The sequence below is a fragment of the Castor canadensis genome, chromosome 12 (genome assembly GCF_047511655.1).
Source record: "Castor canadensis chromosome 12, mCasCan1.hap1v2, whole genome shotgun sequence".
Lineage (NCBI taxonomy): Eukaryota > Metazoa > Chordata > Mammalia > Rodentia > Castoridae > Castor > Castor canadensis.
Window position 1 is genome coordinate 65,751,875 of NC_133397.1, and position 72,089 is coordinate 65,823,963.

General features: G+C 41.1%; 1 protein-coding gene across 3 annotated transcripts; it reads right to left on the reverse strand.

Moving 5' to 3' along the window:
* Positions 1 to 520: 520 nt before the first annotated feature.
* Eva1a (eva-1 homolog A, regulator of programmed cell death) lies at positions 521 to 46,094 on the reverse strand. Of its 3 annotated transcripts, XM_074050073.1 has the most exons (5): positions 45,807 to 46,094; positions 25,937 to 26,099; positions 20,918 to 21,039; positions 15,154 to 15,307; positions 521 to 1,793 (listed from the first exon to the last, which is right to left on the reverse strand). In XM_074050073.1, the coding sequence occupies exons 4-5, from the start codon at positions 15,239 to 15,241 to the stop codon at positions 1,420 to 1,422; spliced, it is 462 nt and encodes a 153-aa protein (XP_073906174.1). In that variant the 5' UTR covers positions 15,242 to 15,307; positions 20,918 to 21,039; positions 25,937 to 26,099; positions 45,807 to 46,094; the 3' UTR covers positions 521 to 1,419. The 3 variants fall into 3 exon arrangements, with proteins under 3 accessions (XP_073906174.1, XP_073906173.1, XP_020033647.2); XM_074050072.1 differs by lacking the exon at positions 25,937 to 26,099; XM_020178058.2 differs by lacking the exons at positions 20,918 to 21,039; positions 25,937 to 26,099; positions 45,807 to 46,094 and adding an exon at positions 15,567 to 15,833.
* Between the last annotated feature and the right edge of the window lie 25,995 nt (positions 46,095 to 72,089).

Here is a 72,089-nt window from a genome sequence, read left to right on the forward strand (position 1 = left end):
GCTCTTTAAGCCCTTCAAGTGTGAACTGCTAAAGCAGTAGAGACTCCATTACTGGAAGTCTCTTGAACATCCTCTTAGGCATGGGGACAAAGTCAGTGAATGGGTAGGAAAGTTATGGTGCATCCAGATATGCTAACTAAGCAACCTACTCCATAGCAAGGGAAGGGAGCCAACAGACGGATCTCGTGGTTCTTGTTTCTCCAAGAGGAGGATTTTGCTTCCTCCTCTGTGACCTATTTCTAAATGTGACAGTCTTTCCTCTTTCCTTACTTACCAACTTCTTCTTTCCATTTGGGGACCACCATCCTATTTCTTGCTTAGGTAAGTCTTCTATACTCTACCTGCTTAACAATAACTCAACTTCATTGCAAACACAACATAAAACCTACAGAAAATGAAAAGTCCATAATCACACAGGAGGTGTTCGAGTAACTGAGAGGCCTGGCAAAGGTCATGCCCACCTATATAAAACAGCTATCATTTAACCATGAAACCACAGAAACAGACATGAAACCAAAAAAGGGATTTTATGAAACATTTATTTTTTTTATCCCATTCTAATTTTGGTTTTAATAGTTACTTCCCATTTTCATTCTATTTTGCCAAGCCAAACTTTTCTTTTGAAACAAAAATGTTTAAAAACCATGGTTATCTGGAAATCATAATAAACTTTTCTTCTCTCCAAAATGGGAGGAGGACACACAACTTATATTCTTATGCAGCATTTTCAAATACGCATGTCAATATATACTTTATAAACCATTTAAAATAAAAATGCTTCATCCTTTGAGGTTTTTGACATTTTCTAGTTCACTGACCATTGCCCATAATATAATAATTCTATTCATTTTTCATGAATGAGGTGGGAACTATATTAAAAATAGGATTTTAATCCCTGAGGTGTCAGTTCAAATGGAGAGGTTGCCATTGCAACACAAGATTTAAAAATTTTAGCCTTAAATAATAAGCATAGATCATGCTATCTGCATTAGAATCACCTCCATAGCATGAAGTCATTTAGAAAATTGCATTTGTTGGGTTAAGTTCACTCTGATAGCCCCAGCTCTCATGCTACGAGAATCTTTCCTTTTGTAAAGGAGTAACAGAGCAATGAAGCCTACACAAACTTCTGAGATCCTCAGAAATCAAGAGAAACCATAGTCTCGGTTCTCGAATCTCCATCCACGTTGTTGGAGATGGGGTTTCAGCACCATTCCAAAACTTGGAAAGGTTGATTAGTGGGTTTTTTTCCACTTCTCCATGGATAATGTTCAAAAAGGAGAACCCAGTCCTGGCTAGAAAATGGGCATGTCCTGCTTTTCTCTGCTACTACCATATTAGCAAAGCTGGGCTCAGCTCCTGGTGTCCACCGTCCCTGCAGAGCCCTCCCTTCAAGGTTCCGGGGGTTCCTGCTGCTCCTTAGTAGTAGCGGTTCAGGCTCCTGGTGCCCGGCACCTCGGGCTGGCCGTTCATCCAGATCTCCCTGATGATGCGTTCGCGCTCCTCCAGCCGCTGGGCGCGCTCCAGCTCCTCCGCGGACGTGAACACGTTTTTGTTCAAAGTCCTCTCAAAGCGGCGGTGTCTACGCACCGAGAGGTCGGATGCCGTGTCCTCGCTGCCATCCTCACTGTCGCTGCTGTCGCTGCTGCTATCACGGTCCTGCAGAAACTTCCTGCTGGGACGCCGGCGGCAGTCCGTGTGGCAAGAGATCCTCATCACCAGGGCAGCCAAGGTCAGGACCAGCCCGATGCACACGCCAGAGACAAAGTACAGAGCTGCTCGCTCAGGGTTTTCTGCAGGCAGAGGAAGAAGAAGAAAGCGTCTGAGAGATAACTTCCTATGTAGACACCTCACCAGTGGTTACCTGTGTGACAAATTTCAAGATGCATTCAAAGTATAATTGTTCACAAACTGTGATTCTGCAAAAAGTAACAAGTATATGGGAATATTTTACTTTTCTTGTGATTATACTGGAGTTTGAACTCGGCTTTGTGCTGGCTATGTAGGAGCTCTACCGCTTGAGCCGTATTTCTAGCTTTATTTTACTTTTTCTTCAACTTTAACTTTGAAATAATTCCCAAATTAGAACTTAAAAGAAAAAAAGCTACAGCAATTTAGCACCTACCCTATGCAAGCAACTGCTTAGTTGCCACTTGTTTAAGAGATGAATCTGCCTAAAGACTCTTTTCACCTGTATCCCCCAATCTTTTGCTTGTGATTTTGCTCATGCAACCCCCTGAATAACTTTTAATCGTTCTGATAGGCAACTTTTTAAAATGACCCTACCTTCTGGAATTCATGATATAGGGGAACCAACTCCCACCCCTTAAGGGCTGGACCTAGTGACAAAACAATGGGTGATTTGAAGATTAGATTCAAAGATTTTTTGCTCACTTATTCTCTCTCTCTCTCTCTCTCTCTCTCTCTCTCTCTCCCTCCCTCCTTCCCTTCCTCCCCTCCTTCTTACTAGCTCATGAAGCCAGTTATCAGCTGTGAGCTGCCTTACAGAGAGGCCCAAATGTCAGGAAAGTAAGGGTGGCCTCCAGTGAACAGCCTTCAAGGACCCAAATGGCACCATCAGCCACAAGGCTGAGCAAGGATGTGAATCATCCCTTGGTGCGGCCTGGAGCTGACCACAGGCAGGCCTTGAAACAGATCTTAAACCACAGAACCCAGCTAAGCTACACCTAGGTTTTTGAATCACAGAACATGAGAGGTAAGTGTGTGTTGGTTTTTGGGGGTAGTTTGCATACAGCATAGATAACTTATACACTTAATCACCCATTTAAAGCCAGGGTACGCATTTAGGGATGACTTATCAAGTTAATTGAAAGAGGAGGAAGAATTTGAGCTTTGCCTTGGTGAAGGAATATAATTACTCTGTTGATGAGCAGTAGGCTTAGTGTCCCAGTGGTGACCCTGTGAGATCACTGCCCAGCACAGCGAGAACCTGTGGATGAGCAGCTGCCCACTTCTAGGTATGAGTGAGAACACAGGCACGTGCCTGGCCTGAGTCACAAGCCTGAGTCAAACTAAGTGGATTCAAGATGAACATCAGCAAATTAGTTTTCCATGTTCTATATTCACTTGTAAGTATGAATTGAAATATCTATATATATATTGTTTTGAGGTTTTAAATAATACAAGTGTGTTCATGGATGATACATATTTGCTTTCTAAATTTAAGAAGAAATTTTAGCGAGATTTCCAGATCTGTGTATTTAGGTCAACAGTATTTTTCTTTTTTTTATTGCATAGAGTTTTGTAGCATAGGCCTATTGACGCATTCAGTCAGGTTCTTACTGATAGCACATAAATTCTTTGATTTTTTACAATTATGTTCAATGCTATAGACAATGTCCCTACATCCTTATGCACATCTCTTTATGCACTTGCAGAATTATTTCCAGAGGATAGTTATCTAGAAATGGATCAGCTGCATCAAAGACCATAGGTATTTTGAAGTCTTATACATGTTGAACTGTATCCAATAAAAGGGTCTATCAGTCTAAACGTAGCATATGAATCCATTTGTTAATGATCCTCTCTCCTTTTGAAATCCCCATCAAAGTGATGGGGATTGAATAAAAATAGATTTGAATAAAATAGATATGAATTACAAGAACAAAGAGTAGAGCGGAGGAGAAAATAGAAAACAAGAATAATAGGTCAAGTAGTCAATGGACAGATGCAAGAGCATTGAGGTATGCTGAGACTGGATTCTGTCAGCTAATACCAGGGAATGTGAGAGAATTGAGGGAGCTTTGGGGTTTAGGCACCAACAGTGCACCTGGAATGCACTGGACAGCCCATAACAAATGCCACACCTTTGCTTCCGTCCTCTGAATTAATTAATCTCACCCATTCTTACTTCTCTTCTACCCCCTCCATTCTCACTGCTATTTTCCCACACCTGGATTGTCCTGAAGTTTCCAATTGGGTTCCAGTTCCTCTCACCTCCACTGTGATTTACAAGGGGACATTTTAAATTGTAATTCTTATTATGTGACTTAGGTTTTTCTAAAATAAAAAAAAGAAAAAGAAATCTCAAAGCCCTCAAAAATCTAGTTCTACCCTTCTCCTGAATTATAGCCTAAACTCCTCCACAAGAGCCTTCACTCTAGATAAGCCAAGGGCCCCATTGACTAAAACACATCTTCGTTATGTTCCTCTCTGACTCCTTTTCTGGAATGACAGGATGTGAGCCCTTGAATTTTTTGGTTATTGATAGCCAATTAAACCAAGACCTTCTCTCTTACATTAATGTAGTACTACTCAAAGTGACATTCTTTGAACTTCACAAATATTTAATCCTCACTTTTGGTAGTATGAAACATTCTAACAAGTTTTCTTAGAAAAAGAATTTAAGAAAATCCTGAATAAGCTTTGGTTTGGGAGGTGTGGTTTTGCGTATATAAATTGGAGATAAGTCTGTGTTGCTCAGTAGGCCCTAGCAACAAAAAGATTTTGATTTCTGGCATTGGGTAGGCTTTGCCTCCTTTAAAGTTGAGGCATTCACAATTATGCTATGACTTTTCTAGATTAGAACAAAATATGCCAAAGAAAGGGACAGTCCTACTTCTAACGTGACACTCTTGAATGAGACACACCAAAGACGCCTCTGCTCTCATTGATAAGGGAAGGGATTGTAAGAAGAGTGAGCGTGAATCAGCAGGTGGAGCTACTGTGACTGGCACTTTGTGTCCATTTCCTGTGGATGAGCCTTGAGACCTGATTCTTGTCCTCTAGCTCTTCTACCACGAGGAATGCAAGCCATGGCTCAGAAGGAGATACTAGTGGATCTCCTTGTGATTCCGGCACTTGGGAGGCAGAGGCAAGAGGATCAAAAGTGTGAGGCCAGCCTGGGGCTACATAGCAGGCCCCTAAGTAAAAAAAAATGTGTATACACACAAACAGATATGCACACTGCATACACGCATACACAAAGAGATGGAGATACACAGGGAAGGGATGGAGATAAGAAAAGGAAGGAAACAAGGGAGAGAAGGAAAGAAGGAGGAAGATGATAGATAAATTGATAAATACATAGACAGATGATAGATGACAGATAGACAGACAGATGATAGGCTGTTTGTTATTTACTGACTCTGCCATGGTCTGGAAGAATCCCTTTGTACTTACTGGTCATCTACCTTTACCCATTATCATAATTCAGTAGATTAAGTATTATTACCCTTGTTGAAAAGATGAAGCTGAGATGAGGCATGTCCATGAATTCATGAGGATAGAAAACTGTCCTTGACAGTAAAAATACAAAAATAACTCTGGCTTTCAGATCCTGCCCTCACCCCATTTATTACATAGGACTAACATTTTTGTTGTTGTTTGGTTTGGTTTGGTTTTATGATACAGGGACTCACTAGGTAGCCAGGCTTGTCTTGAACTCTCAAACCTTCAGTCTCAGCCTCCTGAGTGTTGGGATTACAACCGTGCCTGGCTCATAGGCCTAACATTACATATAGTTCCTGAACTCCAGTTTGGAAACTGCTACTCTCATTCTAGCTTAATTAGTTTACCCAATTTTTTTCACCCAGATCAGAAAACACCCCCTTTTGCACATAGCATCCCAGACACAGATTCCTAGAGAAGCCCAGTAAAAGCAACCAGACAGGGCAAGGAGTTTATTGGGCTTACATAGTTAGTGCTTGAGGGTAGATTTTCATAGCTGATATAATTTCTATCATGCTTCATCATTTTGTGCATGTATCAAAACTGGAGCCCTAGTTGTTTTTACTCTCCTGTAATACTTTCTGCTCCAGGTCACTTCCTCTTGGCCAACGATCTGCTCTGGTCTTGACCAGATCCAGACAGCTGTTAATTACCCAGGAAGCAGAGTGGGGGAGGGCTATTGTCAGTTGTTTTCCCCTAATAAATAAAAATAAATGTATTGCTATATCTTGTTTCCTGCAGGGTCATTGTTTTCATGGGCAGGAAGGAGCCCTATGTGGAGGTCCCAAGGCTAATGTCATTTGCACGCTCAGAGGCCACATCATGCCCTGCAAGCTCTGCAGGAAAGGACAGCAACAAGTAGCCCAGGCCAGGTCAGCTGGTCTCCATGCAAGGGTAGCACTTTCCCCGCGTGGGCTTTCTTGCTGACTCCCAAACTTCCAGTCTTTTAAGTAGAAAGGATTAAGTTTCTAAAATGGGCTTTAAAGAAAATAATAAGGATCCCGTGGAATCAGAGAGTGTTTGTTCAGCATAACCTCTTCTCTGAACGCCTAGGACGTTATAAGGATATCTTTTTCTGGGATTCTGCTCCACCCCATAGGAAAGGGAAGGCTCCTTCTCTTTTCATTTCCCAGCTGTTCCTTCGCAGAAAAAAAAGAGTACTGAAAAATCTGTCCCTACCAGGCCAGCTCTGGGGTGTGTTCTTTGATTTCGTCTGTTTCGTGTCTTCCCACCTCCTAAGCTGTAAGGAAACTTCCATTTTCTAGCCCTCCTCCAAATCCACTGCTCATTTTTCTCCCCTGCACGGGGAAAGAAATACAGCTCCACAGCTTCCCTTGGACTCAAGGGAGGTAGGGAGAAGGTCCTGACATGCTTCCCCACTGTTGAACACCATGTAGTCTGATGATGATTTTCTGGTCCTCAAGTTTGGAAGGAAAGAAGGGCATGATTAATTAGACCCTTCAATCTAGGTTGCACTTTATGTAGTTGTATTATAATTAGTTATGTAACTGTTACTTTTTTCCACATGACAGTGAGAAATTTTAGGGGAGAATCTATGTGATTCACTTTGGATTCTCAGAGCATCTGGCACCGTGCATTGCCCATGGTGTGTTTCTCATAAATATTTATTAAGTCATGAATTAAATTTCAGTTGATAAATGTATATGTCTTTCTAAAGTCTAAATTTTATTAACTGAAGTTAATAAATACATATATCTATATATATGTATATATATATATCAGTTAACTGATACATATATCTATATATATTTGCATGCATGTGTGTATATACATACGTATGTATCTATAAATATGTATATTTTGATATATATCATACACACACATAACATTAAAAGATAGGGAATGGAAGAATATTATATCACCATAATCTCACAACCTGAACAGAACTATACAGTATGTTGTGTAGTGAATTTTTGTTCTTTCCCTGTCATATAAACATGCACATATTTATTTATAGTTACATATTTATTTACATTTGCTTGGTTATAATTAGGGAATATGTATGTAATTAATATCTTTTTTCTTTAGGTATACATTTCATGCAATATACAACATTGTTCTGTACTGCTCCATAATTTTTCCCCAGTCACACCTAATAATGGCTACCTAGTATTTGATCCAAGGACTGTACCACAGTTTACAAAAATGATTTCCTGCCTTTGGATGTTTAGACTGTTGAAAAATTATTAAAAAAATAATGAGGGAAGAATTATTTTTGTGCTTAATACTACTTCCTTGTTTGCTTCTGTGTTGTTTGTTGTCTTATCTGTCAAACAGGATACATATTTTAGTAGTATGGTTGCTCTTGACTGCCAAGTGGTCTTTCAGAAATGGTTCTTTGATTTTCTTCCCATCAGCCACATATGAAACACTATTTTTACCAAACTTCTGTCACCAAACTGTCGCTAGCATGAGAATTCCATCGGGGCTCGGGGTGTAGTTCAGTGGCAGAACACTTGCCTAGCATGTGCAAGGACTGGGGTTTGATCCCCAGCACCACAAAAAACAAACAACAAAACAAATAAAAGATTACTTCCTTTATTCCACAAAGGTTATCGTGCATCTGCAGTGCTTTAGGCATTGCTTAAGGACTAACCACACAAAGTTGTGAGTCCTCACAGTATAAAGGGGAATAGCAAAAACCAGAAAGCCCAATACTTTCTCAAGTGTCCAAATTTATGACCGGAATCAGTTGAGGTTTGGAGAGCTAAACCCTGATGAGAGACCACCTTCTTCATACTAAGCTCATAAGAGAAGTAATTCAAATCCTGGCTAACTACTATACAGTCAGCACAACTGGGTTTGCAGTTACATACTCAAAGAATACTGATTAAAAAGTGACAAATTAAGAAAAATGTTTGTAAAATTAGAGATAAGGGCAAAATAGTTTCTGCGGGGTATTGAGGGGGGAAGCGGGAGGGGGTGGAGTGGGTGGTAAGGGAGGGGGTGGGGGCAGAGGGGAGAAATGAACCAAGCCTTGTATGCACATATGAATAATAAAAGAAAAATGAAAAAAAAAAAGAAAAATGTTTGTAATGTGTCACAGTCTCAAAGGACTAATATAAAAAGAGCATCTAGAAAGTCCATTAAAAAAAAGACCAACAACCAATAAAGAATATAAACAAAAGAAATGAGCAATTCAGAAAAAAAGCAATGAAAATGGTTCTTCAACATATGGAAAAATGCTCACCTAAAACAAGGATTGGCAAATGATGGTTCACAAACCAAATGTGGTCAGACCCCTGTTTTTGTAAATAAAGTTTTACTGAAACACAGCCATGTCTATTCATTTATGTATTGTCTAGTCTGCTTTTATGCTGCAACAGAATTGAGTTGTTAGAACAGAGACTGTATTTATTCTTCAGATCCTTTATTAAAAAAAAACAGAAATTAAATGACATTTAGGTATTGCTTTTCATGTATCAGATTGGCAAAACTGCAAAACACTGAATACAGTATCACAAGGGTTTCCCATACATTTTTGAAAGAGTGAACTGGTTGAATTGGTAAAACTCTTTAAATGGCAATCTGCTGATATTCTTTCTCCCTAAGAATTTATACATACTTTAATCCAGCAATTCTATTTTGGGAAATTTATTCTGCAAATGTGCTTGAACTTGTATGTCATGGTTATTTATTGTAGCTCTGTTTGGTGTTCTGTTTGAAAAGATTTGAACCATCCCCACCAGCCATCTATAGACAGCTTCTTAAACTATGGATGGTCAGTTTGTACAATGGAACAATATGCAGTTCTAAAAGAATGAGGAAGCTCACTGTATATCTCCAGGATATACTGCAAAACAGCAAAGCACAAAACAATACGCTTGAAAAAGAGGAAAAAAACCCCCAAAATATAACAAATTTAAAAACTTCAATATGTTTGATATACTACCCGGGTAAGGAGGTGACTGTATGTTCATATTTTCCTCCATCTGCATATAAATAGCTCTGGAAGGATACACAGAGACCTACTAATAGCTTAAGATTGGGAGCTAGAAGGAGGGGACAGCTCTGGGATTAGACTTCTTGCTACATTTTTAAATATTGTTTGGTTGTTAAACCATGTGCATTCATTCATTGATTTATTGAGCATCTGATAGCAGCTGATTTATTCAGCATCTAATAGCTACTCTACATGCTGAGGATACACGGCAATCAAGAAAAGAAACAAAAATCTCTCTGCTCTTGGGAGTTTTTGTTCTGGTAAGGAAGAGTGATAAGAAACAAAGTGCGTAATATATTAGATGATGATAAGGTAATAAGGAGGAGAAAAATAAGAGAAATAGGACAAGACAAAAAGGGTTGAGCTGTGTTAGTGGGAGTAGGTAGACAAAGTGACCAGTGTTGAACTCACTGAGAAGATGACTTTTAAGGAAAAACTTAAGAGAAATGGAAGGATGAGTGGAAGGATGAGCTAGGTGAATGTATCAAATATTCAAATCATTAAGTTAAATTGAGTAATTGTTCATTTACTCTTTCTAACATCCCTATTAGAAGTTATTAATGAGGTTATTATTATTAATGAGATTATCATAAAGTATTATGTTCTGGTTCCAACGGGTGGCTTGTACATAGTTAAAACAAAAAAGGTTAGAGGCTGGGCACTGGTGGCTCAAGCCTGAAATCCTAGCTACTCAGGAAGCAGAGATCAGGAGGATGTTTCAAGGTCAGCCTGGGTAAAAAGTTCGTGAGCCCCTCATCTCACTCAATGGTTGGGTGCAGTGGCACACGCCTGTCATACCAGCTACATGGGGAGCATAAATAGGAGGATTGCCGTCCAGGTGGCCCAGCATAAAATAAAATGAGAACCTATCTCAAAAATAACTGAAGCAAAAAGGCCAGGAGGTGTGGCTCAAGTGGTACAGTACCTGACTGGTAAGCTTAAGACCCTGAGTTCAACCCCCACTACTGCCAATAAATGAATGAATGAATGAATAAAGGAAAGGCTAGCTTCCTCAATCCAAGTGCTGCGAAAGAAAGACACAAAACACTTGGGGAAAAGAACTCCTATTGCTTGCTTTAGGTCACCAAATCGAGGTTTTCTACTATTCGTAGCTGAAAAATAACCCTAACTGTTAAGTCATACAAAAGCCTTTGGATTTTATCCCAGAGATAATGAGGATGCATGGGAGATTCTGAAAACTGAATTGTGTCATCACACCTGCACTTTGAAAAGATCACTTTGCTACAAGATACAGACTATGAAGCAAGATTGAAGGCAGGAAGACCATGGAAAATGCCTTTAAGGCAAACATGCTGGGCTTGAACCAAGTCAGCACTGGTAGGAGTGAGGAAGGGACACGCTGAGAGACTGGGAGGGGTGAAACTGCCTGATCCTCAGCCAGCTGGATACGGGCAGTGAGGAAGATGTGTCAAAGGTTAAAAATCGTATTTCTAGGTTGTGATGCTCTAGATAGGTAACACAAATGAAGGAACGTACTTAAAGAAAAGGATGGTATTCCATTTTAGGCTGGGTTGAATTTGAAATGCTTATAGCACTTCAAGGGATAATTATCAGGACATGTAGCTCATAAGTTAGAAAAAATAAGGGAACGGTAATTTGCATAATACAAATCAAATTAAAATTCCAATACAATAACATTACTTATTACAAATTAATGTCAATGAGTTAAAGAATGGTTAAAAATAAAGCTAAATGAACTAATAAAAACATATATATATACATGCTCATACAATTTTAGTACTCAGATATAAATTGCAATAAAACATGGCTACATTTATGTACATATATATATACACAAATAATGGGATTATACTACATATGCTCTGTAGTAACAGGCTTTATTCACTTAATAACACAGCATTAGTATCTTTCTATTTCAATTACTATCCACCAATTTTCTCATTTTTTACTATAGAAACAATTCTGAGATTAATTGTCCTTGTAGGAATATTTCTGTCTACATCCCTAATTCTTTTGAGAGAATTTCCTAGCAGTTGGATTGCTGACTAAACAATATATATACTTTTAAGGTTTTTGTTAGATATTGCCAAATTATTCTCTAGAGTGGTTATGGCAATTTATAATTTCATTAACACTGTATACAAGTCCTCATCTCTCCATACTTTCTCCCTATTTCTGTTTTGTATTTGTTAAAAATTAAACTATGTATAGTTTCTTGGAATTTTGTACCTTCCCTTTTGCTAACAGCTAATTGTTATCCTTTTCCACATTTTCTTTTGAGACACTTTATATGTAAAAGCGTGTATGTTATAAACTTTAACAATTCATGGTTAATGGTATATTCAAAAAAAAAGTTTCCTTTCTTTCTTTTCAGTACTGGGGGACTGAACCCAAAGCTTTGTGCTTGCTAGGCAAGCAGTCTTGTCACTTATTTTCATTAAGCATTGGTAAGCAGGTATTTTTTAATTATTGGACTAGTCAAGGTTTGAAATGGCCATTGTGAAGAATGGGAACAAGATGCATTCAGAAGCAAACAGAAGACTAATTCCAGTGACCATGAGTTTCTACTGGCTTCAACTTGCAAATTATAGTTGTATTTGGTAATTTGGTTGCAGAGGAAAAATGGGTTGCCTTTCTTAGATCACCACATGTTAACCCTGTCTAGAGAATCTGAAAATAAAACCAGCCCTTCCCCAAAGGAAATCTAATCAGAACCTCAGTTCCTTCTTTTTCATACACATTCCAAAATGTGTAAAAAGAAAAACAAAGCAAACGCAAATCATCAAAAAATTTAAAACTCACTCAAGCAGCACAGGAACAGCTTGGGCATTCAAACCATGGAATATTTCCATGCATTTTTAAATGCCTCCTCTGATATGAACAGCATCTGGTCTCCAGAAATAATCTTGAGGAGAAAGTCAGTTATCTTCCTGAAAGTCTACTTTGAACCAAGGAAGAGGCAAATATCAGACTCTCCCGGACTCACATACCTTGTGACTCCGTCTCTTCCAGAAGGTTATCAAACACCTTAGATAGCCTCCCCCTGCCACACACACAGGAAGTAGGATTCATTCAGGGCTTGGTTTTGTCTATTGGTTTAATCAGAAGTGGACAAAGAAATAGGCCGTTTTGTGTATTAACAAGTGTGTTGCTAAAGTAATGGACCACATGGATAAGACAAGAGGAAACTTGTATTACTCAGGGTTCTACAGAAGAACAGAACCAATAAAACACATATGTAATTATAAGAAGGAATTTATTAGATTGGCCTACATGGTCAGAGGCTAGATAGTTCCACAATGGCTTCTGTAAGCTAGAGAGCTGGGAAAATCAGTGATTACTCAGTCCAAGAATCTGGAAGCCTCAGACAAGAAAAACCATTGATGCAGCCCCAGTTCAAAGCTGAAGGCCTGGAAGCTCCCTGGAGAGTCACTGGTGCGAGTTCACATTTAAAGGCTTATGAATCTGCAGTCTGATGACCATGGACAATGGGAGCTGCCAGAAACACACCTGCTCAAGAAGAGTGAAGTGTGCCTGTGACCAAGCTTCTCCCTTTTCTACTTTTTGGTTCCATCTGGGGCTCCCAAGTTAGGTTGAGTCTTCCCCACTCTGTTCACTGACCCATAGCCAATCATCTCTGGAAACACTCCCACGGACCGAACCAGAAACTTCCTTTACCAATTTTCTAGGCATTTTGCAATCCAGTCTAGTTGACAATCAAGATTAACCATCACACAACTGATGTACTGAGAGAAAACAGGAGGAGTTAGGGGTTCCCCAATAGTTGAAGACCAGTTACAGCAGAATGAGAACATGAGAAAACTGTAAAATTAGGATATTTTCTAAAATTTTCTAATATCATACTTTTCATCATTACTGATTCATTTGTTATATTTTCTTTAAAACCAATAATTATTTCTACCTGTTAATATTTACCCTCATATTTTAAAGAGTTTTTTTTTTTTGTCTTTTTCTTTTCTGTTATTTATTTATTTATTTTGTGTGGTACTGGGGCTTGAACTCAGGGCCTACACCCTGAGCCACTCCACCAGCCTTTTTTTTTTTTTTTAATGGGTTTGTTTTGGGATAGGGTCTTGTGAACTATTTGTCCCAGCGGGCTTTGAACTGTGATCTTCCTGATATCTGCCTCCTGAGTAGCTAGGATTACAGGCATGAACCACTGGCACCAGGCAGTCTTTTTCTTTTACAACCAGAGAGTGTTTTCCATTTCAGAGCCAATTTTCAGTCATAAAGTCTATCTCCTGGATCTAACAAATTTTACTTCACTCGACTTTTCATTTCCTCACATTTCCTTTTAATCTTAGCCCATACTTACTTAAAAGAAGCACTGTCTTCCTGAATCCCAAGCAGTATTAAATTTCAGAGTATGGGGTGCAAAGAAGCAAGGTTGGAGGTGACAGAAAAATAGAACCATGTACCCTTTCAGCCTTGACAAGATCACAAGACACCCAGTAAAATACCAGACCATTCAATGAGTTACCACATTCAGTGGTCAAAATTCAGGGTTACGCTGGCTGAAATGGAAAACTGCCAGGTACCTTCTGTACTGAGCAGAGTTCAGTACTCTGTTCTCACTAGAAAGCATTTTCTTACAACAGCAGATTTGCAGGTGCCCTTTGAGACCTTGGAAACTCCAGACCCTCTCTGCCAATCCTCCACTTGCGGAGATGTCTTCACTATAAACTCAGGAGATCATCCTCCAACCAGTTGCAAAGCATGATGGCAGAGTTCCAAACATCCCTATTTCAGCTCTAGTGCCCTTTATTTCCAATACAGCCTTGAAAATAGAGCAGAAATGAAATTCTTCTCATGTGTGGGTGCTCAGGCAGCAGGCACACGACTTAGGAGTTGAGAAGGCAGAACCTAAATGTGTGGCACAAGTGGACTTCATGCTTCATCTTGCCAACCACAATGGAGCCAGCTGGGTAAGCCCTGAGAAGCCTTCCTTTCAGCAACGGGATTGCACATCATCCACGATCCCCTCACAAAAAGAAGTCATGTGCTTACTTTACCCTCATCATTGGCTCAAATTTGCCATTGTTATAGAAACATCCGTTTTTTTAAAATAAATTTTTATTAAGATACAATTATTATATGGGGGAGATTCATAGTGACAGTTCCGATTAGACTTATATTGTATATTATTTCCATTGCCCCCATTGTCTCTCAACGGGTTTTATGTATGAACTCTTAGGTCACCAATATTAACTCTGGTTAGAAAATCAGAAACTAAAACTAGTCCTTCCCTAAAGGAAATCTAATCAGAACCTCAGCCCCTTTTTTTCCATACAACATCCAGAGATATCAGGCAAAACAAACTATCAAAAATTTAAAAACTCACTCAAGCAACACAGGAGCAGTTTCAGCATTGAAACCATGGAACATTTCCATGTATATTTAAATGTCTCCTTTGATAATGAACAGCATCTGGTCTCCAGAAATAATCTTGGGGAGAAACTCAGCCATCTTCCTCAAGAGTCAACCTTGAATCAAGGAAGAGGCAAATATCTAACTCTCTCAGACTCCCAGACTTCTGTCTCCCTTTCTCCCAAAAGGTCATCAAACACCTCTGGCAGCTGCCACACACACACACACACACACACACACACACACACACACACACTCATAAGCAACCAGTGAGGGTTTGAGAACTACACAGAAATCACCAGGCTGATGTCCTCCATCAGCCTCTTCCCTCATCAGAGTTCATGCATAAGGACAGAAGCACCAGTAACCCCAGGCTGCTTCACTCATTCCCTTGCCCTGAAAGGAAACCAAACATTTCAGGCAAGATAAAACTCTTAGAACCTCTCATCTGCCAGATTTCAGAGGACACTAAGCTTGACTTCCATCTGGAAGATCTTTAATCTCAAAACTCACCAGAGCAGAGCCCTCAGTGCAATCACATAGCATTTTTCTCCTAGTACAAGACCAGAAATCAGCCCTGGACCCAGTCCCAGCTCTCCGCTCTGGCCTAGCTGGAATCAGGCACTTACCTGAGACAAAGGAATAGGCCGCTAGGATATTGCTGAGCAAAGCCATATGCGTGTGCTCCTCGATCCCTGGCTCCATGCTGGGCCTCATCCCAGAAAAGACCTCCTGTGGATGCTTCAGCTAAATCGATGATGCCCACTCTCTCTCTCTTCTTTTCTGTTTGGAGACATAAAGTAAGTGAAGGACATATTCTGCTTTCCTGAGGCTGTGTTCTAAGTAGCCTAGACTGAGTCAGTCTCCTAAATGCTAGCCATCTTTTCCAGCAGGGAGCCACAAAGACCTGGAGTCTTATCCTCTTTGTTTAAGTGAGCTTCTTGGTTTTCAGGGAGGCAGCAGCAACCTTTCATGTTTTTCCTGGCCTTTCTCATTCTTTTCCCCATTCTCCCAACTTCCCTCTTTAGCATTTGCTCCGTACCTTTTCTGGAGCTCCTTATTGCATTCTTCCTGGTTCACCTTCCTGATGCATAAGGTTCCAGTCATCACCACTTTAACTATGATGCATTTTAACCACAAGCCACAGTTTGCTCCTTCTCCTGCTTTCCTGGGAGCCTGCTCTGACGACACTTGTGTACTTTGGTCAGTTTGCCTTGTAACTCAGGACAAAAACTGCACCCTTGGCAATGGGTCAGAGGCGGCTATCCCACAGCTACAAAAGTGCCTGCAGTTCTAAAATATCCATAAGCATTTGAAAACTCAGCCTATTCTCTGCCCACAGCTCCTTGTCTCCTTCTGTAACAGTGATGGGCCAGCCTGCACACACACACACACACACACACACACACACACACACACACACACACACACACACAAAATGTCTGTGCAACAGAACTGGCCTTCCAGGGTCAGAACAGTGATGGGGGTCTCAGTATTCGGAGATGTGGGCTCTGGCTGGATGAACACATTCCTTCTCTAGCATCTTTCTCAGACCCAGGACTCAGCAACAGAGAGTCCCTAAGCATGGAAGGTGAGAAGTGATAAAGACTTGCATTCGATGCTGCTGTGAGCTGAGGGCAGGGAATTGAATCACAGGATGATTAGAGAATCAGAAGGCTCCAGTCCTTGTGGAAGAAACATTAGCTCTCAGTGGGTCACAGACATCAGTAACATGGACCACATTTAGAGGGCCTGAGAGCTGCAATTCCATAAGGTGGAAGAATGGCTTAGAACAGAAAAGACAGCTCTTGCTCTGGTAAAGTGCAGCATGTTACAGGGATGATCAAAACAAGGAAAGACAGACCAACTTACAGGTAATACAGGAACAACCACAAGGTTCTTGGAGCAGCCAGAGGCCCTTAGAGTGACACGATGAAGAGGGAGAGCTTTAGTGGCTTAGAAGAGGATGGCTTCTGTTGAGGAACCCCTAAGCCTCTGCAAGTGCACAATGTGTTTGAATAGCCTTCAATAGGCATTTGAATACTTGAAAGATGACAACTAGAAGGTTAAATAGCTATAGAGATGCCTCCTTGGATACAACAGGTCTGAGGACCCCCAGGCCCTGGAAGAGAATGAAACTCCTGGAAACTGAGTGTATACTGAGATGAGGCTATTTCAGATCCACTCTCTCCTACCCATCCCCACGAATGCTCATAGTGTTTCATCACTTCATTTCTGGAAGTGTTGTAAAAGTCTCCTAGCACTGACTTCTACTCACAGGGTCATCTTTCTACAAATATGATCACATCACTTCACAGCCCAACTATTTGGCTAATCTCAATTAAACTTTTAACACAACACTCATCCACTTCCACAGTATCTGACCCTTACCTTAATTCTGCTTCTAGTTTATGTCCCACCCAACTCACACATACATAGACACTGAGACAAATGCTTTCTTAATGCTCCATCAATACCAGATTTCTTAGTTCCCCAAATATACTAGCTCTTTCACCTTTTCATGCATTTTATCGCACTCTTCCTTTTGCCTAAAATTCCCCCTTTTCCCTCATTTGTCTAGCAAATGTTTCCTTTAAGATTGAATTCAAAAGTTCTATGGCAATGTCAAAATCCCATTGACTTTTTGTTTCAGAAATAGAAAAATTTACACTAAATTTCATGTAGGATCTCAAAGAACTCCAAATAGCCAAAACAACCTAAAAATCTTCCTGTGGGGTTGGGAGGAGAAAAAGAACAAAGTTGGAGGTCTCATTCTTCCTGATTTAAAAACTTATTATAAACAATGTTGGATCAGCATTTAGACCAAAGGAATAGAAGTACAAAAATAAACATTTATATATACATTCAAATGATTTTCAACAATGGGTGTCAAGATCATTCAGTGGGTAAATGACCATCCCTTCAGCAAATAGTGCTAAGAAAACTGGATGCCCACATGCAAAGAAAGAAGAAAGGAAGGAAGGAAGGAGAGTCTTAACTTTGTATCACATAAAAAAATTAACTAAAAATGGATCAAAGACCTAAATATAGTGACTGAAACTTTTATATAAAACACATACAAGAAAACATATCAGGAAGGCTTTTATTGGGTTTCAAAATAATTTTTTAGCTATGATATCAAAAGCACAAATAATACGGTAAAAATGGATAAATTGGGCTCCATTAAAATTAAACATTTTGCTGGGTACTGGTGGCTCATGCATGTAATCCTAGCTACTCAGGAGGCAGAGATCAGTAGGATCATGGTTCGAAGCCAGTCCAGGCAGATAGTTCACAAGATCCTATCTTGAAAAAACCCATCATAAAAAAGGACTGCTGGAATGGCTGAAGGTGTAGGCCTTGAGTTCAAATCCAGTACTGCAAAGAAAATTAAACATTTTGGGCACCAAATGATAGAACAGAATGAAAAGGCAATCCACAGAATAGGAGAAAATATCTACCAATCATATATCTGATAAAGGGTTAATACCCAGGCTATTTAAAGACCTCCTTCAACTCAACAACAAACAAAACAAACAACAATTAAACCCAATTAAACAAAACAAACCCAATTAAAAATGGACTAAGGACATGGAAGTGACATTTCTCCAAAGATAAGCACATAAAAAGATGCCCAATATCACTAATCATTAAGGAGATGCAAATCAAAACCACACTGAATTACTACTTTGAATCATCTAGGATGGATAGTATATTAAAAAAAAAAACCCACAAATAAACAGAAAATAACCAGTGGATGTGGAGAAACTGGAGCCTTTGTGCACTGTTGATGGGAAGGTAAAACTGTGTAGCTGCTATGGAAACACTAGCATGATGGTTCTCAAAATACTTAAAATAGAATATTATATGGTCTAGAAATTTAATTTCTGGGTATATACTCAAGCGAAATGAAAGCAGAGACTTTAACAGAATTTGTACATCAATGTTCAGAGCCTCATTACACACAATAGCCAGAAGGTGGAAGCAACCCAAGAGTCCATCCTCTTATGAATATGATAAACACAATGTGGTATATGCATACAACCAAATATTAGTCACAGCCTTAACAAGGAAGAAAATTCTGACATATGTAACAACATAGAGGTACATTGAAAACACCATGCTAAGTGAAATAAGCCAGTTACAAAAAGATAAATACTACGTATTCCACATATATGAAGCACCCACAGTAGTCAAATTCATTTAGATAGAAAGTAGATTAGTAGCTGTCAGGAGCAAGAGGAAAGTGGTGCAAAGAGAGTTGTTGTCTTCCTGTGTACAGAGTACAAAGTTTCAGTTTTGCAAGGTTAAAAAAAAGCTCTGGAAGATGGTGATGGTTGCAGAATCATGTAAATGTACTTAATGCCACTGAATTGTGCACTTAAGCTGGTAAATTTGATGTGTATCATACCATAATTTAAAAAATTAATAATAATAACGAGATGTTGATAAGGTACATCAGTGAATTTTAAAGATTAGTTCATTTAGAGACTCTGGCAGTTAAATTTTAGTCTTCAATAATGGTAGTAGATCTCTCTTCCAGAGGTATTAAAATCAAAGTCAATAAAATTCTAATTCATATTGCATGTAAATATGGCTTAATTTTAAATAAAAAGTGTTATTTCATTAAAAAAATTTGTAGTAAATAAATGTAATTATTACATTTCTAGATTATCAGAAAAATATGTATCACATCAATAGATATAAATGTATTTGTGTAAAATGTAATAAAAAATTCATGATTTAAAAAAGGTCAATCATACAGAAGCTCCCTCTGAACCCTCCAGATGCCTTTTTTAGCTATCAAGTATCCAAATATTCTCAGATTGTACTTATAATGTTGTAATTGGAATCATCAGTCTACACAATTGTCTTCTCAACTGAAGAGGCATTTTATAAATCCTTGCTACCCAAGTACCTAGTATGGTGCCTGTTGAAAGGAAGATCTCAGGGCCTGGCCTAGGTCCTTACTGCCCAAAGTATGGCCCAAGGACGAGCAGCATTGACATTTCTTGGTAGCCTATTAGACCTGCATAACCCTAGGTACCATCCCAGACTTACTGCATCAAAATCTTAGCTTATAAGATGCAAGTTTGAGAAGTGCTATTCTGTAGGACCCTTGTGACTCCACACAGCCTGAGCACTGTGATCGTACCTACCGATATAAAGGTAAGGAGCAGGAGCCCTCATCCACTCCCAAGTAAACTTTTATGCTCTGTTCCTCCCAGGAAGCCCCTCATCACTAGTTAGCTTCTTAAAACAACAGTTCTCAACCTCAGGACAGTTCTGCCTCCCAGAAGACATCTGACAATTTCTGGGGACTTTGTCACTGCTACAACGGGGAGGGGGCAATACTGCCATCTAGAGGGTAGGGGCCACGGATGCTGCTAAGTGCCCTATAATATACAGGACAGTCCCCAGCTGCAAAGAACTATCTGGTCCAAAGTATTCATAGTGCCAGTGTTGAACAACCTGTTCTATAAACACAGAATTACTTCATTGATCAGCTTAAGCAATTTTCAGGGCTATGAATCTCATGTGCATCACCAACATTGTCAGAAAGGTGTCAAAGAGTTGCTGCCAGTGTCTTGATCATGGTGGTACAAGTCTAAACCCTGAGCCAGCAACTCAAGTTCCCAGTGATCAGAAGTGACCAGGCTCTGGGAAAGTGAGTCATAATAACAAAAGTCCTCAAAAGAAGACATCACCAATCAATGATAGCTATTAATTTGTAACTAGAGTCACCTGACACAGATCTAGATTCTGTCCTCCTCGAGACAAGCTGATGCCCAGTATTATGTTGGCAAGGGCAGAATTATAAATGAGGAGTTGTATATTTTCAAAGCAAGGGATTTCTCCCAGTGATACCCCAGTGGATTAACCCCATGCCATTCTAGAAAAAAAATCATTTCTAGACAACACTCTAGGACCAATCGACACCCACCAATCTTATCTTACTCTATAATAGCTTTCTTTCATCCATGACCCAAAGCTTCTTCACCCAATTTCTGACAAACCACAACATAATGGAAAGAAACAGCTTCTTTCCATCATTTACATCCCAGATCTTCACTTCCTTGCCACAGGTTGCTCTCTTGATGAAGATGACAATAAATCCTGTCTTGTGAACCCCTCTCTTAGACTGAATGGCTAATTGAAAGCATGGTATGTTACTTTCACTGGCTTCCATTTTAGAGGTAACCTACTTCCCACTGTCACACATTTCTATTCTCTGCAGTCTCAAGTCCACCATTTATATTGAGTATAATCACTGAGTGGCAAAGTATCAAATGAAATGAAGCACTGAGCATCCACTGGTATGTAACACTATACAGGTGGCTATCTCATTACAGAATGCTCAGGGGTTGGTAATCTTATTATTGCTTTAGTTACCTGGGAAGAGGTGTGTTGTCAGGAACAGAGAAGTATCTGGTAAGAACGGGTCATCCCTGATGATGTTGGTTTCAGCCAGTAAAGGTTCTAAACTTGGTTGGTCCCAGTTGGTTTCTCAGAATCTAAAAGAAAAAAAGAAGCAACACAAAGGCCATCACACATCTGGGAGATCATCTCATACCTTAGACCTGGTGTCATCATGAGCCCAGCAGAGAAGCCTGTGTGGTATGTGTCTGGCTCCTTGGAGAGGTGGACAGCTATCCTAACAGGACAAAGGCCATTGCTAAAGTCTGATTTGAAACTTGGACTAGACATTCAGAGAAACCAACCTCCCAAGATAATAGCAGAAAGGAAACAAGAGGTAGAAGATCAAAGACACATGCTTCCTCTTCCTTAACATCAGCCAAAACCCACAACACAGATATAGAGGGATGTGTCAGTCTGGCCCTTCATCAGTGAACTTTGCAAGCCAACTTCTCTGGAACAGGAAGGGAGGGAATTCAGTTCCCAGATAGCAATGCCAAGATGAGCCATGAAATAAAGTCTCACATAGCTCTCTGTGTGAGCATTAAAACCCTGGAAATGCTCATATGTCCTTTCCACAGCCTGTTCTTTCTATGCAGATGGTCTCTCTTCAACCCAGCAAGGGAAGCTCCTTTCTGTCGCCAGCTTCATTTAGGAGTGTGGGAGAAGAATGGGTTCAGTCACAGAGTTACTAGAGTGCTGAACACCATCTCCTCCCATCCTGCTCCATGTGCACATACTCATTCGTCACCATGAGTCTGTCTCCCAGCATTTGACTCTTGCCTGTTTACATCTTCGTAGATACTTATCTCAGCTGTTTCTGCCTCACAAATGATTTGTAGCACACTCCTATGTACACTTTTCCTTGTCAAGAAATTAAGGGCAAGAAAGAAAAGGAAACTTGAGTCACGAGATTTGTAGTTCTTTACAGATTCAAGTGCCAAAGTGTAGAAGCACATACATGAGCCCACTGACCTGCTGCTCTACACTCACAAAAACCATTAAAAACTGCCCCAGGTTGGTCACTCAGCGGGACAAATAGCTCCCATACACAGGCTGTTTGTGGTCCCAGACAAATGACTGCACAGAGAGAGCCCCAATTTTCTCTATAGGACTGATAAACACATGCAATGTACTAGCCTGCTGGCCACTTGGCTTCTGTTCCTCCACCCCAAGACAGTAAATCATTTCCAGGGACATTTCCTGGACCTTGTCATCACCTAGAGAGGCTCCTTCACCTTGTAAGTTTGGGCTGTAACTTTGTGTAGACAGGGATAAGTCTTAATCCATCTCTTTGTTCCCAGCATCTCCCATAATAAGTGCACAGAGCTGATGCTCAGTGACCACTGAATGAATGACTCATACTCCGAAATCCTACTCTCCAATCAGAACCTTCTGTCCCACTTCTCCCATGCCTGGAATCAAAGTGAGTATGTGCCCCAAGAAAGTCTTTGAGACTTCTCATCCCCTATGCTCACAGAGTATCATTCTTGTCCTAGGTTCACCTTTCCTACACAGGCCTGGCCCCTACAACTGTACCACACCTTGTTCTCACCAGGACCCTTCTTCTACCCCCAAACTACCTGCTCTCACTGTCTGCTCTCCTGCCCAAGGCCAAGTGCTTCCAAAAAGGAAAAATTTTGTATTTGCATTACTGCAAATGTTTGTTGTGCAAAGAAAACCAAATGTGGCCCCTGCTGCTGCTAAATCTTATGTGTATCCCTGACATATTATTTCTTCACTTTCTCATTATCCTATCTCTCTTTTCAATCTCATTTTTCCATCCATACTACTTTCCAACTTCCCAATTTCCCTGAGAAAACACAGGCCATTCTACATGAACTGTAACTTCCCCTTCCATCTTATCCTGACCTTCTTCCCTCCTGCCTCTATGGAATTGTCACCTGTACTTTTGATCAAATCATTCCTTCCTATAGGGCATGGTTTTATCAATGATTCATCTTTCTTTAATTTTCCCTTTTTAAACTGACTCCATCTCCTTCTATAAAAAGGTAGGCAGATAGATGGATGAATGGATGGATGAACAGACAGATTATGTGCATATGTAATTTTCTCTCAAATTTCCTCAGTCTCTTCCTTTATCCTCACTTTTTAACTCCTATGTATGTATTCATGTATAATCTATGTATGTACATAACATACATGAGTATATACATATATGTGCAGGTATTTGTATGTATATGTGTATCTGTTTCACTCTCAAATATTTTCTTATTCTTTCCCAATCACTCTCTTGATCTTTCAATCAGCTGACCTTAGCTACTAGAAACTTACTTGTCTCCACCCTTAAATGACCTTCCTTTTGTTCAGCCTCCCCTATAGCTTCTTGTCACTCACTCTCCTTTCCTTCACAGTCAAACATAGACATTTACACTTCTTCTTTCCATTGCTTCCATCATTCAATTCTTGGCTTAAAAAAATTTAGCTTTCTAACCAGTCTATCATGGCCACGGTGAAGCAATCAAATCTGTGCTTTCAATGACTGTTGCAAAACCCTGGCTTTCAGGGATCTTGTGTCTCTTCTTTTCCCATTTGTGGTGGTCAGCACAGTGCCTGGCATGTAACCGCTTTAAAACAAATTCTCTCGCATGGTAGGAGTCAGAGTATGTGACCGTATACAGGCTTTGAAACAGAATTGATAGTTTCTGAACCGCCAATGACATTTATATAACTCATGGGACCCCAACAAGAGCTTTGTCTTGATTTAAGCATGAGAACTGAATTAAAAAAGAACCAGGGTTTAGACCTGATTTGGCCTGGGTAAGACTCACTAGAAGGTCACAGACTCATATGACCGCCACCAATGCCAGTATAGCCGGAAACTAACGCAAAGCCTGGGGCCTTTCCATGATTGAGCAGAGATCAGTGTTAGGAATGACTCACCAGAAGCTTCCAATTTTAAACTGCTGTGATACCTTTCAGCCTGGAGGCTGACTACCTTCATATCCCAAGGCAGAACCTGCCTGTCTTAGGTCAATGAATACTATTAAGTTCCACTACAACTATTTATTTAGCAAAGCAGTTTGGTGCTAGCAAAGGTCTAAGAATGTCTTGAAAGAAGGTCCACATTTTATTCATCTCTGTGCCCAATGCCTGATTCATAGTAGGTGCTTTCTGTGAAATCAATCTAGAAATGAATAAATGCGGTCAGTAAGAGGCTGTCTCAGTCTACAACGCTACCAACAATGCAAACAGAATGAAGCAGAAAAACAATGTAAATTAAGTGGTTTAGGATCAGTTGGGAAAGAGTAATTAATTCTACTAATGGGAAAGCAATGAGGAGAACCCATAAAGACTCCACAGAGAGGTAACATTCAAGTTGAATGTTGAACTACTGAGTATTAATTTAATTACTAATTATATTAACAGCTCACATTTATTGAGACCTTCTTCTGCAACTATGTAGTTTCCTGAATGCTTTATGAAGAATATTTAATTCAAGTCTCATAATAAGCCTGGATGTAGGTGACTATTATTGCAATTTTTTGATGGGATAACTGAAGTATGGACACAATAAAGTTGCCCAAAATCACCCAGTTAGAAACACTGGAGTTGGAATTTAAACATAGACAGCACAACTCCAGTGTCTTAACTTCTAAGGTACCCCTCCCCAGGGTAAAGAAAGGGATTGGAGAAGGAAGGAAGAACGTCAGCTAAAGAACAGGGCAATAAAGTCTGAGGTAGATATAAGGACTTAAAAGAAGTTGAAATTGGGGACTGTAAAATGAAGCCCCAAAATCCTTGATGTCAGAAAAGGCCAATAAGGGAAATGAGACTTTCATCATAGATGGCTGGTAATGAGCCACCATCCCATCCTTGTCACCACCACTGGAGACCAGAAAGGAAGCGCCCACTTCTACCCTATCTTGGTCCATTTTGTAGTTTTGTATTGTTATAACAGAATACCACAGGCTGGGTAATTTATAATGAGCAGAATCTTATTTGTCTCACAGTTCTTGAGGCTAGGAAGTCCCATATGAATGTGCCAGTACCTGGAGAGGGTCTTTGTGCTACATTATCCCATGGCATAAGGTAGAAGGGCAAGAAAGAGTAATAGAGCAAGAGAGGAACGGAGCCACTTTTATAACCAATCCATTAACTCAATAACTAATCTACTCCTACAATAACAAAATTGATCCAGTTATCAAGACAGAGTCCTCATGACCTAATTACCTCTTATTAGGCTTCACCTCCCAACACTGCCACATTGGGGATCAAGTTTCACATTGGGGGCACATCCCTGCCCAGAAATAACTAGATGCCCTTCCCCATCTCAGCTGGGATATGAGAGGAGACCTTGTGGAGGGTCAGGAGGCTCATGAGCACCAGCGGTTACAAGTCTCACATCAGAGGAGACCACATAGGATCCAGGACATCCGTGCTCACCCAGCAGTAAAGAGGAGCCAGTCAACAGATGCCAGCCAACACAAGGATGACAAAGAAGGTAAAGTTATCTAACAAGGAGTTTTGAACATCCGTGATAAAAATGCTTCAAAGAGCAACTACAAAGATTTTTGAGACAAATGAAAACAACCGAAAAGCCTCAACAAAGGAACAGAAGAAAAAAAAGAATAAAGTGGAATTATGGAATTAAAAAAAATAATAACCAAAAAAAAAAAAAAAACGAAAACCATTCTTCAGGTACTGGTCACTCATGCTTATAATCTTAGCTATAGCTGAGATCAGGAGGATCTCAGAAGGAGGCCATCCAGGGTGAAAAGTTCGTGAGAACCCCCTCTCAACCAGTAGCTAGGTTTAATGGTATGTGCCTGCACCGCAAGCTATGTGGGAGGCAGAGATCAGGAAGATTGTGGTTCTAGGCCAGCCTGGGCAAAAGAACTTAGTGATACCCCAACCCCATATAAAAAAGATGGGAATGGTAGCAAGTGCCTATCATTCCAACTAAGGCAGGAGGTGTAAAATAGGAGGATCACAGTCCAGGCTAGGGTAAAACGTGAGTATCCCCAAACTTACCAGAGAAGAAAGAGCTGAACGTGTGGCTCAAGTGGTAGAGGGCCTGCCTAGCAAGTGTGAAGCCCTGAGTTCAAACCACAGTACCATCAAAAAAAGAGAAAAAGAACACTCAGTAGATGAACTCAACAGCAGAACGGAGGGGGCAGAGGAAGTGATCAGTGATCTGAAAGACAGAACAAAAATTACTCAGTAGAAAAAGAGACTGAAAGGAAAAATAAACTATCATAGAGACCTGCAGAACTATCACCAAAAAAAAAATCTAAATTTTTCTAATCAGAGCTCCAGGAGAGGAAAAAGCAGGAGGAACTGAGAAAGAAATCAAAGACATAACAAGAAAAGCTCTAGTCTATAAATTTCAAAAAGCTCTATAAATCTGACAATTTATTTAAAAAATGAACCAAATGCTTGAAAAATGCAAGTACTACTACAACTCATCCAATATGACAGAGAATTCAAATTAACACTATAATTATTAAGAAATAAACTCTTGGTCAGGCACAGTGGCTCACACCTGTAATCCCAGCTACTCAGGAAGGCAGAGATCTTGGTTTGAGGCCAGCCCATGCAAAAAGTTAGCGAGAGTCCTTCTCAACCAATAAAGCTGGGTGTGTTGGTGCACACCTGTCATTCCAGCTATGAGAGAGGCACGAATAGGAGGATCACAGCCCAGCAAGTCCAGGCAAAAGCACAAAACCCTATTTGAAAAATAGAGCAAAAAAGAGCTGGGGGTGTGGCTCAATTTGCAGAGTGTTTGTCTAACAAGCACGAGATCTGTGTTCAAACCCAAGTACTGCCGAAAAAATAATTTGAATTCCTACTTTATCTAATTATCACTGCCCCCTCCCCCTAAAAAAACCCACATTGTTTTACTGGAAAATCCTACCAAAGAAGAATTAACACACATCTAACACAACTCTTACAGAAAATCAAAGAGAAGGGGCTACTTCTCAATACATTTCATGAAACTAGCATGAACCTGATACCTCAGATAAAGACAGCTCAAACACAGACAACTCAAAACTCTCAGGAAGAGAGACATAAAAATCTTTCACACAGTATCAGCAAATAGGATTTAACAGCAAACAAAAAGGATTTTTATGATATGACTATGTGGGCCTTATTCCCAGGATTCAAGACTCCTTCTTTATTCAGAAATCCACAGATATCATCTACCATGTTAACAGGCAAAAGAAGAAAAGTCATATTCCTTGAGGCTCATAGATTTGAAGACTGAAAGTCCAAGAAGCATAGAACCACCTCTGGTGAGGGTCCCCTAGCCTTAATCACCTCCTGGCAGATGGCAACACAATAGCTAAAGAGCAACTAGAGACTATTTAGGGTTCAATAAGAACTATGTTAATCCCTTCCACAGTCATGCTCCTGATGACTTAAGGAGCTCCCACTAGGCCTACATCCTAAAGATTCCATCACCTCCCACATTGCCACACCAAGCCTCCAACACATGAACCCTTGGGGGATAAACCACATCCAAACAATAGCAGTGCTCAATAAAAAGTAATTATAATTTGTATGTGCCAGTGTTATGTGATAGTATTTTGAACTGTATTTTCTCACCATTTTATATCTGAATAGATAGAAACAAAAGCTGGGGTTCATGGCACATGGACTTTGCCAAGAATGCTTATTTTTTCCAAATGAGCAGCACATCTGAAAATGTGAAAAGCAGCCCTGTCCTAAAGTTTCATTGCACAAAGCAAATGTTGAGTTTCCACAGCTGCTGTCTTCAGCCTACCCGGAGGAATAGTTTTAGTGAAATATTAATCTCTGAGAAAGCCACACTGGGATAAGATTGCACAGTAATTCAAGCAACATGTGCAAAATTTATTTAGTGTTTGGCTGGGGATGGTTTTAATTATGTGAAGTCATTAGAATGAGAAGAAAGTGATTGAAGATGTTTGACTAAATCTGTCATAGAAGTCCTGGATGCTCCCAGACTTCTCTCTAGTTTCAGTTTATTTCTGCAGTCCCCAAACCATAAACACAAAGGAAGCTCCCATGGAGCTGGATGATAACACTGTCAGAGTCAAGATGTAGCCATCAGCAAAAGTAGCCAAAACAGCACACACAAGCACCAGCAATCCAAAGCCCTCCAGTGTGGCACAGAGGTCAGATGTCCTTTCATGAATCCCTACAAAAAGGGTAAGGACAAAGAGGTGAGAATCCAAAGGAATGCTTTAAATCCAAGACGCAGGATGTGAGATGCTTTCACCAAAGGTCCCATGTAAATGCAAGGTGCAGGGTGTATTATACACCTGCTGGTCACCTCATGCTTCCCTGGAGTCACTGGCAAGGTATGTGTTGAATTTGAAGTAGCACCAGGAGAGGGGAGAGGATGGAGGCCTATTCCTGACATTGGTACAGGCACTGATCACTGAGCCTTATAGACAGAAGAGTTAAGTCAACCTTATGGGGCTTAAAAATGGTCAAAAACCATAAGCCACAGGATGCCCCTATGCTGATGGAAGTTACCTTTAAAAATAAGCTTTCAGTGTCTAGGTTCTGTCCATGGACCTCAGGGCCCTCCTGTCCCAGGAGGGTCTATACAAGGCAGACCTCAGAAAGGGGACAAGAATTTTCAGAAACAATCAAAACCTAGTCCTTTGAGGGAGAACAAATGGGTTGGAGATGGGTAGCAAGGTTCTCGTGATCAGCCCTAGATTGGGCTGTCAGGATTGATGTCCTAATATCTATCAGGGTCTCTGCATGGGATCTGTTGAAGCATTTACTCCCTCAAGTCTGATAAGCCTGGGCACCAAGTGGTCCTGAGAGAAGTGGAGGAGGGAACCAGACTATGCTGACTTGGAAAGGGAGTCCAGAACACTGAAGTAAGGATAGGTGGCTGGAGTCTTCACCTGGATTTCCCAGAAACCCCTGCAGCTCAATAAACATATCCTAAGTTCCTTCTCCTAGCCCATTTGATTCCATATCCTCAGCCTCCCAATCACCTAGCTCGAACCTGAGGGTAATCACAGACTCTTCCTCTCCCTTTCCCTGAAAACTCTACCTCATATCCTTTTTATCTCTCCCCAGCTCCCTATCCTCACTCCCCTAACTCAGGAATTCTTCCCTGTTCTTTTTCCCCACACCATGCCCAATCTCATATAATGGTTCCTGGCTAAGCTTTTGGAAATAATGTTTTAATAACACAATTCTTCTGTTCTAAAATCATCAATGGACCCATAACACCTAGAGTAAAATTCAAATGTGAGCCTATAAATCAAAGCCCTTCATGCATTCTTCCAAACCTGCCTTTCCAACATAGCCCACTGTCTGGCAAACAGAACCACTCTTACATACTTCCCACCTGTTCTACCTCTGGGATTTTCTCTACTTGGAGCACACTTCTCTGCATCATTGCATTTGAGTCCTACCTGCCCTTCATGGCCATGTCACATTGCTTGTTTAAGAACATTCTCTGATCCTTCCCTGCATATATAACTGATCTCTATTTTGGATTCTTGCAACTGTGTACTACCCTTTCACATTGAATAAAAGTATGTGCTTTTTTACACGTTTCCATTGGGCTTGAAGCTTTTTGAAAATAAGGCCTTCCTTATTTTCAGATTCTGCTTCATGGAAGAAGCATAGGGAGTCCAAGAACATTGAGTCTGTAAAGCATTTGCGAATTCTCTCCTCCACAAAAACAAACAAACAAACAAAAAAAACTTTGAGAAGCGAGACTGGAGTCCTATTTTGGTCCTAGAGTGAGTTAAAGGTGATTAGGAGTCATCAGCAGAAGTGTGGAAGTAGATGAAGTCACCTGAGAATGAGTATCAAACTCAAAAAGGAAGGCCCATGGCTGGACCTTTGGAACCCCAGCCTGAAAGTGTCAGTTGGAGAACAAAGAAACCATCATAGAAGACTGGCAGGAAACAGTTGTATAGAATGGAGGACAACTACAACATTCATATCACACTGAGCATGAAAAGAATTTCAACCACACCAGCATATGCCTGAATAATTCTGACCAAACTCAGCATGACCTTTCCCCTCTAGAATTGTACATAGAGCAAGACATTGCTGGCAGACACGTGGGTCCTTGATTCACTTGTCACCATTTTATTCCTAACAATAATTCCCCAAGCAAAGGTTTCATCTACTGCCAAGGGCTTCTCAAGCCACATATACCTAAAGCATCTGCAGATGAGAGAACAAACAACGCTAGGCACATGCAAATGGGAAAGCGAAGCATGCCTGGTCATCTGATTCTTTTCTGTGTTGGCCTCACAGTTCCAAAGGTGCCTTGTAAGGGCATTACAACGATTAAAACCCTAGCATAAGTACAAGGAGCCTGAAGAAGTCAAGAGGTGTTTTAAAGCCCCTAACTAAAGAAAGCTTCAAAGCCCAAGTCAGCCCTCGTAGAGAGCTGGAAGAAAGGGAAGCTCTAGGCCACAGCTATGTGGAGGGAGCAGCTTCCACCTAAGGCCTTTGTGATCATTCTTCATCAGAGGGAGTCACACAGAACTTGCTTTGTACCAGTTCAATTCATTCAAATGCTGGCAAACTGCTGAGCACCTGGGAGGTGAAAAGCTCTGAGCTGGGCAGACATAAATGTCTGATTGTAACAGGGAGGTCCTCCCAAGCCAGTCCTGCTAAATGTCCCCGTCTGCAATTGCCTTATATCTTCCTTCCATACAACAGAGGTCAACCTATGTGTTTCAAGGGCTCTATAAACATTTAACTCAAATTACACTTTTAAAAGATTTTTGAAACTGTAAATAGATAAACTGAAGTGATGCCAAATGTGAAGAATCACAAGACCCCATGGGTTTACAAGCCACAGGTTAACAGACTCACACCCACTTCAGAATAAATCTTCTCCTGCCCAAACCATGAATATGTTAGGATAAATGTAGATGTGTCATGAATTAGGAAATCTGAAGCTCCAAAAAGGTCTTTTAACAGTTCAGATCCAGGCAAGTCTTTTCACGCTGTAAAACTGTACAACTGTCACCACCCTGGCTTCCAAGTGTCATGTTCAATTAACATGCCAGGTGAGGCTCTGTGGCTCCCACTGGGTGCATGCTCTTATAAAGATATGAACTGTATATCACTGAATATAAAGATATATACAGCATATAAGTATGACTGGTAGCTTTAGTGCTTGTCTTAATTTTACATGCTTGGCAGACTTTAAAAATCTGAACAAGACCCAACTCAGCAATGCAGGGCCACTCTGTTGGATCTCCTCCTGTGAAACTGACAACTAAAGTTTGGGCTCAACATGCCACATTAGGCGATTTTTGCTGTGCTAAAGACTTTAATATGAGTATGAAAGAGAAATAGGCACTGAAGTTTCTGATTAAAAAAAAGTAATAACATAATTAGCACCTTGTAATGACACAACTTTGTGAAGTATTTTCTGCCAAACAAGGTACAAATTGGTGGAAAAACATGTTCATCTATTCCTTTCAGTTAAATCCCTTAAAATGAAGGAATGCAAATCATTGTTACATAGTGTTAGTGAGACAAAATTAAAACCAATTTTTCCTACATTCTTCTTTCAAGTTTTGGGATTGTGTTCATCAGAATGGCCTGAGGGATCCTATTTAAAGTGCTATCACCCTCATTGTCTAGTTATCACAGTCTTCCCCATGCTGTGGAGCCAATTCACAGTGCAGGGGTATATTTGACAGTCCGGATGCTATATAATTGTCACCTCAGACAGCCAGTTCAAATTTTTAAATTCATCACAGCACTTTCATTATTGTCATTAATGAACAGTAGGTAATAAACTAGAATTTTCAAATGAATAATAATACATGTAAGAAAGTGTTGGTTTCTTCTGTTGTACTCACAAATATTCCATATGATCTATCATTTGAAGAGTTTTACTGCTGAAATGTTTTTTTAAATTTCATGCTACTTAATTTATGGGAGAAGCCCAATATATTGAGCAGGAAAGAAACAGAACTTTCTGTCTAAAAAGATAGAAACTAGATGAGAGTGAGTGTGCTTCAAGCATAGGCCCAGCTATAAACTCAGGCTCAAAAAAAAAAAAAATGCTTGTGGAATTCATCAGTGAAGCCGGAATAGTGTGTCCCTTACTCCTGGATTTGGAAATGGAAAAACCAGAAAGGTCAGGGAGGAAGTTCTGCCTTCTTGGGAGGACCCTCATTCTATAGGTGAGCAAGCAGGCCCTTCTTTGTGTGAAGCAGGGAAGAACTAGAAGATGATGGTCAGGGGAAGCCTGTTTGGCCACTGACCACTAGGGCCAGCATAGCTGAGTGAGCAAAACCAGAAGAATGTCTCTGGACCTGGGGCAGAGAAAAAGTGATGAACAGATGTATGATATGGGGGAAGGAGGCCAAAGGAAAGCACAGGCTGGGAAGCAGAAGTAGAGCCAGGAACACAAGATTCATTCACTGAGTTGGCACTTACAATACAGGTGTTACACCTAAGGCTGGAACAACAGCTGTAACAAGTCTCCCCCCTTGTCTCTAGGGAAAAAAAGGCTGTCACCAAAGGGACCTAAAAGAAAGACAAGGGAGGGAAGCCATAGTTGGCTTCCTGGAAAAAATGGCCCCAGAAATAGTCTCAAAGAATTGGGTGGATAACAGCTGAGAATGGGGGAGGGGTACATATCCCAACTGAGCACATTCATGGGGACAACAAGATATCAGAGCGAGAACTGTATAATTGGGGAACAGCAAGTGGATCAAACTGAGTGACGCACAATGTTAAAGAGCAAAAAAAGATGAAACTGTTGAGGGGAATGGGGCCAGGTTATGGGGGGTCAGGTGTGTTCTTCCAGGGATCTCAGATTCTGTCCTGTTGGGTCTAGGGAACCAGGGAGGATGCTAAGCTGAGAGTAAGAGCCTATACACATTTCCCTATTCATTTACTTTATACTATTTGGTGTGTGGTTTTCCACAAGAACTCTCCAAGAAAAGGAATTTATCCATGGAGCTAAGCATCGTGCCTGGAATGAAACAGGAACTCAACACTGATTGTTACATGGATTAATAAATGAATGGGCAAAATGCAAAGCAAGGAAAGAAGAGGATGGGAGGCAGATGCAGTGAGCATGGCCTAGACAATACTGGCAAGAGCAAAGCAGAGAATTAGGACAGGAAACCCTCTGAAATAAAATTAATTGTGAGCAAATACAGACAGAATCTCCACATCCCAAGCAGCATATACAGGAAGTGGACAGAAAAATGAGAACAGATGAAGATATCCTGGAGTAGGAACTGGACTGAGATCCAGTTAGGCACCCTGGTCTGGTCTGCAGAAGCTCCTGAATTCTCAGGAAAGGGCTGTTATGAGTTAAACTGTATCCCTACTCCCCCCACCCAAATAAAAGACATGGCAAAGTCCCCATTCCCTTCCAAACTTTATTTGGAAGTAGAGTTTTTGAAGATTTGACTGAAGTCAGAGATGCCCTAATCTATAACCTAGTACCGCACTGCCTTCTCCATTTTATAACATGCACTCGTCATGAGGTTAGCATGACGAGTGCATGTTATAAACTTACATGCAGGTGTGAGTTTTGTAGCATTCTTGCAAACACCTAACCATTTTTGCAGAGAAAACACAGGTCCAGTTGAGCCATATCAGAGGCTAATTAAGAAGCTGCACAGGTTCCCAGATGGTGCTTCATGCTATACTCTGGAGAAAAGGAATTATCTGCGTCTTGGGAATGGGCCAGGCTTTGACAACAGACTCGTATTAAATCTCAGTTCCACCATTTACCAGCTATGCAATTTGGGGCAAATGACTTATTTCTAAGCTTCAGTATGGAAAAAGAAAATACAACTTAAAATCCTTAAGAATTATGCTCAACAACGAGATAATCTCTGTTATGCACCAAGCACAGTGTCTGGTGACCAGCAGGTGACCTCCTAGGATATGCATGTGATTCTGAGTCACATGCCCAAAATGTCCATAATTTATTTTTTCCTTTACTGGAAGGATCAGGCCACAGAGCATAAAACAAACAATGAGACAGATTCATATCACACTAGCCAAGGAGTTTTGCCATTTTTGCCTTGGAGCATGTCACAAACCATTTCTCCCCATTGTCCCTTCATTAAGATTCCTGAATTAAACTCCTAACTGGTCTTCCTGCCTCCCTTCTCTCCCCATGTTAAATCCATCTTTTAGCAAGTCACTAGAATTTTCACTCTAGGGCAGGGGATAGCCAGCTGCAGCTCACAGGGAATCCAGTGCAATGCTTGTTTTGTATATAAAGTTTTATTGGATCGCATCCAGGCTTGTTCATGTACATACCATCTTTGGCCTCTTTTGCCAGCAGTGGCAGAACTGAGTGGTTATGACAAAAACTGCATGGCCCACAAAGCTCACAGATGTACTATCTGACCTACCAAACACTGTAAAAAGGAAAAGTGAGGGTGGAAGGAATGGGAATAACAATGGACAGTGTTAACTTGCTCAAAGTATACTGTACACATGTATGGAATTACCACAAAGAAACCCCCTCATATTATTAATATATACTAGCTCAAAAGATAATGAAACTATTAGAGAGAGAGAGAGAGAGAGAGAGAGAGAGAGAGAGAGAGAGAGAGATGGAGAGAGAGAGAGAGAGAGAGAAAGAGAGAGAGAGAGAGAGACAGAGACAGAGAGTATGCACTGTCTGGCCCTTTACAGAAAAAGTTTTCCAGCCCTTTGGTAATTTGTCTCTCCCTCCCGTGACTTGCTTTTAATAAACTATATTAACTGTGTTATTTGGCCTGGCTCATCTCTTTCCACTCCCTTATGCATGGCTTAAACTTCACCCTGGCAGATAAGAGTCCTCACAAACATACCACGTTCCCTTCACCAAGAATACTACGACTTTCTACTTATTCTTTAAGATTCTTCTTATTTGTCTCTTCCTTTTGGGAGCTTCTGGAACTTCCCTCAGCCCTACCCAAGGGTCAGCTCCTCCTTTCTTGGAGCTGCTTTAGCCCTGTGTATTTACTATCCTTCCAAAAAGGGGCATGTTGCATGTAGTGCTTAGGGGTCTACATATTTATAGACATCCCCCCAATCTAAACTGTCTTCTCCCTCATATCCTCCTAGACCACCCTATTCTTATCCAGCGTAGAGCTTCTCATAGTTTGTGATCATGTATTTACTTCTGTAATGTCTGCCCCCCAACCCTCAACAACTGTGAGCTCCAAGAAAGCAAGAAACTAAGATTGCCAAAATCACTAATTCCATCTAGCCTAGAGCACTTGTTAAATTTTGGAATAACTAAATGACTGACTGAATGAAAAAAAAATTACTTTTCCTAATAAATCAAATGCAAGTGAAAGAATGTAAGGTATCACAGCTGTTACTTTCTGAGCTCATACTGCCTTCCAGACCACCTGGCACCTCATAGTCCAGAAAGGTGGATAGGCATGAGCATCACTGATAGCCTGGGTGTGGATATCTGAAACAGTCCCCTGATGTGGAGTGTGTACTGAGCCTTTCCTGTGAGGTTTACCATGTCCTAGCCAAGCCCTATTGGAAAAGGATGTTCTCTACTCTCGTCTGCTGAGGAAAGGCAGAACAAGACACCAGCAGTACCTTCTCTCCATCCCTACAGTGTCTTATCTTTCCATCACACCTACATCCAGTCAAAGGCATTCTGCAAATGCCACATCCAAATGAGGGCCTGAGTAGGATGGGAGTGGGGAGAGGGTTAAGCAGGGATAGTCCATCCCTTGGCTCCCACAGTGTCCTCCAAAACCAAGCAGATCTCCAAGCTTGGAATTTGACTCTTGAAAGATGCCCTGTTCACTCTTCCTGATGCCCAAAGCCTCAAGGTCAAGCAAATAATTCAGCAGAGTTACTGCTTTATATGGCAAAGCATACACACACAAAAATACCCCAAGGCCATTTTCTTTGTGGCCTTTCTGATTCAGGACAGTATCTCTCTGGGAGAACCTCAACCATAAAGGCCCTCTGTGAAGGCGTGGAAGGTGTGTGCATTTCACCAAGTTTTTTCCAAGAAGAGCAAAGATGCAATTTTCAGCTGAGGCATATTTATAAGGTTGGCAGCCAAACCCTGACTTTAGCCCTGAGTCTCAGGGATGTCAGATCCAGGAAGCAAGGCAAAGCTGAATTTCTTGTTTAAGTCAAGCTTTAACCCTCCATGGTGGCTGCCTGTGGTATGAGTAAAAGAATGGTATGTAATAAAGCTTAAAGACTGTCCTTGTCCATGGATAAATAAAGTGCCTCAGAGCCTGCTGGATCTGCCTTCTCCATACCTGGTAACACATTTAAAAGGACATGCCAGTCCTTTTCTTTATTAAGAACTTAAATGGCAGCAGCCAAAAACTCCAAGGTCATTCAAAGCCAATGGCTGTCACCCCAGCAAACCTCTTTATAACCTCTTTTACTTCCTATAAGAAACAAGCAGCCCTGTTTCTGCTAGCGTATTTGCCTTCATCCCCAATACCTATTCCACTGCTGGTGTCCAGGCCAAAGCTGGTGTTCTCTCTCTGAAACCCCAACTATGCTTTGGGTTTCCTTCCTTCCTTCCTCCTCAATACCCCATGCCACCTGTCACTCTCACCTCCCCGGCATCTACAGAGCAAATGCTAGTTTTCCATGCAGGACTTGGAGCCCCAGCACATTTCACTGTCTCAGAGACTCTTTTGAAGGCAAAGCCGGTGGATGACGTACAAGAACTTGATAGGGCCTGGATTCAACAAATGATAATTCATCACTGGGCAATTGTTAAAGAAAGTTTCTGTGTTCCACATAGTAAAGACTGAAGATTTGAAACGCCAATCCATGACTTCTTTAATGGATGCGCAACTGTGCACACAGCAGCCATCTAGAACACGGGAAGAAATACTAAAGATCTTGTGGAAAGGAAAGCAAACACGGAGATGCTTTTCCCAGTGTGTGTCGTGTATGTGTGGCCTCTCTGCAAGGCTTCCTTTGTCCATCCCTCTGTGTTTCTACTCACAGGTCTCCATCTCTAAAACAGTGTCTCTCTTTAACACTACTGTCTCTCTCTCTCTCTCTCTTCTAACTTCCATAGTCAAGTTCTGGAAATGATCGCCTATGTTTAGTATCTTTACTTCCTCATCTTATATTTGTTTATTAACCTACTCGTCTCTCAAACTCCCTTTACCAAGGCATCAATAGCTTCCTAATTCCCACATCTATGGACATTTCAGAGCATGTGGACTTGTACATGATCCAATGGTATCAAGGCCTCCCTCTTGGAAACTCTTCTCTTCTGCACTCCAAACTCCCATTTCCTCCTGCCTCGCTGCATGTCCGCTATTGCCTTCACTAAGTCCTCTTGTTCCATCTCCCAGAGGTCAGCATTTTACCTTAGACTCTGCTCTTAGAGCAGGCTGACACAAACCTGAATTTAGACAGCTGGGCTAAAATCTTGATAGCCGTGTGACCTTGGCAGGTGATTTATGACCTCTCTGCCTCAGTTTACGCAGCTATAAAATAGACACACTAATAATAGTCTTCCTCTCTGCTGATGGCTGTTAAGAGGATTAATATAGACATGTTTGGAATACACAGGACACACTCAATAAGCATTACTATTATAATCCCTCTTCCCACACTCAGTAACTCTCCTTTGTCAACTGATCCACACCATGACTTCACCATCTCTTGTTAACAGTTGGCTTGTGGATCTTCAAGACTGCTCTCCTGAATGTCAAACCTATGAAACCATCTGCCCACAGACACCTCTGCTGACTGACCTTGAGGTTTCAAACTCAGCATGTCTGAAACTGAGCTCATCGCCCTCTCTTGCCCTGCTGTCTCCTCCTCCTCCCTTATTCTTCCCATACCATCAGCTTTCCTAATGAATGGCCCCACTGTCTTTCCCTTGGTTTCCCAGGCCAAAGTACCATAGTCATCTGCCCCTCCCTTTCTCCCCCATCCAATCAGCCACCACATCATGCTAACTTTATCACCAAAGTATTTCTTGAGTAGGTGCCCAATTCTCCACCCCTATTAACAGTGTCTTAGTTAGAACCTCATTATCTCTCACCTGGATGACAATAAGTAATGATAGTAAAAATAACACAGGCCACTATTATCACATGCCAATTACAGATAAAACACTAAGTAGACATTTCACTTATTTCATCATACATAACCCTGGCCAGTCATACTATCCATTAGGAATGATAGGGAGCCCCTGTCTCCAGAGAAGACACAATCTCAGAGACATTTATGATATGGCCCAAGTTATACACCGACATTGTAGGGCGGGGGAAGTAGACTGAGAGTTATGGAGTCTGTTTTTTTCCACTCCCTACAAAGCAACAGCAGCTTAACTGGTCTGTCTTTTTCTTCTCCAGTGTCTTCTCTATTGCCAGAGAGCTCTATCATTATGATGAAACTTGGACCTATCCTCTCCTCTGTACGAAACCCTACAGTAGCTCCCTAGTACCTTCAAAGTACAGTTCCAGTTCTTCAGCAAGAACCTGATGTGGTTACTTTGCTCCTTTGCAAACTCTGCTCCCTGCTCGCCAACCACTCCTTCCAACCTTCCTTTTTTTGGAGCATAAGGGTCTTCTTGCCTGGCTGCCCTAACTCCTCACTAGTTCCTCTGCCTGCTTTTTCCTTTTCTCTCTGTCACTGTCTCACCCTACTCAATGCATGTCTTTTAGGACCAGCCTGTATTCAAGCTGAGTGAGGTGTCCCTCCTTGGTGCTCCAGTACTCTTTGACTGCTTCTAGGACAATACAATTGCAATGGTTTGGGTATGTCCCCTGAAATTCATGTGCTGGAAACTTAATCCCCAAAGTCACATGTTAATGGTATTTTCAGGTGGGGCTTTGGGGAGTTAATTACGATTAGAAGAGGTCATAAGGGTAGGATTCCTATGTCTGCATTAGTGGCTTTATAAGAAGAAGAGAGATCAGAGTTCGCAGCTTGCTCTGTCTAGACATATCAAGGCTCCATCATGTCATGATTGAGCAGGAAAGCCAAGCTGGACTATCAGAAACATGAACTAAATAAACCTCTTTTCTTTATAAAATACCCACTCAGTGGTATTCAGTTATAGAAACAGAAAATAAGAATAAGACAACATTCATTGATTGGGCACTTGCTGTATGTTAGAGTTCATAGCAAGCTGTAGTAACTTAAGAATCAACAAGGCATATGCTCTGCTTCCAGAGTATATATTTTAGTGAAAGGGATAAACAAAACATTGTGTCACTATCTCCGCTCCCCTGACTGTCTCTGCACTGGATCACTGAGTCCCTTCAGCAAAAAGAGCATCATGTTCATCTCTGTGTCCCCGCCTTGCAAAAAACTATTCCTTATGCTTTGTCAGCAAACAGTGACAAGTTAAACTGAGAAGACATACCCAGGCCACCAAGCCATCTCTGAGTCTAACAGGCCCCCCCTACAGGGTTCCACTCACTTTCATATGTGTCTTTTCCAGACTAAATTTCTAAGTCATTGTTTTCTAAATTTTCATGAGGTTCTCAGGGTGAATTGCTAGAGAAAAACCAAGCCAACTCTTCCTGCTCCGTGTGACTCACTCAGAGGTTAAGAAACCAACAGACAAGTTGCAGTGCTGAGTCCATGCTAATCCCACACATCCACAAAGTCACTGTCTCATCACAGAGCCGCAAAGAAGGAAGCCACTATGAGAGGCTGCTCAGTCTAGAGGCCCACAGGAGAGGACCTCAGTAAAGTAACACATATGTCTTCCAGTAAGAGACCCTACTCACCCCTTCCCACAGGCTGCTGTGGTCTGTCTTGTCCTAACAAGATGAGAAAGCAAGAGGTAGACAGCTGTGCTTATGTAAGTGCCCAGGGGAGACAGTGTTAGGCAGCCTTGTGAACACAGGTCCTGGAGCAGGAACAAGATTCCCTGATTCCCTGAAGCTACTATCCTTCTGACTGACAGGCAGGAGGGTACAGGGCAAAGGGGAAAGGCTTCATTCACAGCAGGTGTTCTGTAAAAACCCTTGTTTTCCTGGGAAGTTTATGGTGGCTTCTCTGCAGTGTAGCATTTCCGCTTCCTCACTGTGGAGGACAAAGTACAGGCTGTCTAGGTGATCAAAGAGGGGGCAAGAGGAGAAAGAGGGCTGAACCCCAGGGCAGAGAGTTTCTAACTGCCCAGGTATAGACTTCAATGTCAGGCAGGGGATGGGGAAAGAGAAAAAGACGGAGGAAATAGTGTTCCCACTCTAGCCATAGCAGCACCTTCTCTTTTGAAAACGGCTTTTCTAAAAGCATCTTTGATGATCAGATTCTATCCCATGATTGTCTGGGGGAGAACTCAGAGTCAGTGGCCTGGACCTAGTGCTGGACCTGCCTTTTAGCTGTAGATGTCACACAGGTTTTCTTCTAATACCACATGACAAAGGCATCTGAAGCCTAGCACAGGGCCTGGTACCCACCCCAAGGATGACTATAATTATCAGCCACTGGAACCACTGTGAGACCACTTTTTCTGGGAGAAGGTGGACAGTCCCCAGAAAAGGGCACCCTTCTCCTTGCTTCCACTCCCTGACCCCTGGCTAGACTGGGTCCTTCCTCTGAGCCCACATGTACTAGTCCACGTGCTGTGCTGTCTGTGTTCTTGTCTATTTCCCCATTTGGAAATAGTCAAAACCATTTGGGCTGTGAATCTTGAATGTGACTTCTTTAGGGCGTTCATTCACAAATCTCTCACAAAGTGCTTCCATATACCCAGAGGTCACTAAGTGGTCAATGAAGAATCAAATCTGAAGGGCTGCGGTTGTAGCTCAGTGGTAGAGTGCTTATATGGCATGTACAAGGTTCTTCGTTTGATCCCCAGCATGGGGGGATGACTTACAAAAGTCCTACAGCAATTGTCCAATCAACAAGCATATGTACTACTACCTGCGGGGAGCTCTATGCAATAAATGCATGCAAAAGGCTTTGGGCTCAGAGAAGGATTGCAACTATAAACACAATTCCCAGGAAATGGGTCAGTCCCGATAGCAGCTAATCTGCTGGATCACAGGCTGGATATTTGTAAAACCAAACCTGAGTTTCAAAACTCAGTCTCTCTTACAGTTCTCCCTGTCTGTCTGCCTCTTTCTCTTCCCTGCCCTCCTTCCACCTCTGCCCCTGTCTCCCTGGATGCTGTAAAGGTAATTGTTTGAAAATCTAGACTCTGAGGGAGCCATGAACGAAGTTTATCAGCCAGAGCTTTGAAAAGAAAACAAAACAACCATCCACAGCCACCCAGCTCAGCTTTGTTTTGACTGTGGTTTCTTTGCTTACTAGAGGCAAAGTCCCTCCCAGACCCCAAGGCTCTGTTCTCACTGCCCTAGGAGGAAACAAAGCCCGTAGAGACAGAAGGCAGAGCCTGGCACACCTGAGCTGTAAATGCCCACTCCATTGTCTTTCAACAGGACAGGGACAGCTGAACTAGTGAAAAGTTCAAGTCATCTCCCCAGGCTCATCTCCAGGCCTCCAGTCTTCACTTATACGTAGGCATCGGCAGGCCCTTTTGTGACTTTCTACTTCACACATGCTGTTTCCTATCTGTAACATACTTTGATTACCAGTCCCCCCACCCCACATTCTGCCCCCCATCCCCACAAACCCAGCAAGCTCTTCGTGTGTTAAGGTCCAGCTCAAGTATCCTCTTCTGATGCCTTTCCTCACCCTTCTAGCAGAATGGTGACTGGTTCTCTGCTCAGATCTCCTGTTCATATGTCCATCTAATGTCATGGACTATGACCGGAATGATGGAGACCATATCTTCTTCTCTGTGTTTCTGGCACCCAGCACTGAGATTTCATTGTAGGTAGATTCCAAGCCCATGGTAACACTCTAGTCTGAGACCAAAATGCCCCTTACTGCACCTAACAGGGTTTACGTTGAGTCAAATAGCACATTTCACAAAGAACACAGCCTAAACAGGACAAAGTGGATCTTCCTAGAGTCAGCTGCATTAAAAATCTGCCTGCTGGTCAATTAAGAGGAGCTACCCAAGGTGGCAGCCAATAAGATGTGATATCAGAGGCCTGAAGACCAGGCACCCAGCCTGGAACACCCACCCCATCACACTGACTGATTTGTCTTTGAGGCCAGGCTATAAGAGCCCGGGTATAAATACAAATAATGTCCCAAAGATCTAGAATCTGACTTTTACTCCAGTCTTTAACATCCAGGGGAGATTTGTTCCTCAGATCAGTCAGCTGGTGACCTAGCAGAGGAGATGATGCCAGGAGAGAGCAAGAGTCTGGGACCTGAGGGAAAGGCAGTGCTGCAAGGATCTGCAGGGTCTCAGATGTGCCAATGAATAGGAACGTTCTTACCCTGCTCTACCCTGTAAAGCAGCTCTTCCTGGAGTAGTTTTGCTGCCCCTAACAAAACCTCAAGCCCTTGCACACACAAGATGACCTCATCCCACTGAAGTTCTGGGGACAATCTGCTAAAACAAGCAAACTCATTAGGATTATAGATGTGCAGAACAGCTGTGGAGGAAGCCAGAGTACACAAGTGTGCAGGTATTTGTACAAGGCAGCCTGGCCTATGGAGCAAGTGGCTCAGAGACTAGCAAGGAGGGGGCTCAGCTTTCAAAGCCTGGGCTGCTTTGGGGAAAATTCCAAGTTGGTGAAGTGATCATCTGTAACCTAGTATCCAGCACCACCAATAGCCCACACAGGGGATTGGCAACTAGTCCTAAACCTGGTTCTCCAATACCCTACATGGTCATTAAGTTTTCTTAACAAGTTTTACCTTTAATAGATAAATGCTCCTCTTAATTCTTGAAGAGAAGGCTTACTCTTCAATTAATCAAATGTGAGGTGGGACAGCCAGACAGCAACCTTTCTTCATCCACCACCCATTCATTGATTGCTTCCACCATTATTCATGTGGACATGCACAATGCAAAGGCCACAAGTTTGGTAAAGACAAAGCTGGGGTCACAGGTTTGGAACCCTGTGACAGGTCAGGAACCCTGTGACCCCATATTTGTACCTCTCTCCTCCAGGCAAGGTTATTGACTCCACTCCCTCCTCCATCTCCAAAGAGTTAGTTGTTCTAGCCCCAACTAGCCACACTAGGCTCCATTTAACATCAACATCAGTGGTGCTGGCAGAAACTGTGACTGGGGACCACCCTATGTTCTGTCACTCTATGACTACAGGCAAGGCAAGGAGGAAAGTAAAGATCCATGAATTGTACAAATAATGAGACAGCCTTAGATTACAGGTGTGTGCATGTTAAAAAAAACTGTCAAATGTCAATTCGCATTTACTAGGCATGTGAGTTCTGAAATCCAGGTGTTTATGTGAATCCTGGCCCCACCACTAATGAGTTGTGTGACTTTGAGCAAACTGCTTAGCCTCTTTGTGCTTCCATTTCTTTGTCTGGAAAGTAGGGCAATGCCAGTACAAACTTTAAAGAGACATTGTAAAGATTGAGTAAAAACTCAAAAAATGCTAAGCTTGAGCCATATGGTGGCATGGGTCAAGCACTCAGTATTAAGTTGAACAATTTTTTACCCCATTAGTTAGCCACACTAGTCTGCAGAGAAGGCAGACTATTTTCTTTGTATTTTACCAATGAGACTTTGAGAGATTGAGTCCACTGTGCTCAAGGTCACGGGTTAAGAAAGGGCAGAGCTGGGGTTTGAATGCAGGTAGAGACTCCAAAGCATGAAAGCTTAGCCGGCACTGTGAGCACAGCACTATGGGAGATTCTAGGTAGGTGGAGACCAGGAAAGAGGTAAACAGGGGTTTCTACATGGTGCAGCAAATACTGCAGGTGAGATATTGAAAGAATATAAATGGGTGTGGGGTAGGGCAGCTGGGAGCAACAGGGCTGTTTTAGGACTAAAGAATGCTTCATCTAGAGGGCCTTGAGTTCTAATCTCAATAATAAGGCATTTGCCAACCAAGAGAGAGGAAGGGCATTCCAAAAAATCAGGACCCAAAATATATAGAAAGACCAGTGAGTTGAGATAGATCAGGAGCACAGAGAAAATGGCAGAAAGTGAAACTGGGCAAGTAAGTTAGGTCTGACTGGGAAAACCCCTGTGTGCCAGCTCACAGGTTTTATTTTATACTATAAAGACTAATTCTCAAACTTGAACATGAATAGGAATTACCTTTAATGCTTGTAAAACACCTGCAGATCTCTGTCACTTCTGTTAGCAATGGGGAACCAACAAGTGTAGGATCATGACCTTTTGTGGATTGAACAACAGGATTTTGGCACTGGAAGGGGGAGAGGAGAGACATGACAGCAGGGGCTGCTATACAGTCAGCCAAACTGGAGCAGATAAAAGGATGAGAGATGGAAATTATGGCATTGTCTATGATCTGGTACTTTAAGCCAGAGTTTCTCAATCTAAACACTATTAACATTTCGGGCCAGATAATTTTGCATGGGGTGGGAGATGGGGCTGTCCTGTCAACAACCCATATTTAGCAACTTTGGTGGCCTCTACTGACCAGATGAATAGCATCCTCCCCCACTCACATGGTGAAGGCCAAAAATGTCTCCTGACATTACCAGGCGTGTTTTGGAGGAGCAAAGTCAAAACCCCAATTGAGAAGCACTGCTTTAAACCCTACCATCTCAACTTCACAGATGAAGAAATCCAGTCACAGAGGGGTACAGAAAAGCATCAGCCAGGATCCAAAGGCTGGTGGGCTGGCTCCAGGACCTGGCCTCCTTACCACCACTCTGAACTGCCTTTCAGTGAGAAGAGACTCAAGCAGGTCTTCTGTGACAGAATTATAGACTTGGTGACCGATTGGATGACAGGGAAGGGGATGAAAGAATGAGGTTCAAAGATGAAACCTCAGGACTTCCACCTGAACTGAAAAGACAGTAGGCCCTAGTAAATAGTTTGGATGTGAATAGAATCAAGATGCATTTGCTATAAAAGGAAAAAGCTTGGTCTCCTGAGGTATGAACAAGCAGAAGGTGGAGGGTTCTTGCTCAAATGAACAGAGGGCCGGACTTGGGGAGTGCGGTATAGACCAGCTGTGATCCAAATCCTGGCTGGGCCCTTCCCAAACTGTGGCCATGGGCAATTACTTAATCTCTGATTTTCATTTTGCCTATTTGTAAAATAGGGATAGGAGTCCCTACTCATAGTAAGAGTGGAGGTAGTTAGTTAAGAGCAAACCGACAAACTAGTGCAATGTGCTCAGTCCTCCTCTCCTTGCCAACCTTTCTCTGTATCTCCATGCCCCATGTGGAGTGCGTCCCGCCCCTCTCCGCCCCACTCGTTGGTACCCCCAGATGAGCAGTGTGGGTCTAACTGAGCCCCTCTCCACTAGCAACCAGGATTTAGAGGGCGCCAACCGCGTTTTCACTGCTCAAACCATCCAGATTTCGGGGTCCCGGGGCGGGGAAGGTGAGGCTGCAAAGGAGTGCAGAGAACTGAAAGCCTCCGAAACAAGCCAGGTAAATAGTTCAACAAGGGCCGGAAACATTCAAGCAGATTGGCCGCCCCCCTAGGCCCGAAGTCAAAGCCTGTCACGGCGCGGGCCGGCCAGCTCAGCCCAGCTCCGGGGGCGGAGGAGAGAGGCGCCCAGATTTAGAAAGGAACCGCTCTATGAAGCCGGGCTGCAGAGGCAGGGAGCTGAGTTGTTTGATCCAGGAAAAAAAAAAAAAAAAAACCGTGTAGGGCGAATGAAGCAATAGGAAAATAGGAAGAAGAGCAGGTAGAGGGGTGGGGTGGGGGAAGGAAAAAGAAAGAAAAAGAAGAAAATAAGAAACCAAGCTCTGAGAGGCAAGACTTCCCTAGGGGATTCAGTCCACACCTGGGCAGGGGTTCGGGAACAAAGCCGTGGCTTCAGGTCACAAGTGCCCTAGTTGTTCCCGAAGGCGGAGCGCTCAGGAGAAGCAGGGGCTGGCTGGGAAAGCCGGGAGCCCCTGCGCCCTGGGTGCGCTGGTGGGCGCCGCTTACCTTCGCCGGGACCGCCCGCGCGCACTTCCGGGGGCTGCGCTCCCGGGACGCGGGGCCAAGCCGGGGCTCCCAGAGCCGATCACCGAGGGGAGGACGCGACAAAGCACTGCTCCGGGCTTGGGTTGGCACCGGAGTCTTGCAACAAATCCCGGCAATCTGCCGGGGTCAGGACTGGGCTAGGGACGCGAGGTCCCGGCCTTGGCGCTCACGGACAACCGCGCCGAGCCTCAAAACACTGGAGGAGCTCGAGTCAGTGGGAGGAAAAGGTTGTCTCATTTCCTTCGGTCTCCCCACTCCTCCGCCCCTTTGGCTCTGGACCTGCCCTCCCTCTCCCCCGCCCCCTTCCCCACGCCAGCAGCCCATGTGGGCGCTCGCAAGACGCGAAACCTGAACGGCTGCAGTGCGCGCCGCCTCCCTCTGCTCCAAGTTAGTTCAAGTTCCCAACTCCTGCCTGCCTCCCGCGCTTCCGACTGTCTCCAGTGCCAGGAGGTTCCTGTATTGGTCATCTGCACCCTGTCCTCCAGCCTTACCCCTCTGCCACGACCCCAGTTAGGAAACCAGACCTCCAATCCCCCACTAGCAACCATCCTCTTATTCCTGTCCTGTCGCCTGCTTTTGAGCCTCTATTAAAACACTCAACCCAGACAGGAAATAACCACTTACTTTGTTAAATTTGATCGACTTTTTTCCCCTGAGTGGAGAGTTTATAGCCTGATGCATAATCTCGAAGGAATGCTCATTTTTATCGGAAAGAGTGCAGCTGAAACCTTTGTTTGGCCTTGCTCACTGGAGTTTGAGGTTTAGTTTGTTAAATTCAACAAGTATTTATTGAGCGTCTGATGGGAGATGAGCTGGGTACTGCAAAGGCTTAAATGAATCAGAAGGGTATCCTGTTCCTAGACAATCGTCACAAGTTATTCCAGAAGGGAGAGAAGAGGTTCAGTAATGCAGTGGTCTCTTAAGACATGGATCTAAGAGTTGGGAGAGCTTTCTATGGCGTGAAAACAGCCAGGGAAAGAGGCAGAAAGAATGAGAAAGCACCATCAGGAGGCAGTCTAGCAATGCACAGAGCCAGGGTGACTCTGCCAGTCCATCAAGAAAAGTTAGGAGCTCCAGGGAACGATGGGATAGAATTCACAGGATCTGATGACCAAGGGTACCTAGGTTGGAAATGAGGAGAGATGAAAGGAGAGAGGTAACTTCCAGGCTTCTGACTGGAGTAGCCTGTGACCCACCAAGTAGGTGACTAGATTCCTAGAGTACTTCTGGAGCTGTTACTAGAAGTGTGGTCCAGGGACTGGCAATAGTAAGAACACATGGAAACTTACTGCAAATGGAGGTTCTCACCCTCCTTGACCTACTGAATCATAATCTTCATTCTAACATAATCCCAGATTCAAACGTGCATTACTGCTTGGAAATATTGCTCTTGACACAAGTGATGGGATGTTAGACTGACTATATTGGACTGTAGATCCCAGACTATATATTTAAAAACACCTGGGAGGCTTTAAAAATCAGTTGGCAGGCCCAGCCCCACCCCCACAAATACTTGCTTAATTGGTCTGAGGTGGGGTTCCCACATCAGTATTTCTGAAATGCTCTCCAGATGATCTAATACAGCCAGACCTGAGAATCACTGTTCTAAACTTATCCAAGACCTGCTTCACTTAACCTTGAAATGCAGCTCTTCAGAAAGGGAAACAATACCCATGTGTAGATTAAAACTAAAGAAACTTATCTCACTCTCAGATAGATGCAGCTGGACTGGTGGAAAGGGCCCTTGTTTCCTAACTGTGTCAAGGTACCAGGTTCTAGTCTCATGCAGCCACTAAACTGTTGTCTGAACTTGGGTAAGTGATCCTCTCTCAGACTTCAGTTTTCTTACCTATAAAAAAAAACACACATTTGACTGACTCCAAATTCCACACCTGGTCTGCAAGCAACCACCATCAGAGCTCTCCCTAACTGGCCAGCTATATCAGCAGGAAGACTGAGATTGGCAGTGCTGAGATTTCCTGATGGCAATACAGTGTGTGGCTGCCCAGAGCACAGCATGCATGGATTCCAGAGATCAGAGGTTTGTGTGCTGAGCATAAGGCCACACACATAGCTGGTGCTCAGTAAACGTATATGGAATGAAAGAACGAATAAATAGAGAACAATTGCCAATAGGTGAGCATAGACTTTAGATGAGACCATTTGGTCCAAGACTATTTTATAGTGACTATTTGTCCCTAAATCCAGAGCATATTCATTTGTTCCCCATGCTGGAGAAAGGATATAGGAAGCACTTTGACCCAATCTGGCTTTGTATGTAAAACTATTATGACTACTAAGAATTGCCAATATATGGTGAACACTTAGAACATGACAATCATTAATCTAAGAGTTTTATTTATGAACAGTGCCTTACTTCATTAAAATGAAGCAGGTTCTGTTGGACTCATGCACAACAGCTTTTAGAAATCACAGGTACAGAGGGAATGAAGTTGTCATCGAGGGTATCCTGTGCTTCTTTAGAATTCCTGTGGGCTGTTCTCCATTCTTGCATGGAGATTAATCTCGAAGGAAGTGACTGCTCTAGGGTCCTGCAGAAGTAAATGCTCCCAGGAGCCAAGTCAGAGGATCTGTGGGCTATGACCAAGTCTGGGAAAAAGAATCCTCAAGGACTGAGGATGCAGCTCAGCGGTAGAGTACTTGCCTTGCATGCATAAGGCCATGGGTGTGATCCTCAGCAAAAACAACAACAAAAACTTCTTACTGGGTATGATGGTGCACACGTGCACTTGGGAGGCTAAGGCAGGAGGATCTCGAGTTGAAGGCCAGCTTGGGCTACTTAGCAAGTTCTAGGCCAGCTGGTGCTATACACAGAGACACTGTAGAAAGGAAGGAAGGAAGCGAGGGAGGGAAGGAACTCCTCAAAGCTGCCCACTTTCTAGTTGCTTGTGCATGTGTGTGCACATGTGTGTGTACATGCATGAAAGTACAGATGCCAAGCCCTGTACCAGTCCTCTTTGCACAATTCCTTTTAATCCTCATGGCCTTTTGATGGAATAGTATATGTGTTCTCTCATTTCATAAATATGAACATTGAAACCTCATGGGGCAAAGATCTGTGTGTGCCTGAAGCCCAAGTTTCTAAAGTGGCACACTCTACTGTCACCATTGTCCACATCCACCACCATCCCTGCCCATCTCCTTCCATGGAGGGAAAATTCACTTTTCAAGTCCCCCTCACTTGTTATGATCACAAGTAATCAGAACTCCCTGAGCCTCATTTTCTCATCTGTAAAATAAATGGTCCTTGATTGCTCTTTTATTAATATATTACATAGCAGCATGACATTCCACAGTTTGAGAGAAGAGGGGAAACAACCCACAGGCTGTTAGAAAAACTGAAAGCCCTAGTGTGATTTATCCAAAGATGAGAGGACTAGTACTTTACTAACAGCATGACTATCACAAGATGAGGAACCATCTATTTTCCCCCTCTAGAAGGACATATTTAAAGAATAACATTAAACACTAATTAAGACTTCTAGTCAGATATGACGAAGGGGCATTTAGACCCGGAGCAGATACTCAGTGGCTATGTGACAAAGCTGTTCCCCCTGGCCTTATAGGGTCTGTTAGGCTGGCCTTAAAGGTACAGGTGGTCAGGGAACACAAGCTGGGGTTGGGTAGGGGCCACAGGATGAACCCAGCAGGGCAGACGGGAAAGAAGTCTGTGTGTACAGACAGAAGTGAAGAATTAGAAGGTGAAAAGTGCTCATCCCTGGAAACCAAGATTTGCAGCCTAGGATCTGCAAGGTTTGGGCTCAGGGTTGTGATCTGGGACTTTCTGTGTGAGCAGACTTACTGATTCGGGCAGTTGATGCCAGTGCAGAGATTGCAGACAACCTTGCTGCACTTTATACTCAGCCCTCACCTGGGGAATGTTCTCAAATCACAAGGTGGGATCCAAGCCAGAATTTTTGAGTCAGAATATTTAGGGGCAGAATTTTTTTTTTAAAAAGAAAACCCTTTGTAGGTAATTAATGTTTATAGTCAGGATTGACAGCCACTTTTGTAAAAACTGCACAAAACCCAGGTCCCTCACTGATGAGGAGCTTAAAAAACAGTAAGGAGCTCTGTCTGGAAGCAGATGATCTCCACAAGCCATCAAGAAAAGCAGAACATCAAAATTACCCCTTAACCCCTGGGCTTGCCTCTCTGCTGTGGGCGAGTGAAGTCATCCCTGCATAGTCAAGAACAGGAAATCTAGTCCCAGTCTAAGAAAGTACAAATGATTGAAACCAGAATTTGTGCCCACTTCTACTATGGCACTACTATTTACAAGGAGCCTTCAAGCTTCCAGATCTTATTAATTCCAGAAGTAGTAAATGATCTCCAGGAGTGGTGGGGCAAGGCAGTCATGTAAACAGAATCACGAAACACAAAGGAAATTGCCTCATGGCCCAAAGAGAAACTAATGGATGTATAGACAGAGACACCAATATGTCACCATGAATGATGTCACTTTAGGAAAACCAGGAGGCTGAGGACTTTTTTAAAAAATGCTTTGCCCTACGGTCATTTCATATCAATTCATCTTACCAAAAGGGAGCTTGAAAAGAAAATGTACACTTGTTTTAAAAGTTAGCTTGGAGAAAGCAACATAACCAATCTTCCTCCCTTTTCTCCTTTCTTCCCTCCCTCCCTCCTTCCTTCCCTTCTCTCTTTCTCTCTCATTTTCTTTCTTTTTTAACTCACTCACTCACTTTTTGCCATTGCATTTCACAGCAAAGTAATAGGATTTCTGTTAAGACCAATGGATAGTCATTAACCAGGTGGTATTTAAATTCATTCATTTCACATTATTCTGCGGAAGCGAAGCTAACCATTTGATAGTGTTGGCTACTAACACCTCCTAGATACCAATGGTCAAAGAACACAACACCGCTTATTTATAGTCCAACCTTCCACCAACTATTTATAAGGTCTAATGGATGCCTATAATCACCAAATAAATCAATGTTGACAGTTATACTCTGTGAGGTTCCATTTTCCAGATGTAGATGACCAAATTATATATTTAATAAAAATTTGTGGTCTCCAGGCTTTGTCTTACTTTCCTGGAAGTGAACTTTTATACATACAGAGGAATATGAAGGGATGCAGGGAGCATCATTGAGTTGTCTAGAAGAACTTTTAGTAGAACTAAAAGCTCCAGGAATATAAGCCACTCAGCTAGGTCCCCACAATGTTCTAATCGTGTCCCCCACCTTTCTTAAAAAGCAATGTGCCCTAAAAGGACAAAATAGTAAGGAAACAACAACAGTTAAGCATTGTCTTTATCTGTTCTGTTGCAGATTCAGGTTTACCTTATTGAATTATTTCAAGTCAGAAGTCTGAATACTCTTTGCTCAACCACTTTATCTTGCTTGAGATAATAGAGTAGGTATTTGCTGCTAGTTGCTGCTGCCTAGTACAACATTACTTCTGATTAATGATAGTTTTAAATCAAAACATATTCACTAGTTAAACCATAAACAGAGCTTAGCATAATTTTTTCTTCTTATTTTCTCCCTGCATTTTCTACAGGCAAATTCTCATATTCAGGCTGACACCTCCTCTACTTTTTTTTCATCTTGGCTAACAAGGTTAAATAAGCACAAACAGAACTTTAATAAATCATCCATATAAAACAGTTTCTTTCTAACCAACAGGAAGTCACTGTAAAAATGAGAGGTTTGAATGATTAAACAATGAGACAATGGGACTATGAGATGCCTAGAGAAATTGCTAATACTTGTTCAATAAGAAAATATGAATTAGATCCCTAGCCATAATATGCATTGCCTCATAAAGTTGTCAATAAGACAAATACTTACATCTATTTTTTATTGAAAATACCACTGACTCTCATAAAATTGAGAAATCTCACTATATTTTAATTCCAGGACCTATTAAAAAAATCTCCTTCCATATGTAGAAAGCTATGTATATTTAGAACAAAAGGATGTACTAGAGTTCGAATAAAGTATAGATTTGAATTGAAATAGCTCTATGTAACAACATAACTGACGTGAACGCTGAGCCCTAATTCAGACTTCTATTACAAGACTGTCTGAAACGCTCCCAGATTCTCAAAGATTGATTTCCTATAACTCTGTGAATTGTGTGTGCTTGACAAATTAATAGAGTGATTTGGCTTGAAAGACAAACAGGCAACAAGGGACAGAGGACAAACTCCTACCAAGTCTTAATTTCCTTTTGAGAGTGTCCACTAATCAGAACAGATGATTGTGGGGACCCCAAACTTCTAGAAGCCCCACAGTGCATGTGTTTAATTGATTTTCTGATTCTGTAAATTTTGTGGTAACAAATTCTAGAGCATTATGTCCTTCTGCACTAGAGTACTAGATCTAATCCAATGAACTTGAACTTGATAGCAATGTATTCATGACCCAATGCCCGAATGGAAGTGTTTTCCATTCCTGAACTGTTATCTATAATTAGCAAGTGGTCAGTCTTGTGTGTGGGCATAACAGACAGTTCATGTATGTACTGCAGATATGAACAAGGAATCTAAGATTTGATCCTAAGAGAAGATGAGATAATAAAGAAAAGATTTGTTCATTAGCAAGTTGAATTAATATGTGTAATAGATTATGCACTGAACTATTTGTTTTTAATGGTTAGCTTCCCAGAAGCATAGGGTTCACTTGTAATGAGATGTCTAGGGCAACAGAGCTTCCACACTGACAAGCGGTATTGACGACTGGCTTCAAATCCCCCATGGCACCTGGGAATTTGGTCAGAGGGGTCTTCTCTGTGCTTCAAGCCCCTGCTTGCCAGACCTTTCCTCCTCAGCTTCACTTCTTCTTCCCTTGTCTTTAATCATTTCACTGTCTCCTTCCCCTCAGTTTTGAACATGCCCAAACCTCCCCCACTATTTAAAACATGTTGCAGCCACTATGGGAAACTGTATTGAAGTTCCTCAAAAGACTAAAAATAGAATTACCATATGATCTAGCAATCTTTCTTCTGTATATTTACTCAAAAGATTTGAAATCAGTTTGTTAAAAGACAACTGAATCTCCATATTCACCACAGCATTTTTCACAGCCAAGTTATGGAATTAACCTAAGTTTTCTCACAACTAATAAAAAGATAAAGGAAATAGGTATATATACACAATGAAGTACTATTCATCCTTAATGAAGAGAGAAAGTCTGTTATTAGCAACAACGTGGATGAAATTAGAGAATGTTATACTCAGTGAAATAAGCCAGGCACAGGCAAATACTACACATTCTCACCTGTATGTGGAATCTAAAACAATCAAGCTTACAAAGGTGAATAGGAGGATGGTGGCTACAGGGTCTGGAGGGTGGGGCGAAGGGCAAGATGATGGTCAAAGGGTAAGTCTCAGACAGGAGAAATAAGGGTCTTTTTCCAGTTCTGTTGCACAGCTTGGTGAGTATGGTTCAGTATAGTTAATAATAGTAAAAATTTCTAAGAGAGTAACTTTTGAATGTTCTCCCCACAACAAAAAAATGAAAAGTATTTGAAGTGGTATATATGTCTATTAGCTCGATTTAATTATCCCACGTTTTCAAAAATCATAACATCTAGAACCCCATAATGTATACAACTGTGTATTTATAATAATATAAAAATAAAGTACGATTTAAATAAATAAAATACATCAATACATTATTATTAAATAGACTTTCCATGTTCTGGATCCATTTCTCCATCTTTATTTTTTTCATAACTGAACTTCTCAGACAAATGAGTTTCTTTACTATCCTTACATTCCACCATTCAATCCCTAGCTCCAGGTCATCTGGCCTTGGTTCCCAGCATTCTATTGGAATTGCCCTCAAAAACGTCACCAGTGGCTGCCTCTGTACTTGTGTCTGCAGCATTTGCCACTGGTGGCCACATCCTTCTTCACATTCTCTCCTCCCTTCATTTCTGCACTTCCCCGGTTCTGAGATCCTTTCTTACCTTTGCAGTCTTCTTGCACTGGCTTTGCTTCATGACAGAAGCATCTGTTTTTATCACTAAAATATCCCCAAGATAGTCAAGACTCCTCAGCACAGGATGCAAAGCCCTCAGGTCTTCCCTACCTGCCTCTCCCACCCACCCAGTAACAACCTGTCTTATACTTCGGCCATGTCAACCTTTTTACAGTTTCCCAAACATGTCACTCTATTTCATTCTCTGTACTTTTGTACAGTGTGTTCTTTACATCATCCCCATCCTCCTTTGAGGAATTCCAGCTCATCTGTTAAGACTCAGAGCACAGGTGAGTAATTCTGGGAAGCCCTCTCTGCCCCCCAAATAGAGGCAGTGATCCCTTTTGTGTCCCCATCCTCTGTGACATATCTTCATTGTAGAGCTCTACACTGCATTGCTTCACCTGGATCTGGGTTCTATGATGCAATAGATGCTTGCTTATCTTTCTGAATCCAGAGTTTGGCACAGCACCTACCGCATGATTAATGTACAAAAAATGTCATACTCCTTTTTTTTCCTCTAAATTGAATTTAGTTTGTTCTTAGCTCTCTACTCATTCCATAGGGAAATATAATTTTGGTCATAATTAGCCATGCCTCCCGGGGAGATAGAAGGGTCATATGAAAGCCTCTCATGACTTGTAAGATACAGAGCATGCCACAAGGTCCTTCCAGATGCTGTCTACATGTAGACAGACTGCATAGAACCATGAGGCAGGTTTGCTTGAGGACTGAGACTGGAGAATTTTTTTAGAGGACTTCTTGAGGTCACTTCTATCCCACCTCTACCTCACATCTCCCTCAGTGGCTCCCATGGTGAGTGTGGTAGGAGAGCAGAGTCCAGGTGGTTACATTTCCTGGACACCCCCAACGATCCTGTTCTTTCATATTCTGGGACACATTTAGTTTCCAAGTGCTTAGCAATGTGAAGCCCACGTCCCACCCCTGCACAGGCAGCTTGATTCCCCTCCCTGAGCACAGCCCACTGACACAGATCTTTGTCCTACTGGAAAGTGTTTTCAGCCCACCAACAGAAAAGCTCTCAAACACAAGGGCACACAAAGGTCTTGTTACCTCCTTGAGACAGAGAAGAGAAATGACAGATAAGAGAACAAGACATGAATGAATATCTCAGTAACTTATTCTGCCATATAACCATCCATGAATTTATGTAATTACTTGATTAAATGCAAAAATGTCCATGAAAATATCATGACTGAAATGTCTTTCCCAAAGAAAGACACCTTCACCTGGCAGCCCTCCTCAGTCTAAATCTCTAAATCCTTCTCGTTCAGTTGCCAAAAAGAGAGGCCTGAAAAGCCTGGGGTCCTCAGTCTGTGACCCAAGGACAACACTCACATGGTGAGTTTATCTGAGCTGCTGACTTGGGTTGCTGACACAGGGCATTTGCAGCAGCTGCGCTAACCCACTTTCTCTCATGGATGATTTTAATCTCTTTAATTTTTCCCCAGCCTATGAGAAAACTGAAAGCCCTGTTGGGAGAGGGTGGGAGACAGAAGCTACAGGTCAGGAGCTGAGTGACAGCTAAATCCTGTGGGAGGAAGCAAACTCCAGGGTAATCCTTTCAGGAAAACAAGTATTACTGTAGAGGAGAAAGCTGCCAGTGTAACTTTGTTCCAAGAATAAATAGCACATTTTTCCTCAGTGTTTGCTTTTCTCCCTTTGATCCCCTCGAAACCCTCTGGAAACGCCTGGCCAGCGATTTTTCTCCCCTCTAAGACTGGGGAGAAGGAACCACAAGTGTTCGCTTGAGATTCTTCAAACGAAAGCAGAAGCATAGGCTCCCGGGTGGTGTTGGAGCCACCAGGCCTGTGGGAGCTCAGAATCCAGATGTTTTAGTGAAGTTTAATCACCACAAATATGCCACTGTGTTTCCAAACATGCTGTCACAATGCCCAGAAGCTGTTTAAAAGAGAATACTAGAGGATAGGCTCTAGTTGACCAAAGCCACCGGGAGTCATGGGAGTTGGAAAATAAGAAACAAAAGGCAAAGCTCGAGTGGGTTAATGTTTAGCTTCGGTCTCAGCACAAGGGGACTGTGAGGAGAGCATGTTCTCATCAGGGGAGTTTATGGTTCAAGTGTTCTAGAAACCACAGTGCCTGGTAACTCACATAGTTTTCCCTTCTTTTCCCAGACAGCTTCATTTCAAGGAAGCTGTGGGCAGGGCAAAAGCAAGGAAAGATATGAAGGCCTTGGCATCAGATAGACCTGCATTCAATTCTGGTTCTCCTACTACTAGTCATTCTAAGCAAGGCAACGTAAGTACTCACCTTCCTCATCTGCCACCTGGGAATAACAATATTGAACTTTAGGGCAGTCATGAAGACATACAGGATGATGGATGCATAAGTACTTAGCATCTTGCTCTACCCTACATGTTCAGTAACTCTCAATTTTCCCTTCCATCAGTGCCACCCATAGCATTCAAATCAGAAAACACTAAGTACTGGTTAATGGAAAGACTTGTATCAGGATTATGCAGGAAGTCAAGAAGTATAAAATCCACTCCATGAAAAATGACATTCAAAATGAAGATTCAAGCCTGGAGTATCAAATGACAGGCACATGTGAAGTCATAAAACTTTCACATGTCTCACAAAATGAGACACTGATCAATGGCCAGTTCTTCCCATCACTTATATGGATTCCAGAAAGTAGCTGTATCTGAGGAAAAGCTTAATGCAGAAGGTTGGGCTTGCTCTGGAGAGAGGCAAGAAAAAACTAGGCATATTTTGGGAAAGTCAATAGACTTATCTGATTTAAATAGGAATTTCTGAGGGGACGTTGGGTAGATATCTGAAAAGGAAAGTGGAAAATGGTTGGTAAAAATGGTGCCAAATTGTCAGTTTCTTCATATAGAGGTGGGGTGTGCATCTCTTCCTGAATCTGAGCTGGCTTGGTGACTGCATAACAAATAGAATGTGGCAGAAGACGTACAGTGCAAATGTAATACCCCACCTTCTGTTCCTATAAATGTAATTCCACAGACTAGGTAATTTATAATGAATAGTCATGGCATGGTGGAAGGCATCACATGAAAGGCACAGACAAACTGGGTTTTATAATAAAGCCACTTCTGAGATAGCCAATTAATCCACTAATTAATCTGATTGGATTGATCCATTCATCTGGGGAGAACCCTCATGATGCAATTGCCCCCAAAGGTCTCTCCTACAAATGCCATTAAAATAAGAATTTAGGGGTTAAGTTTCTAGCACATGAATTTTGGGGACATTTTGCAACCACAGCATTCCATCCCTGGCCCCCCAAATTCACGTCCTTCTTACATACAAAATAACATTCCATCTCAATTGCCTCAAAGTTTTAACTTGTTCTAGCATCAACTCAAAAGTCCTAAGTCCTGATCTGGGGGTATGGCTCAAGTGGTACAGTACCTGCCGAGCAAGTATGAGGTCCTGAGTTCAAGCCTCAGTACTACTAAAAAAAAATAATTCCAAGTTCAGAATCTCAGGAGGTTATAGTCAGATGTTGGTTAGGGCTTAAGTCACCTGAGACTTACCTGGAACTGAAGGTCCCCACCAAGGTAGTTCACCTGGCAGGCTGGTGATAGTTGTTGGTGGAAGGCCTCCATTCTTCATCAGGCGGGCCTCTCTAGATGGCTGCTTGAGTGTCCACGTGACCTGACAACTGTCCCCCTGGAGCAAGCCTTTCAAAAAGCCAAAAGGGCTGGAGGCATGGCTCAAGTGGTAGAGTGCCTGCCTGGCAAAAAGCCAAAGCAGAATCCACAATTCCTTGTTTTTAAAGATTTTTTAGGGTATATTATGTACAAAGTAATGGGTTTCATTGTGAATTTTCATGCATGAATATACATGTACTTTGATCAGGTTCATCTTCTCCATAATGTCTTTTAAACTGTAGCTTCAGAAGTCACACACAAACCCTTCTACCTTATTCTGTGGTTGAAGGGGCTCATTCCTGGCTCAGTGTGGGAAAGGACTCAACAAAAGTCATAAATACCAGGAAAAAACAATCATTCAAAGGCATCTTGGAGGCTCCTCAGTCTACTCCAAGTGCTACATGATTTAAAGAAGGACATTTGAGGCTAGTACGTGTGTCTGTAGAACTAAGGAACAAATGACCAAGAGGCCATTTGGACAATACTGGCCTGCATCACCAACATAAAGAGATTCTGAAGCACTCACTTAGCAGATGTTTCGAAAACCAGAAAACTTCAGGGAACTCCTCCATTATGTTTCAGTCAACAGTTGTGAAGTGAGAGATTTCAAGAGCCCACGGCTGGCTAATCGGTGCCTACAGTACGTAAGTACCAAAGAGGGTCATTCACAAGAGTACCCTGGAGTGCTGAGAACCTTGTATCTGCCTTCTGCTAGGTGCAGTGCTTCCAGACAGTATGGCTCCTCCCTCCTCTGCCTTCTACTCTCAGGCAAATGCTTCTCATAGACTAACACTAAGCTGGAATCTCAGAGAGAAGGAGATTCAGGGGGATGTCATTCTTGGCTTCTCCTTGGTGATGTGAGTCCATGGAAGCAGATGGTGGTGATGCTGAGCTGCCTGGGAGCCCAGACTTGAGGGAGTTTTCAATGAGTTTCCCTCCAATGTAACATGGATGGTGCGATGCATCTTGGCTTGAAATTATCCCTTCTGCCCCAAAGATAATAATGAACTGTAGGAAAAAATCCAAGTAAGATAACAACCTGCTTCCAAACATAACAAATGTTTTTGTGAATGAGGAGCTAAAGCCATGAAGCTATAGATCTAGAAATAGGAAGATGGGATCAGAATTCTGCTCCTTCAGGGATTTCAAGCCCTGAAGGGTAAGGGGACTCAAAAGCGCATTATGTCTGACAAGAGACCAGAGCTGAGCTTACTCCCTGAAAGAAGATTACTAAAAATTTAGACAAGTGGTGAGAGTCACGTCTTGTTAAAGTGGTGTCTCTATACCCTATTCTAAGCCTGAAGAAGGAAAAGGTCTTAGGTGTATTATTTTCTCACTGACATCCACTACTTCCTTGTATTGGTTTCATCTCTTTAATTCCATTATCAAATTATTTTATTAGATTCACTAATATATTACTTCAGCAACTCTTTCATCAAAGGTACATATAGGGTAATTCCCATACTTTTTATTTCTGAAAATATCTTATTTTACTCCCTTGTAAATAGTTTGGGTATAGAATTTTAGATTGACAGAGATATTGCTTCACAATTTTGAAGATATTATTTTGTGTCTTCTGGCATCTACTATTACTAATAAAATATCTTTTGCCAGTTAATTGTTCTTTCCTTTCCCTCTATTAACTTTTAAGAATTTCTCTTTATCCTTCATTTTCAATAGGTTTCATTAATATGTCAGGTTTTAATTTTGTTTCATCCTACTCAGAGCCCTGTGTTTTTGTATAGACATAACACTCATGTTTTCCTTTAGTTCTGACATTGTTATGATTGCTTCTGCTATCGGTCTTTCCTTCATCATCTCTATTACTTTATGTTTTTTTAATTCTCTATTTGTGTTAGAAAGCTTTTCCTTCCCTTCTGTGTCATCTCATCTATACTTTTTAGATCAATTTAGCTCTTGCATTAATTAGCTCTTGCTATTGGTTCAAAAAGACAGAACCAATAGTAATTGCAGACAGACAAATTAGAAAAGATTTATTAGGGGAATTGTCTTGCAGGATTGTAGAGCTGGAAAGTCCCACTTGAGCTGTCTGTAGGCTGGACCCTAAGATGCCAGTAGCATGACACAATATAAGTCTAAAAGGCTAGGAACCAAGGCCACTTTTACAAGTCCTGGAGTTCCAGATTGGAGAACTCAGAATTATGGTGTCCTGGGAGAGAGAGAGAGAGACAGAGAGACAGAGACTAGGGATAAGATACTACCCTTCAAAGGCAGTGAACCCACCTCCTCCAACTAGGCCCCACTGCCTAACTGTCCATTCAGCTACGAAATCATCAATGGATTAATACATTGATGAAACTAGCACCCTCATGATCCAATCACCTCTTCCTAGCTCCACCATCTAAGGACCAACCCTCCAGTGAGGCTTTGGTGATATTTTATATCCAAACTGTAATATAGGTATATTCATTTCTTATAACAGTTTTATAGTACTCTTATTATCCCCAGTGGAATACAACACATAGCTCAGAAACAGATTCAAGAGAGTTTGTGGCATAGAGCACAAAAAGCAGCACAAGTTATTGGAGAAAAGATAATATTTAAGAGGTGGAAATAAGGCAGCTTGATTTGCATGTGGGAATTCCCATAGCTGAAAAATGTCATCTTACAAGATTGATTTTTTCAAAGTGTCTGTATAACCCTGGAAAGGGAAGGAACTCCTACATGAGATAAAAACAACTAGAAATCATAAAGGCTAAACTAGTTTGAGTCTATCAAAACTAAGAGTTCAATACAATAAAACCCACTTTTTAAAACTTTTAGTGTTTTCTTTTTAAAAGTACAAGGAACAAAATAGGAAGACATTTTTAGTATATTTAATTAATAAAGAATTAATATCCAGAAAAGACTCCATTCTCTAAAATAAAAGGCAATAAAAAAAGAGAGACAAGCGTTTGTTCTTTATGTTCACAGAATACGAATGGATAATTGGCATAATGAAAGTATAGTAAAAGGAAAACAAAATATAAAATAATATTGAACTTCCAGTTAGCATTTCTCAATAGGACAAAAGCTGAAAAGCTGAGGTATTCCTGTCAGCTAGCATGAAGGAAAACAAGAGTTGTCAAACACTGTAAATAGAAGTATGATTTTGTTCAACCACCTTGGAGACCTGTTTCATAATAACTGGAACCCAGAAGTTGGCTGCCGAGCAATTTCAAGACTGGGTTAATACCTCCAAAGTCCTACACTTCTACTCTAGAAGATGCAGTAATGTTTATTATAGCTCTGTTTGTAATCACAAAATGTTAAGACATACCAATGTCCAGTGGAAGGAAATCAAGTAAGTGTTGAAATATATGTATGATAGGATATCATAATACAATTTAAATGACTGAACTATATTTTATATATCAATAAAAATAAAATTCAACATCAAAATGTTGAATAGAAAAGTTATATAACATTAAGGGCATGCCAGTATGTGTGCCATATGACACCACTTATGTATATTTGCAAAAAACAATTTAGTATTATTTATAGGTATATATGTATTTATAGTTTTACTTTTACATGAGAAGTTCATGATACTCCTTGCTGTTAGGAAGAGAAGGAAGTAAACAGAAGGGGGGTAAGTGAGCAAAGGAGAATTCAACTTTATTATAGTGCTCTATTTCTTTAAAAAGAAACTATAGTAAATATGATGAACTCTCATTTACTTATACTGTGGTGCTATAGGCTGAATTTTTATGTTCCACCAAAATCACACACTAAAAACTATTCTCCAAATGGGAAAGCACTTGGAGGTGGGGCCATTGGGAGGTGATTAGGTCATGAAGGGGAGCTCTCACACATAGAATTAGTGACAGCTATCGTTTGGATCTGAAGTGTCCCTCAAGGCTCATGTGTTAAAAAGTCTTGGTTATGAGCCCGTGGTGCTTCTTAATGAGAGGTGGCGGAACCTTTAGGAAGTAGGATCTAGTGGAAGAAAGTTAGGTCACTGGGAGCATGACCTTGAAGGGTATATTGGGACCCTGTCCCCTTCCTACGTTTGTCTTTGCTTCCTGACTGCCATGAGGCAATCCGGCCTCCTCTGCCATACATTTCCACCATGATGCATTGTGCTGGCTGCCATAGGCACAAAGCAATAGGGCCAAACAAGTATGGACTGAAACATTGAAACTGTGAGCCAAAATAAACATTTTCTTCTTTGAATTGTTGTCTCTGGTATTTTGTCACAGTTTTGTAAAACTGAGTAATACAGTGCTCTCATAAAAGACTTCAGAGAGCTTCCTTGCCTCTTCTGCTACATGAAGACAGTGCGAACTAGGAAGAGGGCTCTTAAAAGATATCAACTCTACCAGCACATTAATCTTGAACTTCTCAGCCTCCAGAACTATAAAAAGTAGTTTTTATTGCTTGTAAGTCACTCAATCTATGAAATTTTGTTACAGCAATCTAAACAGATGAAGACAGCTGGGCACAATGACATTTATTTTCTGTAGTTTGTTTTTCTTTCCCAATGATTTACTATTGCCTTTTGAGAGCATATGAATCCATTAAAATGTTTAATATTTTCTCATGTTTCAAGATGTGCCACGAGTCAAACAGACTAGAATCAAACACTGAAGTTGAGCCTATCTACAATTCTGAGGGGTTATGAGAGAAAACAACCATAATAAAGTTGGTGGCCCTGCGTTTGTCAGAGGGCCTCAAGTCCTGAAGAAGCCATAGTGAATGCTGCCAACCCACTTTTCAGCAGCCATTCAGGGAGCTAGCTTTCATATCCTTCCTTATTCACCTGCTGGCCATTACTAGGTCAACTCGTGGGCAAAATTTAGACAAACCTAACCAGACTTGAATAAGGCAAAAACTAAGTGTATCATAATATTTACAACCACACTAACTCAGGAACTAGAGGATGCATTCACCTGGTTGAATCACCCCAGAGTCAGGAATCATAAGGAGGGAGGTTTTTTTTTTTAGTTTTTTTTTTCCCTACAGCAAACACCCAGCCCCAAGAGATTTCATTATGTAATCTGGTTGGTTCCCAATATCCTTCTGTTCTAAATTCCAACTCTAATTCTGCTGGCAGTGGTAAGCTGACACTAATTGAGTGACATTAATTCTCCAGGACTAAATCTAACCCAGGCCAGTTTACTGAAGGAACATGCTGAATCTGATCAAGAAAGTAGTTAATCATTTTCAAGAAAAAGTAGAGATTGATAAAACAGTATACAAATTTTCAAATAAGGGAAAAATGGACCACAGGAATTACATGAGAATCAGATGGAATACTAATAATTATGGAAATGGAAATATGAATGAGAGGTAATATTAATATTCACAGTTTAGTTAGGCATGAGAGTTTTCAAAAAAGGATAGCTCCACCCTTTAAGAGAAATATAACCTGCAAAATTTACTTAACTTCTTTGAGCCGTAGATTCTGTTTCTGTGAAATGGAAGATACTAATATCTACCCCACAGAACTTTTTATGTGAAGATTAGAAGGCATTTGGCATTGAACCTGTATATATACCAGTTGCTCAATAAAAGATGATTGTGGTGATTTATAAACATTGAGAGAGAATTCAATGATCATCGGGGACCAGGAAAGATTTGTTAATAGTTGTTCCAGAATAATTTCATTCAGTTAAAAATTAAATAAGTTAATAAATGAAACAAATACTATTAGCCTTAATCTCTTCATTTTATGAAGCATTTAGAAGAATCATACTTCAGTGCTCAAAAATAATATGCTGTCTTTGAGACAGAATCTTTAAGTAATCATACTATGCCACTAACTCTGTGTCAATCTTGAGGGGACCCAGATGTTTGCTGCCTTGTGTATTGATTGTTTGGATCAATTCAAAATAAAGACACTTCTACACTTAATTCTCCACAGAACTGACATTATCTTGTCAGATTGGGACAATCCGTATTTTGTTAAAGATAATAACTGTGTAACTTTCACTATCATTTCTACAGACAAAATTTTGATTAGATTGAATTTCTTCTTGAGAAATTTCAGTATTTAATTAAAAACTAAAGCATTTAACTTCTCTCAGGAAATAAGATTATGTTGGGTGAGATTGAGCTTGGGAGAGCCACTAACTATTATAATGTCTAAGATTTTTTTTTTCACTAGTCCCTCCCATGGAGAATACATGAATCAAGACAGAGGAGATTAAGGAATTTTATTTAAACACACATTCATGTGAGTCCACAGAGAGATACAGCTGCTCAAGAAGTATCGTAGTCACAGGCAAGCAGTGTCTAAAGCCAGTGTTGAAGATGGAAGCCAGATGTTGAAGAGGTAGTGGAAATTCTATGTGCTTTGTGTTGCTGAGACTTCAGGAGTGTGGTATCCAGTGCTAAGCAAAAAACTACTGTCACGGTTCTGCCAGGCTGCAAGCAATCAGCATTGTAAAGACTTGCCAAGTATCACACAAGGCACCAGATCATATGGGGGATAGGATCACAGAGGGAAAACCCAGAGGACTCAGAATGATTAGACTGAAGAAAAAGAGCGTGATAATTACATTAAAATATTTTAAGGAGAACAACAGGGAAAATTGTGACTTAAGAATCTGCCCACAACAAAGATGCCATTTATGAGAAAAGGCAAGAGAAAGATATTGTTAGCTATGCAAGGATTCAAAAATATAGACACCAAATTGGTCATGGTGGTACATGCTTGTAATCCCAGCAGATGGAGGCTGAGGCAGGAGGATAGAGTTCGAGACCAGCCTGAAACATAGTGACATGTCATCTTGTAAAAACCAAAAAAAAAAAAAAAAAATCACTCAGAAAAAAAAATGTTCAACAAATAAAAGTTGTTAAATTATGGCACACATTTATGATTAAATGCCTCAAAGTCATTCCAGATGTTTATGAAGTTAGTATTAACACAAAGACACATGCATATGATTTAAGATGAAATTTAAAAGGTGGAAACAAATCTAAATTGTCACCCTAACTGCTATGCTGCTTAAGCAAAAGAGAAAAGATTAGATTAGAATAAAAAAGATACTCAAAACCAACATATGTTTGCTATAGATTTTCTTTTTCTTTATTTTCTATTTTTTTCTAATAAGCATATATTACTTTTATAATCAGAAAAATGTCTGTAAGAAGATGTGAGCTAGTTTAGAGGTCAAAATCTCTCCCCTTTTCCCCACGCTTTGACTGACACAACATAAAATAACTCATTGAGGGTTTTTTGAACAACATGGACTATTGCTAAATCCATTAGTGCTAAGAAGAAACTCTCTCTGTGCTTCTCAGTAGTAGCTTAGAGGCAAGAGGACCAGCAAGGCAGAGTGTGCCAAAAGTTTCTCGACTGGAGATGAGTGAACTGTATACAAAGAAGGAAAAGAAGACCAGAAGGGGAGAGATTAGGATCTGTCCCAGACTTTGGACAATAAGCCAAAATTACATTGCAGTGCAGACAAATATTCATAAAACAAATGTGGCAATAATCCAAGCTGAAAAGCATATAGTTAAGGATGGCATTTATCCAAAGCAAAGATTTAAGTCTCATTACCAAAAATGCTTCATGCAACCATCAAATACAGAGGAAGAAATGCCAAGAAAGAGAGCTGTAATGCCATGGGCAAAACACAGAACACAAAGTATGTCATTATTGAAGAGCCTTGGTGGATGAGCCAATCATTCCCTCCCTGGGAGTACTGATGAAAACAGAGCCTTATGTACAAGAAGGAAACACAGCACCTTCCCATTTAGAGGGGTAAGAGTGTTCTGGTCACATGAAAGCAGCACTTGTGCTCATATTGCAAGATTGTCCTGGGTACTTCAGAATCCTGATGCCTTTGTAGAAGTCAGTCATGAGTTAGAAGACTTCCAGAGTCACCCATCCAGCAGGACATTTCATTTTTCTTGTGATAGGCCACATATGTGTGTGGATTATATGTAAGTTTTATGTATATGGATGTCTTTTTGCTCCAATACCAAAGCAAATCAAAATATATTTTACTAAATGTTGCCATAAATGTTACAAAGCATTTATAGCCCTGGAACTACTCTTAGTTCTGCTTTGCTCCTGTTAGTTATAGAACTGGCATCAGCAAGCTAAGTTGTTATCAAAACTCTGGAATAGGCTGAAAGTTTAGTCTACACATCCAGATCCTCGTCCCCAAACTTCAAGATTATGACTTCTTCTTGGTAACCACGGTACACTGTCAACCCAAACACTAGCACTGTCAGAGACACTGTTTGGCAGTTTTGAATATTCCAAGGTTTCTATTCCAAGAGCAGCTACAGAAATTTAAAAGAATGATTCATATGCATTTTTTTAAAAACTCTGGTATTCTCTTCTGGTACTGTGACTTCATTTCCATTAAATAGCTGTAATTTCTGCAAATCTATATTCCCAACGAAATGAACCTAGGGAAAGTTTGTTTGTTTGTTTGTTTTGGTGGTAGTGGGGTTTGAACTCAGGGCCTTAACCTTGAGCCACTCTACCAGCCCTACTTTTGTGAAGAGTTTTTCGAGATAGGGTCTTGTGAGCTATTTGCCTGGGCTGGCTTCGGACTGTGATCCTCCTGATCAATGCCTCCTCAGTAGCTAGGATTACAGGTGTGAGCCACTGGTCCCAGCGAACCTGGGGAAATTCAATAAAGAAAAATATGCCCATTTTGAATCTGAATACCTCCATATACTTCAGTAAGTTAGAGATTCATTTCACTTGCTCTCCTAAAGTTTCAGGGTTAATATATTGAAATATCTGGTTACCTCACTAAAGATGTAAAATTCTCTGAGTCATTAGGAGCCTCCTATAGTATAATCATTTCCCCCAAATCCTTGACCTGAAAATAAAGTGGAAAAACCTCTCTGCCAGGCATAGTGGTGCACACCTATAATCCCAGCACTCTGGAGGCTGAGGGAGGAAAATCATGAATTCAAGGTCAGCCTGGGTTATGCAACGAGACCCTGTCTCAAAAAACAAAAAACAAAAACCTCCTCTTAAATAAACTAAACCTCTGTTTTCTGCTTCACATTATTGTAATATCCCTCAAACCAGTAAAGGCAAAGAAAATTCAGTCTTGCTCACTTTCTTGGTCTAATCATGTTGAGAAACACTCCCAGGCCAACATTTCTGGATAGAAGGTTAATGGAAACCAGAGTCGCTCCCATCCTCTCTGTTGACATGAATGTAGATGTCGATTCTACCTGCAGTGGCTTATGTGCATGTAGCATGTGCATCAAATTTTTCTAAGGCATTGTGTATGTTATTGGTGTGGGGGACAAAGCCCAGGAAGTGTTACCCCAGGATCAAGTAAAACATGGACTGAAACTCCCAAACTGAGATATAGAGTTGATCTTTTTAATTGTTTTCCCCATTCTCATGGGTGAAATCAGAAAACCGGGAGCCTGGACTCCTTAAAGTAATTAAGAGAGAAAGGAGAAATCAAAGACTCGTCTCCAAGGCCCACAGCCCATGAACAGGAAATCTCCTGCCCACCTGCAGCAAGGTCTTGTTAAGAAGTTGCAAGGGCACATATCTGTCATGGGCATAGCCAGCCTACAAAAATATTGCCTGTGAGCCACAAGCCATAAGCCAAGACTGTCCTGTGATTTACAGTCTGTTTGTTTCCACTTACCTCAGCCAGGTTTGAAGAAGACAGATTTGTACCCGGGGATTCATTAGTGAGTAGTGATGGCAGAAGTGTTGCAACTTGAAAATCAACTTGAACATAAATATGCAAATTATATTCGAATACAATTGATACACGTGGCTCATAAGTCAGGATAGGGCCTTTGGGGAAATTCCAGTAGACAATACTGTCAGAGATAAATTAGAAGATGGTTTCTTTTTTTTTAAAAATCCTGTCTGGATTCCTTGCTTTTATTTACTCTTTTTTAGCTTAAGTAAATAATCAGCCTAGCACATCTATACCCAGATAAAAATTTTACATTAGTGAGGCAAACTCTAACCTTCCTCTATTCTCTCTTGCTCATTTCAGAAATGTCAGAGTGAGGAGTGCAATATAAATTAGGAAAAATTATTTCTGATCTTCTGGTTCGAGTTGAGTAGACTGGCAGAGAGCAAGGGTTGCACTTGTCTGGTGCATGAAGCACTAGATTCAATCTCCATCACACACACACATCCATAACTGACAGATCACACATGCCAACCTCTCCCTACACTCTGAATTCCTAGAAAGGAAAAATTACTTTGGAAAACAAAATGTACCCTCAGTGAATCAGAAAATAATTTAAAAAAAATCACTAAAACGTGAATACAGATAGGGTTAGGTCGAAGAAGAAAATCACAAATGAATTGCACACAAGAGAAGAGAGCTATGGAGGTGAAGTAAACACAGGGCACAGTCTCCCAGGAGGGAGTAGTTGCCTGTAGGATTCCAGGACCCTGGAATCACTAGCAGGGATATTATTTAAAGTCCCATTGTAAGAGCTACCAGATGTGTGGAATCCTTCCTCTCCTTTCATTTTGCCATTTCCCCATCCTTCCTCTCACCCAAACCTCAGGGATCAGACAGCAAGTGACAGAACTGTCCGCACTTAGAGATGAGCAATGAATATGTATGTTTGGGCAGAGAGCAGTTTGTTTCCTTGGGCAACTGACAGTTGTAAGTATGAGTAGTTCTCATGACTGACAATCTATCAAAGTAGTGTAGCTGGTCTCAATTGGCCTCTCTCTATGCTCACTATACACACTGTAGTTCAAGCCAGCAACACAGAATGCCTCTCTCTTCTGTATCTCAGCCCTATCCTATGCATGTTTGCAAGCAAGAAATGCATGCATACCTGTTAACAGGGAAAAGCAAATGAAAAGAATCACTATCATAAATCATTAGGTGTTGGAGTAGAATTAAACTCAAGGAATCACTTAAACTTAAACTCACTTAAACTCAAAGAATAGAAGAACCTAGAGAACAAAGAGAAAAGGTAATAAAACAAGCAGAAAAACCACCACAAAAGAAGTTAAAAGAGACATACTGAGAGAAAATATTTACAATGAATGTAACAAAGGAATAGTATGCAAAAAAGAGTTCCAATAAGCCAAAAAAGAAAAAAACTCTCTCCACCATGTGAGAAGGCAGCCATCTATAAGTCAGGTAAAAAGCCCTTGCCTGAATCCAGTCATGCAGGAATGCTAATCTTGAACTCCCAGCCTCCAGAACTGGGAGGAAATAGGTCTCTAGTACATGAAAGAAGGAAAAGAAGCTGGGCGTCATGGTACATACCTATAATCCCAGCACTCAGGAAGCCAAGGCAGGAGGATCTAGTTCAAGGACAACCTGGACTACATAGTAGTTCCAGGGAGAAGAAAATGAGGAAAGAGAAGTGGAAGGAGGATAAGGCTACAGGGAAATAGGAAAAGATTTGAAAGCAGTAATTTCCTGAAATAAAAATATAAAAACAGTTTAATCTCTCCACTAATTGAGGAAATACAAATAAAACAAAATATTTTTATCTCTGAGATGAAAGACATTTTGGCACATTATTTTAATAACAAAATCTCAGAAGTAACTTAAATAGTTGTTAATGGAAAATTCGTTAAATGCCATAGCACACGTGTATCATAGAAAACAAAAAGAAAGAAATGATGATATAGAAAACTCTCTAAGCTATGTTATTAAGTGGAGAAAGCCCCTTTCCAGAATAATACAAACCATAAATGTCATACACAAAAAATTAAAACATGAAATATTTCATAATTTCAGACATTTCATATATACATGCACATAAATATGTGTATAAAAAAATTTGAAGGGGTATACAAATAATTTATAGCAATTCACCCTGGAGAGTAGAATGATTTTAGTATCATTTGGAAATTTTAATTACTCATAGACAGAATATATCCACATATTACTTATATAAAAGGTAAAATTTTTTAAATTCAAAAACCAAATGAAACTATTGATCCAGTAGGGATATCATTATCTGTTAAATGAGTAAATATAACTCACCATACAGGATACAAATGCAGGAAGCATTGGTGACTATTTTTGTAAAATTACTGAAAAAAAAAGCAGCTACTCAGTTTACATTCTCCCTGCCACCCACCCTCAAGAATAGTAATTAATGATGACAAGTGGCAGTTATGTAGACATAGTCCCACATGCTGGCCCAGAAAACAACACAGTGTTTCTTCCCTTTCATTACCAGGAGCCACAACTTCTCTACTAAAATATGAGAGAAAAATTACCTCTATACACAGTTTTAATGTATAGTCATGCATCACTGAGTGATGGGAATAAGTTCTGGGAAACAATGTCAGACAATTTCACTGCAGGATGAACATCCTAGACAGTATAACCTACTACACACCCAGGCTATGTGGTATAACCCATATTTAATTTTTTAACCTTTTAAATATTTTTGTTTAAAGCTAAGATACAAACACATTCATTATTCTATGCCTACACTGGTCCGGATCATCAATATCACTGTCTTCTACCTCAATTTCTTGTCCCACTAGAAGTTCCTCAGTGCAGTAATGCACATGGAGCTGTCATTTCTAGTCACAAAAATGCCTTCTTCTAGAATCCCTCCTGAGGGCCCTGCTGAGGGCTGTTTCACAGTTAACAGTTTTAGAAAAAATAAGTAGGAGTACAGTCTAAAATAATGATGAAAAGCTTAGTAAATACATAAACTAGTAACACTGTTGTTTATTACCATTATCAAGTATTGTGAACCATACATAACTGTATGTGTTATACTTTTATAGTACTGGCAGGAAAGCAGGTTTGTGTATACCAAGATGACCACAAACACATGAGTAACTCAGTGAGCTATGATGTTATGATGGCTACAACATCATTTGGTGACCGTAATTTTTTGGCTCCATTATAATCTTACAGGACTGCCGGTGGCATGCGTTCTGTTTTCCACTAACGTCATTATGTGGGCCATGACTGTACATCACACTTTTGCTGAGTGTAGAAAAGCCACACTTACCTCACTAACAGAGAGATTATCTCACACCATTGGCTTTTCAGAAATATTGTGCCTTATAAGATGGCTTTTTGAAGAAATGATGTTCCACAAAGGATTTTAAACATTGTAAAGTAGAATTTTCTTTTTTCAGTTCATACCCCAGTGTTCACAGCTATGAGTCCCATGTGATAAGCAAAAAAAAGATACTATCGTTCAACTGACAACATGTTCTTCACACTTACTGGTTGTTCTGAGAATACTGACAGGCCTTTAACAAGTTCAGTGGGAGGAGAGTTGCTCATTCATGCAAGAATAGGGATAAGTTTTTGTGATTAGTGAATCTTTGAAGTAGAAAAAAATTAAAATCCAAACCTACAGTGGGCCCTGCTTTTGGCACAGTAGACACAGAACAGCAAGGATGCTTCAGAAGGAAAGCCCTCATTCTTTGACTCGATCAGTAACGAGACTACACTATGCTGTGATAGCAAACATCCCCCAAATTTTCATTATCTTCAAACAATAAAAGTCCCTTTATTGCTAATATCACATGTCCATTGTAGGTCAGCAAAGAGGCCTGGGATTTCACCCTCATTCAGAAACTCACATTGATAAAGCAACCATCATCCTGAGCATTTCCACTTATGATGCAGATGGAAAGAAAGAGAATTTTGGAAGATTTTCAGTTTGTAATAAAATGCTCTGACCCAGAGTGGCACACTTCACTTCTGCTCATTGGCCAGAGCTATTTGTATGGTCTTTCCTCTACTCAATCATAAGGATCCAGAAAATTCAACCCTACCAAATGCCTAGAAGAGGGAAGAGTTAAAAGTATCTAGCATACACCACTAGTAACTGTCGAGGACATCACAAGCATTTACACTGAGGACCCCAGGTCCACACCAAGTGAAATAAAAGACAAGTCTGTGAGAACCTGAGGCTCCAGCTTGGTTTAACCAGGAAGTCAAAATAATTCATCCCACCCAGGAATCTTAACATAAATGGAAATATCCCAGTAAGATGTAGTACAGAATAATCTGTGCACAGAGGTGATGTTGCTACATCTCTTCCAATTGTCAACAATTATTCATGATTAGTGATTTCCAAAACTGGCTGATCATCAGAACCACTAACTCTAAAAACAGAAACACTGGGTCTCACACCTAAGACATCTCATCAATATATATCTGGGATAGCTCCCAAGAATCTAGTCAATATATACCTGAGGCAGTTCCTAAGAATCTATATACTTAATTCTCTGTAGTATAATAAAAACTACATATTTGGTTCTAATCCCCAGTTCTTGGCAAGGAACTTCCAAGGCTTTCCTAAGTGCTAGAAGTGATAGAAATATCTTTTGCTTCTCATAAAGAGGTAATTTGACAGGTCAAACCTACCTGAGTTTATGCTAATGAAGTGATTCTTAGTGGACCCTTAAATAGCTTTAGATGACAATTGGCTCTAGAGGAACTAACCATGGGATTGGAGGGTTAGAATCTTCATGTCCACTCTTGATCTCTAGGGATGGGAGAGGGGCTAGAGATTGAGTTTAGTCACCAATGGTCAGTGATTTAATCAATCTTGCCTATGTAATGAAACTTCCATATGCCTTCTATATTATTGGGTTTAGAGAGCTTTCACATTGGCAAATATTGGGCTTGGGTGTGGCTCAAGTGGTAGAGTGTCTGCCTAGCAATTGTGAGTCCTTGAGTTCAAATCCCAAT

Coding starts and splice junctions, on each gene's coding strand:
- Eva1a (XM_074050072.1), bottom strand. CDS start 15,241: ATGAGGCCCAGCATGGAGCCAGGGATCGAGGAGCACACGCATATGGCT. Junction 1,794..15,153: donor GGCCTATTCCTTTGTCTCAG/GTAAGTGCCTGA, acceptor CTCTGCCTGCAG/AAAACCCTGAGCGAGCAGCT.